Raw genomic sequence first — 54,572 nt, 5'->3', positions numbered from 1 at the left:
TCACTAAACACGAAGTTTGAGAACACTTAATGAAATTCATATGAATTTTTTACCTTAATATTTACTTAGTACAGAAATTAAAATAATATTTTATTATTTATATAAGATTTTTTCCTGCATTTTTTTTTTGATTATTTGGTGCAATGATAATACAGGACTAGAGTATTTTATTACTGCAAGGCGTTAGTTACCACAGTGGCGGGAAACATCGAGTGTTGACAGCTGTCAAATTAGATACGTTTTTAAAATAACATTATACGGACCCATCGTCGGCTGAAACCGCAGTACCAAATGCCATAATAAAGAAAAAAACATTGAACACTTTCAACAAGAGATAAAAACATTTAATACACTAGTGTCGTTATTTGTAAGGCACCATCAATCGTTGTAATATTTTGTATGCTTTTACTAAAGCTGAAAATGTTTTAGACATTATTAATAACAGTATCTATGCCCATAAAAATAAGTCATTATTTTATAATTAAAAAGAGTAAATTTAATCTAGCAATCATATAAAAAAAGATTATTATTGTTATTCTTATGCAAATATATAGCACCATTATAGTATGAATATATTTATATAATCTTTATTTTTACATATAAAAATATTAACAGTAAAGTTTAAAATTAAGTAACAAAAACATTTTTGATTGATTATAAAGAAAAATAATATCATGTCAATCAAATTAAACCTCAAAGTTAGAAAACTTCTTGGTCAATGGTCAGTATTTGATACTATATTACTTATGACTATTTACGGTAACAATTGACATAAATTCATCCACATCTACCGCCTCGATCACTGTATTTCTTCATGTGGTGACTCTAGAATCGGCGAGGTATCAGTTGTCTTTAGCAATTTTCTCATTAATATAAATATACCACCTACAAGCAGGAATACCCCGATTACCTTTAAAGAAAAAACGAAAATTAGCTGGGGGTCGATTGAACACTTATTTAAATTAAAAAAAATAATTACATAGCAAGAACAGAACTACCGTAAAGTTTTCATATCTAACGATAAGTCTATTAATAACTAGGCTGGCGCCATTTCAAGTTCTGCTAAAAACAAAACTAACATATTATAACATTACATTCAAACCAATAAAGAAATATTTTAAAATATAAATTACTAAAAAAAAATGTAATATTTATAAAATTATAACTTTTAAATGTTTATCCTTGTATAAACTACATCAAAAATAATAAATTAAAAAATATACATATATATATTTGTGTATACACATCATTACTACCACTTCATTTGTACGTATTATAAAATAAAAATATATCGACGAGGATGGGATTCGAACCCACGCGTGCAGAGCACATTGGATTAGCAGTCCAACGCCTTAACCACTCGGCCACCTCGTCGCTTGAGCGTATGATCAAAAGATACGTACGTACTTATTACGATTTATAAAAAAAAAACTTAAAATACCCTACATAATAAGTTTTGATATTTAATCGAACAGTTATAAATAAAGTTACACTATTTTTTGTCTTGCCTTGTTTGAAAAATCATCCTAGATGTATTTTAAACAAAATATAAAAAAAATATATTTTGGAACGTTTTCTTGCTAAAGGTAATTTTAGATTACAAAATTACACCATTAGGTACACGATATACAATTCTGCCAACCAACCATAATTAGTATTTTTTTTTTAAGAAATATGAAGGCGGACTGCCGATTGGACCACCTCGTGATAAGTGGTCGTTATACAATTAAGTGTGTTGTAATCTATGAATTCAATTGATCTTTAGTACCTTGCTATGAATCTTCTCATCTCTATTTTTTTTTTCTGAATCGCTGTGATTTTAAAAAGTGATGCTTGTATATTGAAGAAAGGAATTTAAATATATATTTTTACTTTAACAAACTTTTACGAGTACTTTTAAACCGTCTAGCGCTAATATTGAATCCAGTCGCTTTTCCGATGGGAGGAATGAATGAGGAAATGGAGATGTAATGGATTAAATAGCAACTAATTTCAGTTAACGATTACGAATAGGAGTTGATAGAAAATTTCTGAAAATTCTGAGCTTATATGGCCCATCACTCTGGTATTTATTTAAGTCTGTACGTTATCATTGAACCGGCTCGCCGGAGGCCGAGTGCGTGTCTCACCGTGAGGGCGTAGAACCCGTAGGGCAGGCCGCTGCGCAGGTTGAGCGCGAACCGCGCCAGGCGCGCGTACTCGTCCGTCACGCGCACCTCCTGGCGGAACCAGAACATGGGCACCAGCGTGTCGCCGTCCGGCAGCTGGTTGTTGAGGCTGCGGGCACACTCCGCTATGTTATATATATATGTAATCTCGGCGACCTGATGTTGTTGTGGAGCAGTATACTCTTCTGTTTTATACAATAAACAGTTCTTGATCGAAATGTCTCCTCTACTCGTAACCACTATAATGTTACTTCCAAAGTTCCGGTAACAGCTTTGTCAACATTCAAAACGCCATTTTTTCTCGAATCCACAGTGAATATCACAGACTATTCGAGATCTCGACTAGATCTATTATCGCCTTTGCGAGGTGTTAAAAAAATATTATACTGCAAATAAATTAAGCTCGCAGTACTGAACATATATCTCACCTGAAACCCCGGATGTGTCTGACTAGGAGGTTGATTTGAAGCTGCGCCGCGACCCGCAGCGGCATGCCGGTGTACATCTCCAGCGCCAGTTGAAAGTTCATGTCCCTGAAACATATTAATCCAATTTTAATAAAAAATTATACACTACACATGTTAACCCTTTAGGGACATCAAAATAAATTTTATTAAGGAATTCTTTGAATCGTCAATTGACAGGTTAAATTGAATGTAACGCTAACACCGGTTTGGAATATAAACTTCTTGGAGGTGAACAGGATCTCCAATTCACACCATTACATTATATACAATTCTACCACCAAATATCAATATTTATGCGGACTGGCAAATGAGCCACCCGACGACAAGTGGTCATCACCGCCCATAGACATAGGTGCTGTAAGAAACTGTAATCATTCCTTGTATCTTCAATGCGCCCCCAGCCCTAGGAACTCCCTTGTGCACGTAACACTGGCTCATTCCCTTCAAACATATGACAAAGACGGACTTGCCCAAAGCCCTACCGCCAAGTGATGGTACGATTTCATCGAGTTGAATCACTCGATTCGAGTGAGATAATGTAATTACAAGCACATCAGACATAAATTTAGCTTCCAAGGTTGGTAGAGGTTGCCGATGTGATTGATTTTTAATATTTCTTACGGCACCGATGTCTATGGGTGTTGGTGACGATTAAAATATGGTGGCCTTACGCGTAACTATTTTATATAAAAAAAAATAGTTGCTATTATTTTTATTTTTTTTAATGCATAATTATTTTTTTTATGGTCCTATTTTTAACCTCTATGGTGTTAGTAAAGTATAAAAAACATGACCATAACAAGTTTTTACGAACTAAATATACAGTATATTGACGAATGTTACTTCTACTCACTCATTAGGACTAAGACCCTTAATCTTTTTGGGGTAGTACGGGTCAGAGTTCAGGAAGTGCGGCTGCGACACGAATGCCGGCGCTCCGAACCGACACGACGACACGTTCAGGGCTCCGGACTGGATGCAGTTATCATCTCTCACTTCATCGCAGTAGCACGCCTGGTGAAAATGATTATTTTACTTTAGATTGCGTCTGATAGCTAACTGTAATGGCGTCTGTAGGTGTATACCGCATACGTAAAGTTGAGTCGCATGAAAACCATTTATCCCGGTAATCGTTATCGAAATAATATTAAAATACTTATTACGTTAAGTTATGGCATTGTAGCACTTCCTCTTCGTTTCACAATTTAAAAAAATATAAGTAAGAGAAATGAATAAACAAATTATCTGTTTACGAATTCACTATTCGTTAGTCGCTTTTTGCTCCTAAGCTATTTGTCACAAAATTTTGCTATTGATATCACCGTATTGTATAATACAAGACCAAGAGAACCTTCGGCTTATTTTTGGAATATATTTTTCAGAATATTTTTAACGATTTTTTAAGCAATTGATTCGCGCAAATCGGGATTCTACATCTCTGTCGCCGAATAAATCAGTGCGGGACGAGACGTTGCGCTGAACCGACCTGTGACAGTTCTCTCCATACACAGGACAAGCTCGGTAACACCCAATCGAGCAAGGTTCACGACGTATATCTTAAAGTTCCACTGATACTCTCTGTTAGGGAGATGTTTCCTCATACTGTTCAATATAGTGTAGTTAGTAAAAAACGTGACTGGCTCACCTTATTGGGATACCTGTATCCATTATCAAAGAGAGATTCGTTGGCCGCGTACAGCACTCCGTCGATGCCTTGTATCCTAGTCGGGCCGACTTTAGCGAGATTCATGTAACTGAAAGTATAACGGAACGTATTATCATTATCATCTTTCGAATTTTTTATCCTAAAATATTAAGGGATCAATATATGTCTCATATAGTTAACATATTCATTGTAAATAGCCTATATCTTGCTTGAGTTGACAACGACACCGAAAATATACACAGTCCGGAAATTTCCTAGTGCTAGACATAGATCTCTTCTCTTTGGACCCCGTTCCCCCTAGCTGTACAATACGTTTTGGTAAAAGCACACGTGGCAGATTTCACCTGACCCATTCATTACGATGGCTTCTTTCATCGCTGAACACGAGATGAATTATATATTATTAAATACCCTTCTCTTAAAGAGTCGAGATGGCCCAGTGGTTAGAACGCGTGCATCTTAACCGATGATTTCGGGTTCAAACCCAGGCAGGCACCACTGAATTTACATGTGCTTAATTTGTTTATAATTCATCTCGTGCTCGACGGTGAAGGAAAACATCGTTAGGAAACCTGCATGTGTCTAATTTCAACGAAATTCTGCCGCATGTGTATTCCACCAACCCGCATTGGAGCAGCGTGGTGGAATATGCTCCATACCTTCTCCTCAACGGGAGAGGAGGCCTTAGCCCAGCAGTGGGAAACTTACAGGCTGATTATGTTTATGTTTATGTTTATACCCTTCTCTTAAATAAGCCATTGGAATTGTTTACTTGGTGGTAGGGCTTTGTACTAGCCCGTTTGGGTGTGTAACACTTACTCAACCCATATTCTACCGCGTAACAGCAATAATTAGCACTGTTGGGTTTCGGTTGACGGGCGAGTGACCCAGTTTCACTAGAGACACAGGGGATATAACTTCATTGTTCTCATCTTTGGCCAAATCTATATGCAGTGATGACCACCACTTACTATTTAGTGTGTGTGTATACTCACAAATGATGTGAAGCATCCTACATGAAATAAAAACCATTAGTAGTACTAAGATAACATAACTCACGTGCAAATATCCGGAGCAAAGATTGTAATCTCGGGTTGTCCAAGCTCAGGCGCCCACAGCTCCCCGGTCGACCCCCTCACATCCCCGCACTGATCCCGGAACTCTGTTCTGTTGGAATACTTCCACTTCTCCAAATTACCGAGCTGCGAGAAGTCATTCTCGCCCGTGTTCATTAAGAAAATACCATCGTACTCTAGACTCCCGTTACGCTGAAAACAAGAAAAAAACATTTATTAATTAAAGTAACACCTTTAAATGTACTTTCGGGCTTGGTCGTCGCTTCTTTTGATGAGAAGGTTGAGTGTGTATTCCACCACGCTGTACCAATGCGTGTTATCAGCCTGTTAAAACAAGTGTATTCATATAAATAGAAACCACGAAAGTTTTTAAAGTATAATGCACTCATTGCCACCATTGGCATTTAATAAATAAATAAATAAATATTGGACAACATCACATACATTACTCTGATCCCAATGCAAGTAGCTAAAGCACTTGTGTTATGGAAAATCACGAAATGGAAGTAACGACGGCACCACAAACACCCAGACCCAAGACAACATAGAAAAGTAATGAACTTTTTCAACATCGACTCGGCCGGGAATCGAACCCGGGACCTCGGAGTGGAGTACCCATGAAAACCGGTGTACACAAAAATTTAAATTAAACAGACAGGAACCTAATTAAAAATGAAACTTATTATATATATTGCTCGCTCCCTCTACGTCACACTTTCCTTTTCTCACGTGTAACGAAATATGTCCAAACGTGACGCGTTCTTAAATGCTCTAAATTTATCATCCACCCATCGATTATATGGCATCGCCGCCTTAAAAGTGTTACTTCAAAACTAAAATATACAGAAATCGACTATACTTCAAGTGTATAGCCTAAACGGACATCTGTGTCATACATGCGATTATCGAGTTACATAAAGAGCAGTCGGCGAGACCTTTATGTAAATCAAATGTTCTGTTTGGCAAACTTCTATATATAATATTGTATTTGATATCTCTAAAGTCCGCCATATTATTAGTTTAAAGTCACATAGCCTACAACCAGCGTACGGTCAAGATAGCATTCAACGAAAACTCATTTGTCAAATAGGAGCTAAAAAGCCTCGGATACACTAGAGAACAAATGGACTACCATGATGTAAAAAAGGTTTTCAAAAACTAAGTGGGGAAATCCCGAGACAAATACCGCGGAACATGTTGTAGGCCACACTAGTCAGGTTGCCAATAATACTGGTTATATACTCATAAAGACAACACTCTGGCAAATGGCGCGACGACGCGGGTGCGCTCGCTCTCAGAGCAGAGCAAGCAACATGTTCGCGTGACGTAAAATGTTGCGGGACACTGTTCAACGTTGCAGCGTCACGTAGAGTGTTGCGGGAGAAAACGTTACTCAATGTATTCGTTGCTTTATAAGATATTCGAGAAAAGATCAACATACACGTAACGACCTGCTGAAGTCCTCCGTAGTCGGGTTACCATTACAGGGTTTTGTGTGCTGTTTATTTTGATTCGTTGACCGATAAGGGTTTACGATAGATTTTCTATGCGTCATATTAAATGAGTCACGACGACCCGACCTACTGCGCAAGCGTTCGCTTATCTAAATCTTTTGTTAGTCGAAAGAAACCAGATATATATTTGAAATATTCGCTGAGTTTTCTTTACGTAAGTACAAATACTTTTCATTTTTTTTTAATAGTCGAAGTGGAATAGTTGCATTGCTAGGCTGCCCAGTTATTAATTTATTGAAAATAGGTAGGCAGATTTGCAAATGGTACGGCAACCGCTTCGACACTATAAAATAAAATGATTAATATCTTATTTGAATATGTCACCAAGCTTGGAATTGAGATGTTATGTCTCTTTTCAAATTAATACACTGTCTCACTCACCTTTCAAAACGTAACATAACCATAAATATTTCTGTTTGCTGGTAGAATATACGTTGGATGGTACCTACACTTACGATCGTACAAAACGCTATCTACTAAGTGAACAAAATTATAAAACACGAAACTGTTTATCAACAAATAAATACCATATTTACACACAAGTCCATAAACGTTTATCGTGTCCTAGTAATAAATTTTATGACAGGATTTATTGAAACGAGTCAATAACATTAAGAAACAATAAATATCTAAATAAAGTATATCGTTAAGTTTTATTGTTATATGTCTGTAGGGGTATCGACCAATTGCCACCAGGTAGGGCTTTGTGCAAGCCCATCTGGGTAGAAATCACCCATTCATCAGATATTCTACTACCAAATAGCAGTAAGTTGCCGGAAGGAGAGCTGTTGGGCGCAGAAAAAAAGTCTTGGCTGTGCAACATCCGAGAAAGGACGGGAATTGCGAGTGCTGTCGAACTCTTTCGCCTCGCGAAGAACAAGAAGGAGTATTCAAAGCTGACTGCCAACCTTCGCTAGTCGGAGTGGCACTCGAAGAAGAAGAAGAAGTTCCTTTTTTTAAGGGTGAGTGAGCCACTGTAATACATACATATGTATGTCCACGTATTTCTTAAAAAAAATTACCTTATCATGATTATCGTAACGAAAATGTACGATAAAAATATACAAAACAATCAACGCTATTCCATTTGACGATCTTAGCGACAATATTGACCTACTAATGTATGTAGCTATCAAAATAAACATTATTAATAAAATAAGACCAATAGTAATTTAATATGTATGTACATATATATGTTTATAATGTGTATAAGAACTGAAATTCATAATCAAAAGAGCGATTTAACAGAAAAAACCTTACTTTTTATAAATATTTACAACGACGACAACATAATTAAAACTTCTCCATACAATTAGACGTCGGTTGTAATTAGTTTGGCGTCGATATAATCATTTGTACTTGTGCAAGTGAGGCAAAAAAGACGATCACTTGCGTGTAGTCCATTCCAAGGGCAGGAGGACTGAAGATAAACAAAACTTAGTTTTACATATTCCATGCGAGTTGCTAATCGATGACCTCCGTAGTTGAGTAGGGTGTACACCGGTTTTCATGGGTACGCCACTCCGAGGTCCCGGGTTCGATTCCCGGCCGAGTAGATGTAGAAAAAGATCATTAATTTTCTATATTGTCTTGGGTCTGGGAGTATGTGGTACCGTCGTTACTTCTGATTTTCCATAACGCAAGTGCTTTAGCTACTTACATTGGGATCAGAGTAATGTATGTGATGTTGTCCAATATTTAGCTCAGCTATATTATGCGCTACAAACAGTTTTTGATTAACATATCTTTATTTATAGTACAACATTATTCTTCTTTAGTATGAAAATTATTGTAAGGATATTATTTACTTTAATTTTTGTTCCGATAACAACTCCACCGACGTTAAAAACGCCAGTTTTTCACGAATCCATAACGACATTTTAGATCTCGAAAAATGTGTGAATTTGAGATCAAAGTCATAATTTATACACAGAATTTCATCATTTAAGTATCGAACACCCAAAATGAGAATCAAAATATTCTTTATTCAAGTAGGCTTTTGAGTCGTTATTTTAACAGAACTATATTAAAAGTAAAGTAACCACCGTTCGTTGTTGATTCCACCGTGAACCGGCAAGAAACTCAGCAATTACTCTTTTCCAACGTTTGAGATACATTATGTTAGTTAAATACAATTATAAAATAAAAAATCCTGCCTGAAAGTCAACACGTATTAGCTCCACGCTTTTCATCACCAATATAACCTTGTGTTGAATATTATTTTTTTTTTTTTTTTTCAAATGATGAAACTAAGAAACCGAAACGAAATAATATTTTTTTTATATTTATGGTCGCATCAATTGTTAATTTCTGTACATCGTTCAATGCAACATTACGATGAATTGTAAACACATTTCAAATTATTTAAAGGTGCATCGAATTATACAGTAAGCGAAAGTTGCTGCGTTCCGATCGAAGAAATATCGTAAGTATTTTGTAACGCGTATTCAGTCGGCTGAACGCTCGTTACGAAATCAATTTTATACTGAAATATATTTTAGAACAACGTGGTTTAATAAAATAATTACAATAAAAGGTCTTTTGACATTATTTCCGTATTATAGTTAATTTAAGAGCACGACCAAATTAAAAACATCAAATTCAAATCAAAAACTATTGTAGTATATTTCATTCCTATAAAGTTTTGATTATGTAACCTCATATTGTTTCCTATTGCTATTATTTTTAATCTGTATCTTTTTAATGTGTGTAATATTTATATATATAGAACTTTCTTTTAATGTTTATTTGTATTGTTACAAATATGATTGAATCACTTCGGTTCAAATCGAACGGACTATCCATAATAATATTAAGGGGTACAATTTGTGGGGGGTAATCTGCGGAATTAATGATCTAGGTCTATTTTTTTTCATTCATAGTTTTTTTTTCTTCTGGTTAGTAGTGTAGTCTGCTATGTTTCTACATATATAGCGCTATAGAGTATAAATTATATTAACATCATATATAGTTTATATACAATTGAACTCAGTATAAAAATATATCCAGGGACAAAATCAGCTTAAGTAAGTACTATTACATATTTTTGCGTAAAAATACACCGTCCACGCGAGTGTATACGGCACGAGGAACTGCATTGAATATTAATTAAACGAATACGATCGAAGGTTACATTTGTCTTTATGTAATGCACGATATATACAGAGAGAAATCAAATGGATTCATTCATTGTTATCAAGTCGTAATAGAGTTACAGACTGAACGATAAAAGGGCCACAGCACACTAAATTTGGCGACGCGACGTTGCGTTCTACAGCTAAACGTTCTGCGACCATGTGTGTAGATACGGGTCTAATGACAGGAGGATTGAAGATAATTACATAAACAACTTTAACCTTGAATTGACAGAACATCATTGGTCGATCTATTATATTATATATGGATTCATATATAGTTTTAACTATTAGCAAACCGCACGGAACATGTATAAATCTAGAGTTGATGTATTTCAACTTATTACAGCACAGATTATAAAACAAAGGGCAGGTAAACGCACGGAATGTTAAAGTGAAGCAACAGAAGCGAATACAAAAACAAAAGCGATTACAAATTCCCGATAGTGTAGTATTTAGCGATTTGATAATCCGTCAATAGTCTTATGTATTAATAGTGTAACCCGATTTATGTCGCAGTTATTATGGGACGACGGCTGCACATAAAGAATCGATGGTGGTCTCATTCTGAAGAGCTCCAGCCGTACATGTGCAGAAAAATAAAAAAGAATATTCTTGATTGCAACTTGACAAATTGTTACTACTAAAAATTTACTAGCCGGATAAAGAAAACAAATACGTAAAACGTACGAACAGACGTAGTCAGTTTAAAATGAAATTAAATCAAAATAAAACCTGTCATAGGTTTCGAAATTCCTAAAAACGTGTTGAATAAACGAAGCGAAGTTTCGCGGGCGACGTATTAACAATTCGTATTTGCTTCTGCTGCTTCCCTGTGACATTCCGTAGACTCCATCTGTATTTTCTTTTATTATCTGTACCTTCACTGGAATGGGCCAGTATTCTATTACCAGGCATGAGCTCATTTTTTATCTACGCATAATGTGAGACATTTCGTTTGATTCATCGGGGTTCAGAGGTCAAAAGTCGAAGCGATATGATCACAAGTACAGAGGATGCGAAAAAATACAATTATCTCTCGTGACATATTTTCCTTTTAGAATTTATAAATAAACACACCGATTGCATATTAAGTAACATTTTAACATTTGGTAATTTGCAATTCCGCCGGGCCTAGATAGTGTACAGCGGTTGATAAAAATTATTGTTCGAAAAAGGTACTAAGGTTTTTGGTTATTTACGGTAGAAACTATACTCCGAACCGGTTTTACGTTGAATACAATTTTCTAAAATGACAATTCAAAGGTGCTTGTAAAAGCTTACTTGAATAAAGTATATTTCGCTAAATTTCGTTTGACGAAAAGGGTCAAAATTTATGGAAATTACACATCGTGGAAAATGGTGCAAAAAAAACCTTACTCGTTTAAAATCATTACAGCAAATTTTATCATCTTTAAAGATTGCAGATGAGCAGATACATCTCAAACGCGTCAACAATTACTAACTTTTATTATGACAGCTGCCGCCATTTTAGATTCCCTATGTCCTATGACGTCACAATAATCAAATTATAAGTGTTAATGTTGTGAGACTCGGTAGTCATTTATATAATAAACAGATTAGTCTTTTCCTCATAAGAACATATGTACCTACATACAGTAATAAAGGTTTTTAGTTAGGTATAAGTTTAAGCATTATAAAATGATAAATTAAACTCGGTGGAACAAAAACGTAACATGTTCGTACTCAAGGTTGGTAATAGTTAATATTTATTTTAGTACTAATGTCTATGGAGTGATAATAGCCAGTTTGACTACCTATTTCAATAAAAATAAATATCAAAAGTACTGCACTCCGTATCCATGTAGGTAATACAAGTCACCTCATTAAATACTCACGTCAAGAAAATTAATTTCGTCGACAAGTATTGTCGAAAACAAAACAAAATGATTACTAAGATTCAGACAGTCAGCTCAAATTTCAATTGAAATGTTTATTTGAACTAAATACATGTCGTTTCGAAACGAAAGCATATCATCGCATAGAACACATACAAAATATGACCAATGACAAATATTCATCTATTTCAACAAAACAACATTTAATTAAGAAATACTATTCCCAGTGTGAAGTGTACGTCGCAATTATAAGAGGAATTACCGCTTCTTAAACGATTACAATATTTTTAGAGAATACGAATAAGTAACATGACGATTCACAAATGCTTTTATGAGCCTACAATTTTATATTTTAATGGAATTACAAATTATATAAAGAATAATAAATTTTCAAAAGAAAAAAAAGCCTCAAATTGCTTTCTGCAAGCCCGCCAGCGTTATTCGCCGGGGCTAGGGGGTCTCTGTATCCCGAGAACCTCCTAAGAATTGGAGGCCCGCAGAAGTGGGACGTCACGGTAGTATGCGCAAGCAAGTGACGTCCACCGAAAAGACGTAATGGGTACCGTTGCTTTTTTAGTGGGTATTCCGACGCCTTCAGCGTCGGCGAGCGTATTTCCTCTCCAGTCATTGCATATTAAACTGCCAAACAGCAATAGTGAGCATTGTTGTGGTCCGTTTTAGAGAGTGAGCGATTCAGTGTAACTACAGGCACAAGGGACATAGCACTAAAGTTCCCAATGTTGATAGAGCATTGGCGATGTGCGGGATCAATAATTCTTATAGTATTCATGTCTATAAAAGTGGTGATAAGATACTGTTAGAGACGAAAATATACTGCGACAGCCAATAGGAATTTACGTCATTCGTGTTAGCGAGAGTGAATGAATGAATGAATCACTGTATGAACGATTAAATTGCATAGATATTCTGGTTACAATAAACGTAAACAGTTAGACTGTGGGTTTAGCGTTACGTACAAAATAAAATAGCGACATTTCGGATAATTTTTCTCTTATATCTGGCACACGCTTTAGAAGAAATCACGCTTCATTCGTGGCAATCACAGTATAAGCCAGTCGGCTTTCTCAAGTAAGGCAAGATGGAACAGTGGATGGAAGGCGTTTATTTTCATGGAAAATTTAAGATGGAATTTGGTTCCAGGTGTATCACCAATTAATTTTGACCTGGTTAACCGGCGTGGGTAACCTCCAATAACTCGTAACGGAACAACGTGGTGTAATATGCTTAAAATAACGTTCTAACTCCTATCGGGATCAGCTTTAGAGAGAAATAGCACACTTACCGTATAAAACCATCCGAACTTGTCATACGGTATCGTGATTGGCAGATCCGGGAAGCGCTGCGCGATGTCCAATATCGGGTCATCGATGCCATCGAACAGCCAATCGGATACATTCGCGCTAATGAACATATTGTCGTGGTACATCCTCATGAACACGTCCACTGGCACTCTGAGGATAGTTGGCTGGTGACGCATCACGTATGCTACCGTCTGCAGTGAAATTTTATTAATGTTGTTATTTATATACGAATTCATTTCCTCCCGAAGTTTCATCCGCGGTTGAACGCAGGTGTTAGGTACCCAATGTGTCTTTATGCAAAAATTCCTAATGATCGGTTGACTATTTAAAACGTTAAAGTGTAACAAAAAAATGGACAAACTCACATTCGCGTTTATAATATGCAGCAGATTTAGCAGTGTATAATACAAGAGCAATGAATCAGTACTTTTGATTGCTTGCCAGGAGGAGGATTATCTTATCGGACACGCTACTAACGTGCACACAATACCTTAAAATTGTACTTTTTTTCTATTTTAAACTTCTTTACTCTTTTAATCGTTTTTAGAATTAGAATAAATTAAACATGTACTTTTTTCTTCGTCAGGCTTCTTCTGTTTTGCATTGTAATATAAAAAAAAAAAAACATTTTTTTATACGTCAAACATTAAAGTTAAATTTACAAAGCTGCATGAGGTACAACGTTTGCGTTTGGTGGTCTCGTCTAGCCAACCTTCGGGCACAAGTTGAAACATGTTTGGTAAGGGATACAGTAAATTAAATGTATGTTACGTATTGTTACATACAAATTAAAATATTAATTTATATTTCATTGACAAAAATGTCCACGTCTCGCTAGATATATCGTGGAATTAATTGTTATTCCATTTTGTACGTAGGAGACTGATATATTACTAATTGAGAAGTTTAAATTAAAAGACGTTAAGATAAAGTTACCCCATGCATTAACTCACTTAAATTTCAAATTTCCAAAAATCCTACGATAAACTTATGTTCTAAATTCAAACTTTCAATAGTATCAGTACACAGGTAATATCTCAAATCGTTATAGTGTTTAGTTTCCTTACCGCGACGATAGGATTTATGCTGACGATCATATCAGACAGGCTTCCATTCGACATTTCCGGGACGTAGTGCCAGAAACGCTCGTTGTAGAACGTAACCGTTCCATTGTCGTTCCAGGTTATGTTTTTCTGTTGACAAAGGTTAAGAATTTTAAACATGTACATTTTAAAGCTCAAACCAAATGTGACCAAAAAATATACTTTATACACATTAGAAGAACTTTTAAATATAGAATCAAATCGAATGGATCACTGCCACCGGTTCGGATGAAGTTTCTACCGAAAGGAACCGATAAAAAATCTCGACAGCCTATTCCAATTCGAAATAATATACATTTCACAGAGTTACATATTCTCTGGTTTCTTTCATCATTTCTTGATTGATATATTTTATTTATAATTCAAAACACTATTCCAAACAACATAAATCCACATTAATTTTATTTGCAAAGTTACGTTAATAAATCGTCATACAAAACTGGAATTCGTCAAATAATTTCGAATAAAACAGATCAATCAAGATCTCGGTCAATGATATCGCATCGATTAAATGTCAAATTTGTTTATTTGTCTTTATTACTGGTTCGATTATATATTATTATTATTAAAAATACACAATTATATTTTACTATTCGCGCCGATCGAATCTCACACAGGATGTTAATCAAGAAGAATCCGATTAAAGCGATATGTTATCGAGCTAATTATGTATTTCGACATTCTGATATTATATGTAGGTAGTTTTATCGTCTTTTAAGATTTTTCCATTATTGATATTTGTATTTATAGAAATGAACACAAATACTGCTACTAAATAGGCCTCAAATCTACATGTAAGTTGTTTTCTTATATTAGTGAGCTAACAAGCAAATTGGTCATAGACAAGCAAACATAGACAATGGCATTGTAAAAAATATTAACCATTCCTTACATCGCCAATGCGCCCTCAACCTTGGGAACTAAGATGTTATGTTCTTTTTACCTGTAGCTGTACAGTACCCTAGTATCATCATCATCATCATCATCATATCAGCCTGTATTAGTCCACTGCTGGACATAGGCCTCCCCCAAGGCGCGCCATTGAGCCCGATCTTCGGCCCTTCTCATCCACTTCCTACCAGCCACCTTCCGTACATCATCGCTCCACCGTGCCACAGGGCGTCCTACACTACGCTTGCCGATTCGCGGTCTCCACCCTAGCATACTCAACCTTCAAACTGAAAACAATACTACTAAGTAGGTATTGCTGTTTTAGCCAATAATGCTGCTGAACGAGACGGCCAAACTTTTCGAAAAGGTCCTCGCAGCCCGTCTTGTTCAGCACCTTGAGGAGGTCGGTCCGGGTCTTTCAGAGGCCCAGTATGGGTTCAGGGCAGGCCGATCAACAGTCGACGCCCTGGACGCCCTGAAGACTCACGACGATGGAAGCGGTGGCCCGGGGGCAAGTCGTCCTGGCGGTGTCACTCGACGTGGCGAACGCCTTTAACAGTCTTCCATTCGAGATGATCAGGGAGGCACTTCTATCCTACGGGGTGCCGACCTATCTGAAAGGACTGTTGGAGGCGTACCTCCAGGACCGGGAGGTTCTATGGGTGGGGGTCAATGGGAAGCTAGTCCGGCATCAGGTAGGCTGCGGCGTTCCACAGGGGTCGGTTCTCGGCCCAATCCTGTGGAACGTTGGTTTCGATTAGCTCTTGAGAACTCCCGTCCTTCCCGGGATGGGGGTGCTCTGTTGCGCGGACGACACCCTCATCACGGCGATAGGCCGGGACTTTCGGGACGCAGCCCGCTTGGCTGAAGTCGGAACTGCTCTCAACGTGGACCGGATGGAAGCGCTGGGCCTGAGGGTCTCCATTTCGAAAACGGAGGCTCTCCTTTTCCACGATCCACGAAGGGTACCCCCTCGGACGGTGATCAAGGTGCAGGCCCAGATGAAGTACCTGGGCCTGATCCTGGACTCACGATGGAGCTTCAGGCAGCATTTCGCTCAACTCGGGCCGAAGCTCATCAACGCCGCTGCCGCCCTGGGACGCCTCCTACTAAATGTGGGAGGGCCGGGATCGCTATGCCGGCGACTATATGCCGGTGTAGTGAGGTCAATGGCGCTGTACGGTGCCCCGATTTGACTAGGAGGGTTCTCAGTACCCCGGGAATCCCCCCTAGGAATTGGAGGCCCGCATAGGCGGGCTGATCGTCAGGGCGTCACGGTAGCATGCGAAAGCGATCCCGTGGCGCTCACCGATGAGACGGAGGTTTACCGGGTACCGCTGGTTTTTTAGTGGGTATTCCGATGTGCCGCCAACATCTTGGGCACCGGCGAGTCCCACATATCCCCCCACTTCCACGTGGGGGAAACGCGTAACGCGTTTTTCCAGCGGAAAAAAAAAGGTATTGTTGTTTGGCGGTAGAATGTTACACAAAGTTCTTCCTGGCCACTTCCTAACTCCGGGCTATCAGAGAATTTCTTAATAAACAAAACTCAAACTCTTATAAAACCCGGAAATCGACAAAATGACACGACCCGGAATTTGAATGGGGTCTTGTAATCTGCAAGGTAGGCTACGAGGCAAGCGGAGCAATTGCAACGGATTGTTATTACTAATATACAAGTCGTTTACACTCTATTGCGGTTGAGTCTATTGCAATAATGTATGTGTTCCTTATTATTGCATATTGAAATTCATATATTTTATTCGTTGTCAGTTTGGGTACCACCCATTATATATTCGCCAAGCTGCAATACTTGGTATTGTTGTGTTCCTGTTTGAAGGGTGAGTGAGCCAGTGTAACTACAGACACAAGGGACGTAACTTATAATTCCCAAGGTCGGTCGCCACCGATCTTACCGCCAAGTACCATACCATACCATACCATGCCATACCAGAATATACATATTACAACTTAAAAGAAAGTTTCTGAAGTTAAGGTATGTTAAAATGATATTTAGATAATATTTTATATTTAAGAGATATATATATATATATTAGTAATGCTAGTAGAAAGTAAGAAATCAAAAAAAAAACCCCCGAGAAATAAATTTAAAAAATAAAATCAACAAAATCACAATGACGGATTAATTGTTATCGACAGCTCGATAGTGATCAATAAAAAGTACGAATTTATCATTTCGTGATTGTTTAACATATACAATGTAATACCATCTTAATACTGCATATCTTTTTATAATACTTGACAACTAAAGGCAAAGGAAACGATTCGAAATTACGTAGATTAAAAAAAAAAAAAAAGATATGCCAATAAAATAAATCCAATTGTCCTTTTAAATGTTATATAGATAATTTAATTATGACACGACACTTAATGCGGGTAGAACCCATTGGGTAGCAGTCACTAACTAGTTAGTGCATCACTAAACTGCAATATATTTTTTTATAATACTCAGTTTAAATCATATTAATGATCACAAGTGACAAGGCACCAATGCGTACTATCGACCTTGTGCAAGCCAGTCTGGAAAGATAGCACCCACTCATCATATATTTTACCGCTAAACAGCAATACTTAGTATTGTATATATTATATGAATATGTTCTGTGTTAAAGGGCAAATGTGCCAGTGTAACTATAAGTTAGGCGCGCACAAGTAATTATAATACAACACAAGGAACACAACAAAACTATATTGAAATATTAAACACACATACATACATGCATATCTATGTATGGTCTATTTCAACCACAAGAGAACAGAAACCTAATAAACAACTTTTGATTTTTGAACTTTTGACTTTTTGGTCGATAGCTTGAATAAACTATGATGTTCATTATGGATTTGCGAAAAAATGGCGTTTGAACGTCGTCGAAACTTATCGGAACTTTGGAAGTAAAATTAAAGTGGATATAAGTAGTTAAGCGAAATAGTGTTTATTATAATTAGAGATATACTAATCAAGAACTGTTAGTAGTACACAATATAGTTGAGCTATAAATAATTTGCGTGGAATACGTAAATCCGAGGTTTGTTTATCTTAATTCCTTTTTTGACTAGAACAGACAAAACTTATACTTAGACGTAACAGTCTAATACAATCTCATTTGTTAGAAGACTTCTTTGTACGAATTGAAATACATTAAATTTATTTTCATGCTCTAAATTTAAAATGTAAAATATTTTTAATTTTCCAAATTGCGAAACACATGACACCTTAGTTCACTTCGATTAATTATTATTCTTATCTAATACGTAATAACATTTACATGTACCATTCCGTGACAGTGTTATTATATTTATAATCGTTTATCAGGCGGTTTTGCGATCATCCGATGTCGTAGATTGAAGGCCAATAAAAATCAGTGTCAGGCTTTATATCAATTTGGACCGAATTATTTTTTTTATGTAATATTTTACAGATCCTTATTTATTAAGTTATTATTATTAACGTATGTCGTATTAAATATTTTTATCATAATTGTGAAATTTGTGGTAATCATTTCTTATTCTCTATAGCTTGCTTTGAGATATACTGTTTATGAATAACTATTTGCTTCCAACAATTTAATCTATGATAAACGTCCTTGCTCGGCCTCCGTGGGCCGTAGCGTTTTTTTTTTTATAATGTCGGTAGCCGAACAGTCAAATGCGCCCCTGGTTGTAAGGCCACCACCGCCCATAGACACTGGCTACTTAGGCAGCTAACATGTTTTGTCGTTGTGTGCTTAGTTCCAGTGATTTGCGCGTTCAAAAAATAAATTCGATGTTAACAATATTTTAAATAATGGTAGCACGGATATTTCCGTTAGGAACATTTTCCTAACTTTTTATATCATAATTTATAAATAATATACCAGAGTCGAGGGGATTATCGATGTTCCAGTAAATAATAACTAACATAGAATAAAAACAGTCACCCATACCATTACATAATTTATCGAGCTATCTTTACAGATACGAAATAAATACACATTTACAAGTAAATGAATTTAAAATATAATTAGCGATAGACAAATTTTATCGAGCAGCTGGCTCCGATCACTTTATCACTTGTTATTGCAGCAGATCTTGCACACTTCGTATACGTGTCAGCAGGTACTTTGGCTGTTTTTAATCGTTAGAGTTAGACGAATTTGCAGTAAGAAGGATGATTTTATCGATATTATAACTACGTATGTAAGCTGTTACGCCGCTGAAGTATCATAACTGTTAAAATATCCAGTCTCGAGTTCTGAGATTGCAAATAGCTCGAACTACTTTTAGAAGAATGTTTGTAATTGCTATGACTGAAACTTTGCCCTAAAGTATTGCATCTATAGTTTTACGTATATAGCACTTTAAACCTACCTTTGTATGAGACTCTTTATACACATATGGCCCTAGTTCTTCAACTTCCAACGTGACGTTTTTTCCAGCCAATATATCATCCACATTGGTGACGTTGAACATAAAACATTCTAGGTACATTGGTATCGGCACATCCCGCCATATCTCGAACGATGTCGAGGTCGGTGTCAACGTCATCATCTGCGAAAAGAAATTGTGATCATAATGCTAATCCTGAACGATTTTTGTCACGGCGGCCATTTCGACTCCAAACAACTGCGCACGAGATATTATGGTGCTTTATTGTTTATGCAAACACAGGATTTACTATTTCCTCGCTTTCAAAATGTGATACTTGGTGGTAGGGCGAGTCCGACTGGGTTCACTTCCACTCGTCATATACTCTTCTGCATTTTAGTTCCCAAGGACCCTGATTCCCTAGCGGCGCTTTGCGTAAGGAATGGAAAATATTTCTTACAGCGCCGATGTCTATGAACGACAGTGACCACTTACCATTAGGTGAAAAAAAAGTTAGAAGGCAATCCGATTCAACCAAAAAATCCAAGAAGACGAACGGATTACTCACTTCCATGATATGAAGTGTTAACACAGTTAACTTCAATATATCAGACTACCCCTGAACCTGACCCTGACCTCGGAATCTGCGGCCTTAGCTAACTTAGTAGACTTGTATGAAGTGGTCTGCATCTATTGACAAAGACACTGTCTAAGGGCGGAAAACGTAACTCAGATACCATCATCGCCCGCCGTCCTAAAAACTTTTAAAACAACACTTACACTTTTTAACTGTGCAAAGAATATTGTCGGCCAGAAGACAACCATGACAGCTCCACCAACAACTAGAAATGACCCGCAGGTCATCAAGATAGCGCTCTTCTTCTCGGCTGACGGCATTTTGTGTTCTTGGTATCTAAAAAAAAAAAAAAATTGAATTATTTACGAGTATACCGCATATATAAGTATATCAAATCAGTTACGTGTCTGAAAAAAAAGTGTAGTGTCGTAAACTACTACGAGATGATTTAGATTCGAAAACTATTTAATAAATTAACTCACTCTTATTATTTTCCTAAAAATATCCTTTCATCTTTCCAAAAAAAAATTATAAAATAAAAGAAAAATTAAACTTTGTTTAAATACGCTCTAACAGTGAACATATCTATACTTTCCTTCATTCATAAATGATGACTGTAATAACCATAATATGTTTATAAATATACAGTAAATATATAACATACTTTAAGGTATTTTTTTATTCGGTAAACTTATGCATTTGAATAATCGAACAATCTCAATAAAAAATACCTACACGTAAGCGAAATTACGCATAATTGTGCAAACGAGATTGTTATTAAGCAAGGGCGTTTGCTCGTGCAATTCCATAAATGTATTCTTTACAACGGAATAAGTTTCATTGCACATTTATTATTTACCTACTGCGTTAAATTTCCTTGTACTGTATCATGATATATTATTTTTAAAATAACTTGACAATGCAAAACCGGGTCGTTAGAGACTACTAGTAGATGAGATCACAGTCTGGTGGTGTGATATATACATTGTAAGTTTTACTTTATAAGTAAAAGTTAGTAACAGAAAATACAGCGAGAATCCCGCATATGCACGTACTATACTTGGTGGTACGGCTTTGTGCAAGCCCGTCTGGGTAGGTAGGTACCACCCACTCATCATATATTCTCCCGCCAAATAGCAATACTTAGTATTGTTGTGTTCCGGTGAGTGAACCAGTGTAACTACAGGCACAAGGGACATAACATCTTAGCATCCAAGGTTGGTGGCGCATTATTGTGATGTAAGGAATGGTTATTATTTCTTACAGCGTCTATGCCTACCTATTACATAAAAAAAAAAAAATAATTGACTGTGTTCAGTAAATACTATATGCGGAATATTATCTTATCTAAATAAAAATCAAAATTCTTTATTCATGTAGGCTCATATAAGCACTTTAGAATCGTCATGTTACCTTGTTAAATTAAAAGTAAAGCTACCTAAGCTTGTTTCCTTAGCTTATAAAGTTGTTGGAACTATTTCCACATATCATTAAAACGATTTTAAGACAATACATATTCTATTGTTCAATTCTAAAGGCTCCGTTACCCTGTGCAACTGGTGCCAACAATTAATAACACTATACAGTCTTAATGGAATTACAAAATAACAAATTGAATGAATACTTTCGAGTAAAATAGCAATGAAGTTTTTGACCAGCGCTGGTACAATTACAGAATTTCAAGAATTTCTTAATGACAATACTGACCAAAATGTTTTGGATTAATTGATAATAAACTAAAGGATGAAATATTACCTGATTTCTAAAAATATACTCAAAATATCACCTCTAATTTTAAACACTATATTATACCATTATTTAAACGAATATTTCTTAAATATATTGAAAGAATTAAAACTGGCAACACAGGTATATTATATTAAGTTTTATGACACACTAATTAAATGTAAAACTAATTAAATACCATAATGTAAATTATCATTTTATCAATGGATTAATTCGGATTTTTGATAACGTCCTTCATTGATAAAGGCATTAGAATATTTCATATCAATAAATTTATTAAGAAATGTTGATGCTAGATTTAAAATTTATATAAAGGAACGTATGTATGCAAAAGATTATTATACAGTTCGTGCGTTCATGTGTGTAAGGACACCATGGACATGCCTAAAGTGATTTGTTATTTTAAATAGTTGTAAAAAATTAAAAATTTGGAAGAAAAGCCAATACTTCTCATTGTATTTTCTTTTTCGAATCTATGGTCGTGTTTAATTTGACTCAATAAGCAAGTGAAAAAGCTCTACATGGACTCAATGAATTGGAATTCGATCGATTCGAAGTCACTGAAAAAACTTATTTTACTTTAGTAACGCAGTCGCGGGGAACAGCTGACGAAGTTGAAGCTGATATAATGACCACATAGCATCGATATCCTTTTGAGACTACGTTGACATCCGCGTCAAAATGTATCCTATACTAGCAGCCTGACTTGGAAACGCACGGATGCAATTTATTTATAAAGAAAATTATATGAGATAAATTAAACACTAGCACTCTGGAATGATGAGACTTTTTATCAGTGAAAACTTTTTTTAGTAGTGGTGGTTAGTCGCTGAGATTACCCCCTACACACAGACAAATAATATTTACTTATTTAAAATATTAAGTACATATTGTTGTTCTTATACAGATTCAGATTCGATCGGTTCAGCTTAGTCATGCTGAAGTAACAAATAGATTGAGAGAATTGCTTTCGTATTTATAAGTGATTATAAAATACTAATCCACGTCACGTTAATCTAAATAAGAATTAAAAAATTGACATAAAAATAAGTGGGGCTTGAGTATTAATCAATTGAGAAAAATAACCGTATGTTTTTTAGATGTTAAGACAAGTAGAATATTTGACGAACTTTGAAAGTTGTGCTACCAAAAAGGACTGATCAGGTCTGTTTAAGAAAAGTTTTAAACTCAGCTATGGCATTTCATGTCTGAACATTGATGTACTCGGATTTCTTCAGACTTATTTTGTCTGCGTTTTTTCATTGTAGAAAAATATTAATTGCCTAAAAATTAAGCTCTTACCTTATACGTTTAGATTAGGGGGTGTTTAATGTAACACTGCTCTGAGCTCTCTTTTGGGCACAATCGATTTGACATTTGAACGAAGAAGACACAAGTTTTACTAATTACAAATTCTTTTTGACATTGGAAACAGTCTTTTATTTTTTGAACATAAGGCTCAGCGATTTGATACGGAATTCGAACATATTAGCGTTTTGGAGCACAATGTCAACGAAGATTTGAATGAGAGATATCGCTTTTTGGTCAGTCTATTATTTTTCAATTCCTTCCCCTCGGGGTGGCACGCCAACGCTAAGTGTGTTACAATACCCGCTAAAAAACCAGTAGTACCCGCTCCGTCCCCTGGGGGGGGGGTCATCACGGGATCGCTTGCGCATAATACAGTGAAGCCTTTTGGTATAACTCTAATATATTACAATACAAGAAATAATGTCATTCCATTTCAACAGGTATCGCTTACGCATTTAAATATATTAAGTACTTGGTATAAAAGAAGTTAATACGTGTTATTAAATTCAAAATCTCGGTAACTAAGCCGATAGTCCAGCTATAAAAAAATATCCTTACAAGCTTATCGCTTTTTATCTGATAAACTGTTTGGCAACCGTTTACTTGAAGGTAATTTTGAACACGGGTATCTATATAGCGATACTATAACTACTTTAATACGGCTAGACTTTATAGTTTAGGTTATATTTATAATAGTATCCGGCACATCATTACCGTTTTACTTAGTAGAATTAGCCCCCTGATTGATTCCTTGGCCATTATTGCGTACAAGGGCAAACAAACAAAGACACTTTCTATTTACTACAACACTTTTGCTTCTTCATTATAAATTGCCTCGTTGAAAAAACGACTGGCCTATAGGGTTGGCAGATCCCGTGTCCAAAGATTCCCGGAGTCGGAACAATAAAAAAAAATAAAGGGGCTTTTCTTATAAGTAATTCTCAGCAGCAGCTCGCATTTTGGGAATTGGCAGCGTTTACTCTCGTGCCTCAGAATACGCGTAAGGTTTTAGTAGAGAGGACAGTACAGGAACACTTTCCTTTAAAAAATATGCACGTACTTAGAGACCAGCCGCCGTTGTCGACCGGTAGATCGTTATCATCATCAAATTTTCACATAGAATTTAACGCCATCGATATAAGGGTCGCCTTAATAAACTAGTTGTCTGTGCTATTCATGTTATTTTAACGATTAAATATGATACACAGATAACAGAAAAAAAATTTTAATAAATATATTTTTTTGTCTTTATCTGATTAAGTGGTCACCACGGTTCACATTCACAAACCGGAACACTACAATAATAAATATTGTCGGTAGAATATATTATAGGTACCCATTCATCATACATATCTTCTACCGTTACCTACCCAAATAGGTATAATTAAGATATAATTAAATAACAATAATTATTATATCCTTGTATCTTAATAATTGTTGAAGTGTTAAAAGTGGCTTGACTTGCCACCTCTAATATAAAAAATATATATATATATATATATATTTAATGTTCAGTCAGTCGATGAGTCGTACAGATTACGTATATTTGGTACCTACTAAGAATTGACAAATAAGATTTCTAACAATATAACCACGTGTTAAGCACAAACGTGGAAGTCGCGGTCAAAAATCTCGTAAGTAAACTTCAGTCCGAATGACTCAGTGTTGACTGTAATTTATTCTGCGTTAAAGGTCGCGGGTTCAAATGTGAACCGGTCACAGTGATATTATGTCAGAAACGACTAAAAGTACCATAATCTTCTTAAATAAAGTATTCAATACCAAAATAACAGCCTGTGATTGTAACACTTCTAGGCCAATTCCTCTTCTCCCTTTGCGTAGAAGGTTTGGAGTTTATTCCACCACACTTCTCCAATCCGAGTTACACATGTGGAAAATTTGAACCCGCGATCTTCGGTATAGATTCAAATGTACTGCCCACTGGGCCATCGCGGTTCATTTGTACGTCAATATTAATCTAAATAACATTGTAAATACCTATTTAAATGATACCGTACTTAACGGTACTTATTTATAGGAATAACATATTATCTTAGACGTAACAGGTCATTTGCCTTGCGCGTAACATAAATATTGCGTTTACATATTTAAGTTTAATGTCCTCACGGTATTTAAATACTAATAAATTATTTATTTATGTGTATATATTAACCATCATATGTAATCAATAATACATATAAGGCTAGTCGACTACTGTATACTATATTATTAATAAAAATCCGCACTATACCCAGTAACATAACTATTATCGTTCAAAGACGTGCGGTGCACCAGAGATTAGGTACATAACGATCCCTTAAAAAGAAAATCAAATTTTTCTTAATTTAAGTAGTTCTCATAAAACCGAGCCGATTTGAATGGTCACATTAGTGTTGATTCAAAAATCAAAAAAAATCTCTATTCAAGTAGGCTCAGTACTCTTATCCATCATTTTAAATAAAAAGTATAGTCAGTAAACAACAATGTGAAGCAAATGTTTATTAATTACCGTTTTAAAAGTTACTGATAGGGCACGCAGGACAAAACGCCATCCATAATTATATAATTAAATTATGTTAATAGACTATTCATATGTGCCTTTTTTCTCAATTTTTTTTTCTCAAACGACTCACCGAGGCTTCTTTCTTTCTAGCGACGTCTAGGTATTTGCACAAGATTAACCCGATTGACGGAATATTATTAATTCATATTTTAGTCTTTAGTGTCAGGTCAGAGATATGCTATTAAGTTTGTTAAAATGTTGAATATTTTATGAGACATAACTCAATATGTCGACTTGATCGAAGAGAAAATCGGAACGAACGCCAAATCTATGACAGATAAACAAAAAAAAATGTATGGAAGATTAGAAGGTATTCAAGTCACCAACAACATTATATAGTAAACTTAGATAACAAAACCTCATGTTATGTTTAAAAATCCCCCATTCTTTCGAGAAATTTAGTCTAATCGTCAAAAAATATTAATCCTAGTTTCATTTATTTATTTTAGGATCACCAAGATAACATACATTACGTAAAACCAAAAAAAAACTATTGTAGAGAGTGATCCAAATGTAACAGTTGCCAAATTTACAAGTAATCACTACACGCATAGACTCGTACAATAAAATCAATGAAACAAATTGAAGTCTCATGAACATATTAATTTAAAACATTTTATGAAGATCGTCTTCACTTTGTGGTAAAACTTTGTGACCGCCTGGGGCCGCCTATACATTAATCTTATATTCTACCGCCAAGCAGTAATGATCAATATTGTTGTGTTCCGATTCGATCCGATCCGATTCGAGTGTGAGTGAGGCAGTGCAATTACAAGCAAAAGGGACATGAAAACTTAGTTCCCAATGTTGGCGGCGCATTGGTATTGTAAGGAATGGATATATTTCTTACTGGGCCAATGTTTATTGGTATTGTTGTATATAATATTAATGGTAAGTCGCCCCGACTTACCATCAGGTAGGTTTTTTTTTATTTGTTACGCGTCCACGTCATAAGTAAACAAACGATCGAAGCATACACAGTACATAGGGTACCTAACAGATGCCCCCTCCCACTTAAACGCGGGCATAACTGATATAGAATAAAAAACTTAAAGATCTAAAGCAAGGTATCTCTTACACAATTCATAAGTACCTATTTAAATTCCACTAAACACCTAGCGTTTATGCACTAGCTTTACTGGTGATCACATTTTATTTTATTATTTCAGTGACATAAAATAAAACACAATATTACATGTATAAATAACATACAAGTTTCTATCCGCGGCTGCTTTTTTTTAGCCTTAGGTCTTCTATAATGAACCGGTTTCTGCTTTAATTTAAATAATTTATTGCGAAAGATTTATTTATATGTGTATCATAATGTCATTAAATTTATAAATAGCCAATCGAGAAATTTCCGGGTGCTTACATTGGTTACGCTGACTGAAGCATAAGAAATGCTTCTAATATCCATATAAAATCCGCGACGACGTAATACATACTAATATTATAAACGCGAAAGTAAGCCTGTCTGTCTGTTGATATTTCACGAACAAACCACTGAAACGACTTAAATAATATCAGACATGAAGCAAGCTTGCAACACTACACTACCAACCCTTAAATACGCAAGCGTAGCCGCGGGCGGCAACTAGTATATACTTTGATAAATGAGTCACAGTAACCATGATTTAATGATACGGTTTCAAATAACTAAGTTTTATACTTTTAAATACAAAGATTAATAAAATATTATTTTAAAGCATTTACTGTAAACATAAATTTATAATACATTGCAATGGGCCATAAAATTTAGTAGAACACTGGGAATGTATCATCACTCAGTCTACTCAAAGCGTCATCTTAATCGAGAGTGATTAGTTTGCAAAAACTTTTAACGGCTTAAGGGTCGCCCCGCCAATCATAGTCAAGTCTTTGAGTATCAGAAAACTGCAAATCGGCGCTTATTTTGCTTACGACGGGGCTAAAAAAGTTTTTAAAGTTTTAGACAAGATTGGAAGTTGATTCCATAAATCCAGGACAGATCGTTAGAAATAACATCGTTGAATGCTTCTGGCTTATTACAAAATTTTAATCATTATGATTTTGTAACTGATAATGCTTTGTTTGATTGTATGACTTGTTTAAATAGATTTACACTACACTACCCACAATTTAACCCATTCATATTATAACTCAATTTTTTTATTAAATGTCGAAGTATTTTACTTATTGATAGTCAAAGCAAAAATTACCAACGCCTATATTTTTAATTTATTGTAATCTTCTATTAAAAAAAAATAGCCAGACGCGATCGTACATAAAGTTTAAGCATTGATTGCTTAACCTCTTATATTCCACACACATGATGTTTTGAAGTAAAATTCATTAACTTCATCTCAAGCAGAAGGCATTCAGTAAGAAAGCATTCAGGAAGAAAGTGAAATTAGTCTTCCCAAAAATAAATATAAAATAATGGTTTACGCGGCACACACTCAGACAATTTACACAAACTATAGGTGAAATAGTATGAAAATCTTTTTAGTACTTTTTTAGTTAGATATCACATCTAGACATGGGTGTTTTATTCAAATTTGTAGCGACACATTTTTCTTCTCTTATGTAAATAAATATTATTAAAAAATAACAATTGGTAAAAAGTTGTGAAATTGTCTATGGCTAAATTTCCTTGTCTTTGATTAGCCTATTATATTTCCTAGTACACAAGGCTATGTAATTAGTAGTTAATAAGACAATTTACAGATAATTACTCAAATATATGATCAAGTTATTGACACTGTAAATGTTAACAACATCATTACCAGAAATTGCTGGATGTTTTAATTAAATTATAATTATTTATGTTTGTAAACGAGTTTGTTAGTTTATGATAAATTATTACTGTTTCCATTGAAACAATATCTTAATTAAATACATATATCGGTATCTCTTTCTTACATAGACCAAAAAGGACAACAAGTATATTAGTCATGCCAAATAAGTTTGATTTGCATAATGCACATGAACAATAAATATGAAAATATTTGCTTTTAAAGAATACTTTTGTATCTATGTTATATTAAAGAAAGAGATCTCAGTGCAGTAAACTGACCTCTAGCACAACAGTCTTTAATCAGGTAAAACAGTTCCTCAATCAGAACTGACCTGCAGTTTTAACATCAACCTTTCTTAAAATACACAACACCACTCAATTTAAAGGTTTTTCATTTGCATATTCTAAAAATAGAAGAATTTTTCAACATGGTCATGTCCGGGAGGAACCATATTCTTATAAATTTATCATATGCAGTGTTTACTTGAGAAAGATATTACATTATAAGTTTTAATGTTAAATATAAATACCTTTGGTCATGGATCATTCGCTGCATACTTTAATAAGGAAACAATTATGTTGAAGTTATATAAAGTGGAAAGTGAATAAACACATCCTACAATGAGTTGAAAACACTGATAACTCATTAGACTTTCTTTTATTTATTTTTATCATTAACTATAAATTATTTTTATTTTTTATTTTCTTTAATGACACACACATACTAAGTCTGACTTGATTAATAATAAAAATTTAAAAAAAAAAATTTTGCACATATTAATACGATTTCGATAGTATATAAAGGTTTTTTTTTTTGCTTATTCAATAATATAAATTAAGACTGAATATTAATAAAATAGAGTATTTCTGCATGATGATTTCCTTGTAAGCATGAATATGCAGTTTTGTTTTAAATTAGGAATGTGAATGTCAATACTATGATATGTTTATGTTGTATAAATAGTTATGGGTATGAAAATAGCTAAAACAAAGGAAAAACAATAATGCATGCATGGTTCTTGTTTCGCAAAATAACCGGCCAATTCCAGTTTCTACATTTAAACAGTTTATGAAAATGAATTTATCAAATAAATAAATTAAAACGTTGTGTAAACGCCTTCGTTTATAAAATGTTTAGATTTTAAACTATTGTGCTGGAGTATTTTAATTTTTTATAATACATTTAACAACCGATTTTAATAATCTTATCTAAAGTTAATATATAAAGTGTGATTCTTGATTGTTATATTAAAACACAAAATATATATTTACTTACCGTCAATAATAAATTGATGAAGCGATTATTTTCTCACGATTCAACATATATTATGATTGAACCATGTTTTAAATAGTAACATTGCTTTAGTTATAATCACATCATGAGTCAACGAACACAACAAAGTCGCTATTAAAAATGATCAGTAAATAAATATCACGGTTTTACTGAAGATACGAGCGTACTTGCCGATCAAAATATTTATGCGAACTCAATACTGAATACATGACACCAACTGTCTCCACAAATTAAACTGACTTTGACAAATACGTCAAATAATGTGTGTGTCAAATTTATTATTGCCAATGTAGAAAAATAAATAAAAAATTTAAATCACATCGTGAAAATTATATCGGAGGATAAATTGATACTGATATTTTTTATTACGGATGTAATTATATTTTTAACATATACTTATTCTTGGCTTCAACTACAAATAACAGTCGTTTATTAGATAACGTTTTTAGATAATATTGCAATTATTACTGTGATAAGTTGATAACGTTTAAAACTACAGTCAGTAGCAATTGTCAATGATAGCTTTTATTTATGTCCATGTGTTTTTACATAGTGTAATTAGAGGTGGTATTTTGGTGATAGGGCTTTGTGCAAGAACGTCTAGATAGGTACCACTCACTTATCTCACTCTACCGTCAAGCAGCAATACTTGTTGTATTAATGTCTGGTGGGTGAGTGAGCCAGTGTTGGTGGGGCATTGGAGATCTAATCTAAGGAATTATTGAAATTTATTAAGATACAATGTATACGGATGGTGGTGACCACTGTTGGTTATTATCAGATGGCCCAGGTCATCCAACTGCAGTTGGCAACAGCTTTAATAGTTTCCTAGATCACGGCTGTGGACAAATCTGTGCCGTCATTATTATTCCCATCTCTGTAATCAGGAATGCCAACCCTTTATAAAAAAATCGCAGCATTCTAGAAACTACGTCATTGTCACTTACTAAGTAATTAAAGTAAAAAGTATAATAAGAGCTTACTACCGTCCCACTGCTTAGTAAAGGCCTCCTCTCCCTTTCGAAGAGAATGCAAATTCAATGCGGATTGATGGGTACACGTAGCAGATTCTCATTATCATTGATGACTTATAAATACAAATTAAGCACATGAATTCAGTGATTGTTCCGGTTTGAACTCAGAATCATCGCTTAAGATTCACGTCTTGTAACCACTGGGCCATTACGGATCTTTTAATTTATTTATTATGGGCATACGAATTACTGTCGTAAAATTCGATTTGTCTTAACAATAGACTGATTACAATTCATGCAATTTTCATTTTCTTTTCTGTTCACAGTTAATTCATAAAAACAGTTTTTTTGTATAAGTGGCACGTATTCACAATCGCTAATATACATAGATACAGCACAAATAATATTGACAGTTCTACCCAATAGTATAGAACTGTAAAAAAAAAAATACTGTCGGGACAAATAAAAAAGTTTGGTCTCCTTCAGAAATGCGTGTCTCTTAAGTATCTAGTAAAAGTGGTCAGATAATAAAATTTAAAATGGATACTTTCTCGCCAGTTAAAGCTGTATTTGAAATTAGAATTGACAAATAAATAAATAAAACAAATAATTATGCCTACATGTTCCTTTATTGAATAAATTATGAAATCGCAAATGCAGGCAGTATACTCGCATAAATTACCATTTCAAATAAACATTGAATAAATCCTAAAACAATAGTTCACCAAGTCACTACTTAGCGTTTTAGGTGAAGCGTACTTTGGAATGGTTTACAATAGCCTACGAGAGAAGAAGCCTTAAATTTTTAGACAAACCACAGTCAGACTGTGAATGATAAAACTATATCGTGGCACTAACGACAAACATTCATACGATACTTCGCAAGTTCATTCTAATTGCTTTTCAAATTCGATTATCTTCAGAAACGATAATGTCGACTGTACACACTCGGCGAAAAAAGAGGCGCTGCTGGAACAGACAAGGCGACGCGAAACATCGCATGCGATCGTACGATGTCTTATATAGATTGTCGGGGGAGAGCATTAATGTGTTCCCGCAAGCAGTTTGTAAATACACACAATGATAACTAACAAAAGTGAAACTATCCAAAACGCTCGATTCAATATATTTTAAGCAACTTTAATTTTATATATATATATAGATGTCAATAGATAAAAGAACTGAAACTTTATTGTAAATAACCATTTATATTGCCCGGTATCAATTCCTTTTAAAAATGTTGACTTCGAAATAATAGTAATTGAGTTTTTCGGATAGCAACACTTGATGACCTTCGGACTGTCTTTTGTTTTTGTTTGAATGCTTGCCGCTAAAATATCACTTCCATTATTAGAACCTACAAAAACTTCAACCCTAAATATTTTTCAAACAAGCTTAAAACAACATCGGTGTCTCAGATATTTATTTTAATTATTTAAAACAAACCTCGTAAATCTATTTAAGTAGGCGTAAATTATTTAACTTATACTTTAGTTTTCTCGCGATTTATCAAAATACATAAAATTGAGAATCACTTTATAATATTGGGATTGGTTTTTAAACGATATCGGTGTTAACGATTCTCTACTCAAAAAGTAGCATTTGGTTTTCGTAGGCGGTAACGTCGACAACGGAATATTTCTTGTGACCAAATTTAAAGATAAGCTTGATTCTAAAGCACACGTAACTCGTTCGCTGAAAGAAAAAACTCGTGGACTTGTGAGAGAGTTTTTACCAGTAATCATAAATTTAAAAAAAAAGAACCATAATATTAAAAAATAAGTCAATCGCGTTAACATTAAAAATCAATCCCAACGCATAACGCTTTCAAGGCATGGTTAGTGAATGGCTATGAGGCCCGACTCGAGCAGCTTCTGGATCTTGGCCGCGATGTCGGGGTTCTTGAGGTGGTCCTGCAGCGCGTGCGGGTCCTGCTGCATCTGCTCCAGGATGCAGCGCATGGCGGGGTCGCGCAGGATGGCCTGCACCTCCGGGTCGGCCATGGCGCGCTTGCGGACCTGCACGTTCACATTTATTTAGTCCATCAGCGAATGGGCGAATGCGACTAGGCAGCCACTTCATTTGTCATATATCAAGTTAAATATTATTGTTACTTTCACTTTTAAAATCAAATCAAAACATCAGTAATATACCTAGAATTGTTTATAAAGTATTAAATAAATAAAGCGATGTGAAACATATACTCAAAAAGAAAAAGAAATATATATTTTCAATGACATAGACTTCATCTCATTTACAGTACAGCTGATTGTTTATTTAACTTACCTCCTCAGGGTTTGAGTTGAGCTGTGTGGAGCAGGCCCGGTAACCTTCAAGTGCTTCTGCATTGCTGGGATCCAACTCAAGCGCTTTTTGATAGGCGTTTAAGGCTTTCGCTTGCTGTTGCATACCCTGAAATATACATATGATATTAAAACTAAAGATCACATGTACTTTAAAACAAATGTACGAGACAGTAATAATAAAATTAATTTATGCAGTATTTTATTTTTTAGAACCAAACTTTGGAATAGGATTTAACATACATTAGCTTAGTTTGAGGCAAAGTAATAATGTTAGTAGAATTCTAACAATTTTAAATTGCTTTATTCACTACAGAGGGATAACTTAACGGATAAAATAAAAAGTACCACAAGTTCAGAAACAGTAATAAACAGCCAGTTTTTGTTTGCTAAATATAGCAAATGTTACAAGTTTTAAAATAGATAGCAGACTATAGAACAATATAATAAATAATTATATTATAAATACTCACTTGAAGAATCTTTCCCTTTCGGATCCAACCTTTAATAAACTTAGGGTCTAGTTTACAACATCGCTCGCAGTCTTTGAGACCTAGATCGAAGGCAGCCAGCTTGGTATAGCAGGCAGCACGATTAGAGTACAGCTTAGGGTCGTCCGGGTTGCGCTTAATCGCTTCTGTGTAATGCTTCATCGCTGTACTGTAATCACCTGGAAAATATATTTGTAGTAAAATAATTAATTTATATTGAGGGTGATAGTGGAAAGTAAACGCTGATAATTTTACTAACAATTACGAACTTAATGATCGCGTTTCGTATAAAAATAGAAGGTATTGGATTTTCCTCGTGACCTGTAAAACTCGAAACTCACCACACAATGTCAGAAAGTTATATTATGTATGACATTGATTGTAATAATACAACAATTATTCGAGTCTGCCTACTAAAGGGTCTCATACCATACTAGGAAGGTTTCAGACAAAAAAAAAAATGTTATTTGTATTGAGAAGTATAAGAGTATAACGACTAGACCGTTCCGTCGCCGATCAACAACATCGCGGGACATACACGGAGAGTTAACAAATAGTCCATGCCAAGCATGTTTCTGTTCCTGATACATTCGTATGAGACGGTATAGCGTGCACACTCCTGTAAGGACACCGTAAAATGGCTGATCACCGTCATAAAGCACTTATAGATAGAAGAACCGGAAATAGAATATTTGACATCTTGGCAAGCTTTAGATAACTCTTGAGTAAGTGACCATTATTTCTAACGATACTTTGATTAATTAAAGATTTAACGTATAAAAGATTTGCACCCAAACTTAAAACTAAAAATTACAATTTTGCTACAAACCCTGCCAATCATCCATGAATTTGGGGCCCTTTTGTAGTAGATATTTACTACCATGTACAAATAATTTGCTTATAGCAAAACCTTAAGTATCATTTCAAATAAACGGTGCGGTAATTTTCGTAAATTCGTAGGAATCTGATTGGTTGTACAATCCTATGGCTATAGTATATCTCTTTCTATCACGAAGAGCACGTCTATAGCTTTCAACATTTTAATATCGGCTATCGTCACGAGCCTTTTGATAAATACGTTAGTTATTCCTTACAAATATGACAATTTCGAAAATATAATGTATAGCAGTAAACGTGAGCATAAACATGTGAAACAAATTGTTGGTCCTTCGGGGGCCCCGGGCACGTGCCCGGGTGCGCTATGCAAAAGACGGTAATCATCCTGCGGTGTTTAGAGATTCTATCTAGTAGATTAGTACAGGGTTATACACCCTTTTTTTTGTTTATTATACCGGTTGATGGTAGAGGAAATGAGCCACCTGATGGTAGATGGTCCACCATTCCTTACATCGTACAATGCGCTACCAGCCTTGGGAACTAAGATGTTATGTCCCTTGTGCCTGTAGTTACACTGGCTCACTTCTCCTTCAAACTGGAACACAACAATACTTGAGTACTGCTGTTTGGCGGTAGAATTTCTAATAAGTGGGTGGTACCTACCCAGACGGGTTTGTACTAAGCCCTACCATCAAGTGAGTATTTGTGCTAAATTTCATAGTAACCAGTCTAATGATAATGAAGTCAATTAACCTGATGAAGATATTTATAAAATAAGAATCTCTCGATTGTTCATTAAGCGCTTAAGTGTGATCCAGGGGGGAACGGCCATGTTTAATATAATAAAATATATAGACTCACCCTTTTTAAAGTAGTCATTGCCCAGTTCCTTTTCCTGCTCCGCTTTAACTGGATCAACGTACGCCTTCTTCTCCTCCTCGATAATTCTCTTTTCTACTTCGCTGAGGAGGGTCTTGATCTCGGGCGTACGGTGCTCCGACATTGACTTCTCGTAATATGTCTTCGCTAACTTCCACTGTTCCATCTTTTTGTAGGCGTTACCTGATTTGTTATTACGTTTTTTTTTTTTAATTAATGTTTACTGACAGTGGTACACAAAGGTAATAGTGAATTTAATTTGGTGTGATTTGTAAAAATAAAACTTTGTCGAAGAGTTTTAAAATCTGGGTTTCATAAAGCGTCGGATTTTCGTGAACTTAAATGAATCTCGAGTTTTATGGTAAAGGAAGACATTGGGAGGAACTCTCATGCGCGGCATAAAATGCAGTCACGTGTGGGAATCAACCAAACAAAACTGCAGCATAGAAGCTACTGAAGCCCCCCCAAAATTCTCATAAAGTAACGGCCTGCTTATTCCACCAAAGACAAATGACTGTCGTTCTCACGATTAGGCAATAGTTTCATAAATAACTAACTATTCAGATATCATACTAAAAATCAGAGAATATAATTTATTATTATAAAAATCTAACTAACATATTATGTAATATTACCACTATGTATTTATCGTGACCTTATCTAGAATATAATTATATATGTGATCAGTGTTTATGTTAGCAAAAATTACTCACCGATTCTCGTGAAAGCCTTCGCGATCAGCTTGAAGTCGGCTCTGTTCTCTCTACCGATTTCAATTGCTTTCTCACATTCCTTAATACACTTCTCATATTCTTTTTGTTCGAAGAACACAGCCGCTATATTCGTGTAAAACGTGATATCCGTCGAGTCGTGTTCGATGGCCTTGTTGTAGTGAACTAGCGCATTCTCGAAGTCCTTCTTCTTATAATATTCATTACCTAAGTCTTTTTCTTGTAAGGCAGACACGCGGTGTGGTGGAAGATCTTCATACTTCGGTTTGGGAGGCTCCTCCTTTTCGGGTTGGGGAGTAGGTTTAGGGGTCGGCGCAGGTGGATCGACGTCCATTCGCGTGCCAATATCTAGACTGAGCATGATCGATATCGTCTGCAGCAGACGCATGTCTGACAGGTAAGGATCTAAAGTTGACAGATCATTTGGATTTACTCTCTGAAAAAGATTTTATAATTGTTCATTTTATAATTTGTTTCTATGTAATAAACCTGGGCATGGTAATATCATAAGTTATATTGACTTATGTTAAAACTCTATCAGTAGATTGAGCCAACTAGAAACGTTCATCTTTCATGCAACTTGTTGAGCAAATATATAATGGAATAATCACAACGTAACTTTGGTAGGTAATGTCTAGAAAATTCTAGATTATTTATTGTTTCTGTATTTTGCATATTTTATTCCTAAATTTTACTCATTACTAATCGGAAAACTAATTGTTTTCTACTACATGAAAAAAAAAAAACATTTAAGAATATTAAAAGGATCATAACACATCTTTCTTTTAATTTTGTTGTTCTACTAACTTTGCCTATTAATAAATTTGAACTTGTTAAAATAATAATAAATGATAAAAAGTGTGGACTTATTATTCTTTGATTTCCATAAATGTATAAATTTATTTATATATATATTAATTTGAGAAATAGAATAACAATTAAGTTTCACGCTAGGTGTTCGGGGGAGAATCTATAATCTAAGCCTTAGTAGCTTACATTCAATTTAATCCTGTTACACAATATGACATGTGGTATGTGATTTAAAAGAGCTTTGAAGTTATAAGACATATTTTGATTTTGGTTTTTTAGTTTTATATTTTATATATTAACTAGAAATTGGTGTACTTTGTATTTTCATGTTATTATAGAGAAAAATGTGTTTAAAGATTGGGAGATATCATGCAAAATTAGATCCATTTGAGTTGATAGATAAAATAGAACATGATTCATCATTCAACAACAAATTCCTAAATTCCAAGAAAATTGTAGCAACATAAACAGTGTTCGAAATTAGACCATAAACATCATTGAAAATTTGATGAAAACTTGTTCAATTTTGTTTTAAAATAACACAGCAGCAAAAGTAAAAAAAGAAAAAAATAGCCAAGCTTAGTAGAAAGATTGATAACTTAATTTATTTTCACTTTGTTAATTAATATTTTACCATAATAAGACCTAACCCTAAAATTTCTGCTATGATGTATGCTCACACGTCATGTTCTTGAGCAGATATTTTTCAACCAAAACCAAAATAGCCCAGTGGTTGCATCTTAACCAATGATGCTACATGATTAATAATAATAAAATTAATGGTTTAAATCCAGACAAGCTCCACTGAATATTTATTTGCATAATTTGTGTTTAAAATTTACTTCATGCTTATCGGTGAAGGAAAACATAGTAAGGAAACCTGCATGTCTAATTTTAATGAAATTCTGCCATATTGATTGAATTATGCAAAAATTTTAATAACAACACTAATGTCAATATAGTCAATTTATAATTTAAGCATAAAAGGATTTTCAATGAATGTCGGCCAAATAGTTATCGGAACTTCGGAAGTAAAATTCGTGGATATAAGTAGTTATTTGGAATAGCATTATTTTATTAATAAAATATATTAATTGATAATATTTGTAGTGCACAAATTGCATGGACTATGTAAATCTGTAAAAAAAAAGAAAACTATTAAAACATTAAGTCATTTACAAAATATGGGGTAACTGACTTAATGTTTTAATATTTTTCTTTTTTTTTTTTTAAATCCATATTATTCTATGGTCAATGAAAACACAGTAAATCTGCTTGCAACCAGTTATATGTATAGCCTGTTCCAATCAAAGTAGTAAGAAAGATAAACAAACTACAGGTTTACATATTCCATGCAATTGACCTTAGTAAAAATTTACATGTTTTATCCACTGAGCTATTACATCTTACTTGTTTTTTTAATAATTAATGAGATATAATATACAGCCTTATACTGTTTCATTAGAAAGCTTTATGAAAAAGATCATACAAGAGTGATTTATTATTCCATAAATAAAAATATTCTTTCATAAAATACAAAAATATTATGACAAATGAATTATGTTCCCATTGTTGTTAAATGTAATTAAAATAATCATTTTTTGCCAAACATAACTTTAGTTTGAATTTGGAATTCAAGTTATTTAATGTTCCTTGGATCACAAATATATGTATATTAAAGAAAATTTTGGAAAACTTATATTATTTATATTTGCAATTGTATGACTCTCATAGAAAATTCATAGCCAAAATTGCACAGTCACCATTTAAATTTATTTACATTAATTATAATTTCTTTTTTTCTCAAATAAACTAACATGTTGAATTTAATGTATGTGAAAAGAGCTCAATAAATTTTAAGCATAAATTTCAAACTCACAATACAAATTTCATATGTATGTGTTTATGTATAGTTCTTATAATAAAAATGTTATATTTTACCAACATCTTCTTTGTTAGTATTGAATAGACAATTTCTTTCGTGATAAATAAAAATAACCTACCTTGACCATTTTAACATATTCTGGATCCTTCAGCCATTCTCTTGTTTGAGGGCTTGTTTCCAACTTCTCAAATAAAGCATCTAATCTTATTTTAGCTTCCTCAGCTTGCGTTTTCACGTTTTCCAACCCCGCGAGCAACTGTTCGTTTCCAGGGTTAAATTCTAAGCCCTTTTCATACGCTTCGATTGATTCATCGAATCTCCAGAGGTATGCTAATGCACTACCTTTTCGAGAGTAGCCTTTGCTCCAAGAAGGGTTCAATGACACGGTTTTGTCAGCGTCTTCTAGTGCTGCCGAATACTTCTTAGCCTTAGCGTATGCTGCTGACCGATTACTATACAAAACGTGGTTATTTGGATCTAATTCTATTGCACTAGTGTAATAATTAATTGCTTCGTCATAATTCTCGGACGCCAAAGCCGCGTTACCCTTCTCTTTTAATTGATTTACCTGAAATTAACCTTTTTTTTATTGTTTGTTCTATAAACCGTTCAAAACAGCTGAAGTCAGCATAACCTTACCTGCTCCATGATTATAATACCCTATTATATTTGTATAAAAGTCAGATCACACTGTAGTGAATTGTTCACTATTACTATAATTTATAATTAAACTTCACACTTTCCTTGCAATAGTTCAATTATTTCAACTATTCTAGACCTCAGTATGAAAATGAATTATGAATGAACGGACACTGACACTTCAAATTCGAGAATTTTCTAGCTAAATGCGACTTCATAGAAATAATTAGTAGCAACACTACTATAATGATATGTAAAATAAATGTTTTTCTTAATTTAATTTTTCATTTCGCAATATTTTTTTAATATTACTTGGCTTTGGCTGATATTTGTGTTAAATTTTCTTTAATATATTACTACATAATATTTGAAGTGAAAATATATTTTTTTTCTTATAATATATGAACGCCTCTTACTGACATTTTTAATCTGTTTCCTGTTAGTGTCACGCTAATCGCTATTTTGTAGTATTCGTGATTACAATTGGCGAACGTTGTGGGAAATACCAAGTGAAATAGTGGTGATCGATGGCAAAGTAAGCATTTACGTGGTTAAAACCAGAACGGGTCGCGCGTTCCCGTAACTCCTGGTGATTCATCGAGGTTTTATAAACGTTTGTCACTATGGACACCGACGATGGTGAATCCTCAAGCAGTGGGCCTATGTCCAGCTTGAATAGCTTATTTTCCTTCACCAGTCCTGCTGTAAAGAAATTACTTGGCTGGAAACAGGTAAGACTATCCTTTGTGGCTTAAAATGTTTTAAATCCAATCTAAAATTAAGACTTTCTGAAATGACTCCAGCGTCCGGTTTTTCAAACTAATATCGTTTTAAAAGTATTTATCATCTGAACTCATGTTGTTGTTTTAAATAAAAGTACCTTAACGATTATTCTTGCAGTCGGGAATTAACAGGTTACACAACTGTATATTCAATAGGTGCACTTTGCTTTATTAAGAGTTAACCCAAAACAATATATTATAATCCATGTAATATACGTATATATCCAATCAACGATTTCGGCTAAAGTTCTTACTATTCTTGACGAATGTTATGAAGTTAAAATATGCTTATAAGTTGTGAGACAATTAAATGCTTTTAATTATTATATGTTTACAAAACTCCTTAAGCAATACATTTCCAGTGATCATTTATGTAAATTTTATTTGTGTATTTGAATTTAGAATTTCAGCCAAACTACCACTCAACTGTTATTAAATGTAACTTTTCAATTTGTAAAGATAACATTGCTTATTTTATACGTTACTATTTAATTGGAAAAAGTTAAAGTTTTGGTTTCAGCATCATTTTGTGAATTTTATTGTATAATAGTGCATATGTTATCATATACTTATTTAGTCAAATATCCAAATATCAAAATTCAACAGGAAAAGTTATTTATTTTCTATACACCCATTTCATAATTTGATTTATTATTATTGTTTTAGCCTCCATATTAACAATTTTAATTAAAAAAGTCTTGTTATTACGTTAATTCTGCGATTGAATATTACTAGGGTCATATTTAGGGGTATAAGAATAAAAAAAAAATCCAAATCCTTACTCTGCCAAATTACTTTAATGTAGTAGGCGTTAAAACACCTGATAAAAACTGAAGCTGCCTCGATTCCTGTATTTCACTTGAGTCTCAAAATTTCTAAATCTGGCACCAAATGCCTGACAATGCAAGACCACTTAAGCAAGTGAATAAATAAATAGGCATTTGGTTGTAATACATACTTCCATTGTGAACTGTTGAAAGACTTTTAATATAAAAAAAAATCAATTTCTACTTATATCCTCATGTTTTTGTATTTGATTCCATATAAGCCTATCACTGGCTTGGACTGTTCTACTGAAAAGAACTGGCTGGAAATTCAATGATTTATTGAAGTAGTTAACATAAGTTATATATATATTTATGTATATTCTTATGCTCTGAACCAGTGGCTGTTAATAGTTAAATTTATAGAAATGTAATACACTGTTTGCAATAGACCTGGTATTTTTTTCAGCAATTTGTTTGTTAAGATCTTATAGTATACATTTATTTTATATTTAAACAAAAGTTATAAAATATGTATACTGCATGCTGCCTTACAAAACGATTGTTTTGTAATACTTTATGAATACTAATTTACAAAGGTAATTTTTTTTTTTTTTCACATAAGTACCTGTTAAAATAATTAATGTTTAGGAATTAAAATGCTTTTAATATTATGAAGATTTTAGTGATTAATCAAAAATTTAGCTTAGAGAGATTTTACCTATTCTGATATCATTCTCCTGTAGGTAGATATGTCTTAAGTATGTATGGACAAGCTGACAGAATGCCTATGGGGCTATTACAGTTAGAGCATAGCAACCGTTGCTATCAAATATTTAATGCGGGTTGTCAAATCAAATCAAATCAAAAAAATATAAATCAGTATTATGAACCTATGCAGTAGCATAATACTCCAAAATACTGATTTATTGACTGCAACATTTATCAATCTGCAACAAATATTTGATAGCAACAGTTGCTATGCTATAACCATAATAGCCCCATTGATATTCACTATTTCAAATTAACCATTCCATCATCACCAATGGGCCTCAACCTTGGTAACTAAAATGGTATGTCCCATATGTCCATAGTTAAAAAGGCTCGCTCACTCCTCAATGTGCAAATGTGCAGGTGTTACTTACCCAGACAGGCTTGCTCAAAGCACTAGTGAAACCAAAAAATGTTAAAATGAGTTTATTATTTCACGCATGATCTTTCCTTGTCATTTGGGAGATGTCATTTAATGTAACAATATATCACACATATTTTGAATATTACTTGGCAAAAGCAATGTATTGCTTACACAAAAAATCTATTTTAAATCAGCAACAGCTGTATGAAAATCAGTGCATTCGTTTTTAAATTGTAGTTAAATATCAACAAACATATTAGTAAGCGCATATAACTTATCAACGTGCACAGTGAATCATTCATTCATTATAATTGTATGAATGAGCAATGGCAAATACTCATTATGTTGTAAGAATGATACAGCAAGTTAATAAGCCAAAAACTATTTTTATAAGTTTAAAAAGAAACAGTTTCCTACAACAGTGCTGGCTATCACCTGTCACATGCTTGTTTCTGGTCTTGTCCCGGTCTCCTCGCAATTTTTTCCTTGGTCACTGAGCACATAACAAAAAAAAAAAAACAAAATTAAGCATGTAAAATCTCAATGATGTTTGGGTATTAACCAGGAATCTTCAATTAAATTTGAGTATTTTAGCATTGTTCTGCCTGTGTTGAACTTGTTTGTGTGTCGTTTTTTGCAACCACTGGAGATAATTCTACTAGTTTATAAAAGTACAGTATATGTTCCCGATGCTTTTTCAACTTCGACCAAACCGCGACTGCTTAGTTTTACTAGAATGGGAAAACGGCAACGATCCCGTTTAGATTCGATTGCGAGTGTCAATTTAATAGTAGAATTGGCCCTACTGTACGGGATACGCTTCTTATCTCTCAATCTTTAAATTGTACCTTTCTCGTCACACAATAATTTGATGCAATAATATCATCTCTATTGTAAACATTAGATGTGATGATAATTTTTTTATCTACATTTTCCCTCCTCCGCATAAAGAATCATGCTTCCAATGGCTACCCGTTCTTCGTATGTTATTTTTTATGATAGTCCTGATGATTTGATTTCCACTTTTGACTTTCGCCGATTCTATTTACTAAAGTTTTTCTATTGACTAAAGGTTTTGACTTTAGTAAGACTTATTACTTTAAATTTAAGTTATGTTTTCGCTGACTTTTTAATTTTTTTTAACATAGAAATTGTTAAAACAATTCCTTATAAGCTAGGGATTTTACATATGTACCTACATAACTCTTATGTACATTTTTTGTGTATGTTATAGTCTTGGCAGCGTTCGCTTTGAAAGCGCCCGGACAGACAATATTATCTCTGACCAAGTTGACATAATGAGCTTCATAAAAAAAATAAGACGTGTAAACATACGTTATAGCATATGTATGTCCACCCCATATTTATAAACAAAAATAATACAGAAGTTCTAAATCAACAGTACAACTTGTTGGAGGCATTGTGCAACCCCGCCTGGCTAGCTCCCATCCACTCGTAATATATTCTACCGCCAAGCAACAATACTTAGTAAAGATGTGTTCCGGTTTGAAGGGTGAGTGAGCCAGTGCAACTACAGGCACAAGGAACATAACATATCTGTGCCCAAGGTTGGTGGTGCATTGGCGGTAAGCGATGGATAATTTTTTAAACAGCGCCAATTTCTATAGGTAATTTTGATCACTTGCTGTAGTGGCCAATTTGCCCGCCCGCCTACCTGTACCATATAAAAAAAGCGAATCAGTAGATCATGCGTAGAATCTTTAAAAAAAAAAACAAATAAACATTACTCATAATATCAGTAAGATTACGTTACTTAAAAGAAAATCGCTTCCGATTATTTATATTTGTTGTTTTTGATTTTTCTATGACTCAGTGCATTGGATTTCAATTGTAGTTCACAGAAATCTGATTCATACATTTGATGTTCGATGATGAATAGTTATTATAGTACTGTGTTATTTATACATTAAATTTTACTTGTATGCTATTTTCATTTGATGTATTTTTATTTTTATTTTATGTAATAAAATTATTTGAAATAGCTTATTATAGAAATACCTTTTTTGTATGGATTTTTCTCGATAAAAAACACTTTTACCTGGCAACACAGATACAATGTATATTTCATTTTGGCAATGTTGTTAAAATACACTTTGACCAAAGACATAGATTACGTTTTATAATCTTCCATCTAAGAAATGCGACCGATAGAAGGTTTTGTCCTTGTACACAACTCACAGCCACTGACACGCTTACAGAAATAATCCTAATCAACTATAATTTTTGTTTTTTTTAAAACCCAAGTAATTTTAGTAATTCTAACAGTTAATAGATATCTGACTATATCACCGATAACACACACATGCAAGCATACACACAGACACAATTATGTGTATATATATATATTTATTTGTTAAATAATACCTTAACCTGTCTGTATACATATACAGATATCTACAGGCTCTAAGCGTAACCTAGTTTTTCTCTTAGAAATGGTAAATATATTTCTAATATTTATATCATTATATTTCTATATAATTGGTTGTTAAAAAAACACTTGAGCCAATTAGAATAGTATAGTGTAATGATCGTCGAAACAACAGGCACTTAAATTCAATGCAAAATACCCAAGTAACTTGTAAAATATTTCTTAAATAATTGTAGTCAAAATGTAATTAATAATTCTCAGGGTGATGAAGAAGAGAAATGGGCCGAAAAAGCAGTGGACAGCCTCGTGAAGAAGTTAAAGAAGAGAAAAGGAGCCATCGAGGAGTTGGAGCGCGCGCTGTCCTGTCCCGGCACGCCTTCCAAGTGCGTCACAATACCGCGGTCGTTGGATGGAAGATTGCAGGTACAACACTCGTGTAAAGAAATAAAGTTTCAGTTTAAATCGAATCAAAAGTTCCTTAAATACTCTACAGCTGGGCCCTTTTCTCATCAAAATTATTATTAAACTCAAGTTACATAGTTCAGCTCAGAGACAGCGTTACGATGTTCTGTAAAATGAAGAAAAATAGTTGCTACTGAGTTTCTTACCAATTTCTCTCGGTAGAATCTACTTTCCGAATCGGTGGTAGCCTTAGATTTAATTCAACACTAACATGACGATTCAAAAGTGATTTTATGAACCTACTTGAATAAAGAATATTTTGATTTTGTATCACTTTAAATCTGTCGTGGGTCTAGAGGCTAAAACGTTTATATGACCTGACAATAACCTCTCAGTAGCAGTTTCCAAACATCAGAAAGTTGGAAGTGTTGATCTCGTTCCTCGGAAAACACGTAAACGTATTTTGAATGTCGACAAAGTAGAAAAGTGTTGTAAACATATATTAATAAAGAACTAGTTCAGCGCAAAGTTAAGCTATTCGCTAATCGCATGGAATACCTAAATCTAATTTGTTTATCAATTGCTCTTACTTCACTTGGAATAGGCTATACGTTTCGTAGGGCTATGAGAGTTTGGCTTTATATATGAAATAGGCTAGGAGAACATTCTCATCACTATACCATCCGACTCACTTATACGTTAAGTTTTTTTCTACCGTTGAAATTATTATAACGGCCGTCAACAATAAGTATACAGGAAAATAAATTATTAAATGGAAAAACGATTCTCCAATAATCATAATCATCAAAATATATCGTCTTTAATAATATCAAAAAACACCACTATTAAATTTGTCAAAAAAATCACTGAGTCTCAGTCATTAGTTTTCTCACGTCCTTTTCTGACTTGGTGGATAATTTTACTTTGAATTATAATTTATACAGAAATTGAAAATGAATAAAAAAATAATAATGACTTATTCAACTGATGTTCCATTAAAAAATTTTGGGCGTGAAAGTTTCTGTCAAATCTGCTATTGTTTTATTTTAAGATCAATATTACAACAGTACAGCAGTCATAAATGTCCATAAATCATATTATATATATGTCATTTTTATTATTTATTTTTCTCGTTTTCTAACAATAATGTTTGTCTTGTTTTCATTAAATTTTCAGGTCTCACATCGCAAAGGCCTGCCCCATGTGATCTACTGCCGAGTATGGCGGTGGCCGGACCTCCAAAGCCACCATGAACTTAAACCACTCGAAATTTGTCAGTTTCCATTCAGCGCTAAACAAAAGGAGGTATGCATAAATCCTTACCACTATAAACGCGTAGAGAGCCCAGTTTTGCCACCAGTTCTTGTACCTCGGCATTCGGAATTCGCTCCGGGGCACTCTCTGCTGCCCTTCCAGAGAACAGTGGAGCCGGCGATGCCCCACAACGTATCATACTCGGGGTCAGGGTTTCCACCTTCGGCGACATCGGAACTGCCGGATACTCCTCCTCCGGCGTATTCTCCGCCGTCCGATGACACCGAGCCCCCGGGAGAAGTAGCTCCGGTTTCCTACCAGGAGCCCCTGTATTGGGCGTCAGTAGCGTACTACGAGTTAAACTGTCGAGTCGGTGAAGTTTTCCATTGCAACTCACACTCCGTAGTAGTGGACGGCTTCACCGATCCATCGAACAATAGCGATAGGTTCTGTCTCGGCCAGCTCAGCAACGTGAACAGAAACTCCACGATAGAGAACACCAGGCGTCACATAGGGAAAGGAGTCCACCTGTACTACGTGGGCGGAGAGGTGTACGCCGAGTGCCTCTCGGACGCGGCCATCTTCGTGCAGAGCCGCAACTGCAACCACCACCACGGCTTCCACCCCTCCACCGTCTGTAAGATCCCGCCGGGCTGCTCGCTGAAGATCTTCAACAACCGCGAGTTCGCCCAGCTGCTCTCGCAGAGCGTGAACCACGGCTTCGAAGCGGTCTACGAGCTGACGAAGATGTGCACCATCCGGATGTCATTCGTGAAGGGCTGGGGGGCGGAGTACCACCGGCAGGACGTGACGTCGACGCCGTGCTGGATCGAGATCCACCTGCACGGGCCGCTGCAGTGGCTGGACAAGGTCCTGACGCAGATGGGCTCCCCTCACAACGCCATATCGTCCGTGTCTTAGCCGTGCCACGATCACATTCGCCCCCCACCGTTTTTCGTATTTTTATTTCGGTTCTATTCGCTAATCTCACAAAATTACGTGCATTTTTTTTCTTTAGTAAGCTAAGAGATTGTGGATTTTAAATTTTGTAAAAACACGTTCTATAGCAGTATCCGAAAATGTTGCTAACAAAAGATTTTATAAATTAATTTATTTCCGTCAAGATGTTTCGTAGGAATGTGTCGATATCCGAGTGTTCGTTATCTTGCGGAAATTAAGAAATTAAACTTCTACGAATATAACATTAAAAAAAAAAACGTTTCATACAGTAACGTGACTATTCGTTGCCATATAGCGATTTTATATTTTTAATATCTAAACGCGTATTCAATTTAACTATATGCCCAAATATTTTATAAAATTGTAGCTCAAATGATGTGTCCAATACGGTCGGAACGTGAAACGTATTCTAAGTAATTGTTTGTATCTGTTATAAAGACATATATTAGGAATGGATGAATTATACTCGTGAACGTCTTACGATGATGACAACTTAATATTATCGTTGTAAATAATTGGAGAAGTTAAGAATCGGTTCGGTGTGTCGCAGACTCGATTATTAAAATGGTATGTCAAGGTATTGTAATTATACGATTATTAACAATATATAAAGCTTCTAGTTATCTTAAATGCAATTTTTTTTACTAATTTTTACATTGTGTAATTAAATGGTTATGTGGTACCCAAAATTTTAACAATAATTTAATTAAAAAAAAAAAAAAAAAAGTTAGAGAACTTTTTTCAAAATTGAATCGCCATTTTACATGTATATAAAATAAAAACGATATTCCTTTACGGGGCCACAGTAACAGTTAATCTTAACGGTAAATATATTTTACATGAAGTAGTTGTAAGATGGAATTGAATAGGAATCGTGTCGAAAAGTAAACATGTTTTATTGGATATAGAATTATTTCGTTATAATAATAGTCAAGACCAAATGTGAAATTGTAAATGGGTGCGTTCGTGTTTTAATTTTTTTTTTAATAACGTACATGGCAGTGGTTCTAAAAGTATGAATGTGCCATTTTGTGTAAATTGTGAATTCAACGGAGAAACTGGTCTTTAATTTGAATGGTGGAATGTTGTTTTTTCGTTGTAAGAAAATTGATTTTTTTTTTAATTGTAAATTTTGTTACATTTATATTTTATATTTGGACGAAGGATAAAATTTATAATAATAACGGATTTAATGATTGAATATAATTTGATATGATCAATGATTATGATCGTTGATAGAACTTGACTTATAAAACCAAATTGGGGCATTGCGCAGACAAAATTTCTTATTGAATTGATCTCAAAATAATACTAAGTGTTTAGTTCCTCCTGATGATTCACTGTGGCGTGTCCCGTGCCTTATGAGAGTGCATTCAATGAAAACTAAAAGAATGAATGAATGATAGGAACAATTAAATGAAACATACATTCAGATGTATTTAATTTTTAACGAATTAAGTAACAGATAACACAAAATAATTCGCTATAAGTATTTTTCAATACGAAAGCCTAATTTTATACGTAAAGGCTTTTAATATACTATATATTTACAAATATAAGTTACATGTTAAAGTTTATTATAATAATAATAATTCTCTTCACAATACAGATTATAAAATATATATGTATTAATTCAATAATTTCCAGACTACACGTTATATGATGATTAATTGGAATACAATCTAATTATACTCTAACCATTTTTCAAAGCTATACGGGGGCTCTCAAAGGCCTTTATTGAGTTTTTATTTCACTCTAACTGCTCTTCTATTCGATTGAGTTAATATTCTTCACAAACATTATGCTGTTTGTTTTATTACATGGAATGAATTGTTTATTTTTTAAAACTTTTTAAAATTCATAAATTCGTTGTTACATGAATTAGTAGAAACACTTACTACATTTCAAAATGTTCGCAAACTGACAATATATTATAAATATAATGGTATAGGAAGGAAATAATGTACAATTTTGTATAATTAGCTCTTAAATATATGTTACATAATACTACTAAATGTACGTGCCTACATAATTTATTATATAAACCCGTCCAAGTAAATGCCTCTGTAGCTCAGTTCTGTTTTGAAAAGAAATGTATTCACTATAAAAATTTAAATGATTTAAAAATATATACAAATATAATAAATATTTTTCATGTTAATGATATTTATGCATAATAATGGAAAGATGTATACATATGTCTGTATATAAAGATGGATGTTGATATTTAATTCAGATTAATCGACTTTTGACACAGCTCGATCGATAAACATGAAAGTAGGCACATTTGTAAATATTTTATTTACTCTGTTGAAAATTGCTTACAGAACATCCATTTTTATACATACAGAAGTAAATAAATATACACAGACAAGACGTCTGCCGGGTTTCGCTCGTATAATGTCGCAATAAATAACAAGATGTTCTTAATGTTATTGTTCCCAATGAAATCGATAACAGAACTGAGTTACCATATTATACAAATATAAAAATATGTATTTTTACTTTAAAATTACCGTCGTTGCTATTTTTAAATACTATTATAATTGTATTATATAGTGCCTTTTTTTAAATACAACGTAAATAAGCCTTATTCCGACATGAATAATTTTTCATATATTTTTAACAGATTAAAAATAGATGGCCTTAATAAATAATTTCAATGAAATTATATTTTGTGTACAGGGTTATATGAAGACTAGTTCCATTCTTTACTTTTGTCGTAAGAGTAATGGAAACTATTCTGTACCAAGATAATTAGAAAACGAATAACTTTATATTTAGTCATTAAAAAACTAAACGTAAATTTATTTTTTTTTGCATATAAAGTATGATAATCTGTGCTATTAGATTTTTTCTATAGGTTAAATGATGTGGTCTGAAAGAATTTATAAACTGGCAACATTGAATTGAGTCTCGCCATTTTGATGAATCTAATAATAATGCAAATCGCGTTATTATTAGATAATAATATTTTTTATTCTAGGACTGTTCAATTATTGCTTATAATTATGAAGTCCTCGAAAAAAAATTTAAATAAAACATTAAAATGAGATTCTGTACTTCAAAATGGCTGATAAAAATCGAAATAATATAACCTAAGCTGTCATTAAAACAATTTAAACTATACGTGCTGTATAGCTTTCAACCAAATTAATTAAATGAAAATTGAAGTTTATTAAAATATTAGAGATTTTATTTAATCTATGACGAAAACAAAATTGTAAATATTGTTCAAAGTTGTAATTGTGTCAATATTTTTAGACTGGCGTGACCTATTGAATTTATTCAACTTTAGATTAGATGTGACTAATCATTTTTTAAATTCCTTCGTTCTCAATGCGACGTAGACAATCGAATCATTCATTCACTCATCAAAGACTTGATGTTCATAGACTAGGTGTTCATTTATGTATAGTATTTAATTATGACTATGAATAGTTTGAGAACATTTATATACATGATTTTTAATTTAAACGTCATGTCAAAAATAATTCGATTAAATTAGCTGGATTCATGTATACATTCTGTTACGTGTTTGTGCAAAATCATATATTACATTTGTGCGATTATTTTATACAGTTTACGATGTGATTCAAAGGGATAATTTTGTAGTATTTGTACAAAAAACCGCCAAAAATCTCAGTTGACGTTAGTTTTTTTTTTAAATATAATTTTAGAAGCAATGGTTAATATGTTTTACTCGTTAATTCGTTAAAATAAAACGATTGTAAGTTGTTTAAAAAAACGTACAAATGTAATGGTCCTCAAAACGAAACCTACTAATAAATATTTGTAATTGAATGAATGACGATATCGCTCAGTCAGTTTATGAATGCTATTAAAATTTAAGCCGTATTATAGATGTATAAGGTTGGAAGTCGTTTGAATACAGCAGCGGGCGATACTAAGTTAAAATTAATCGTAATAAATGCCATTGTATGTGTAATTTTTATTACTATGAACATTTTTCTCCGTTTAGTACATAATTAATAAAGTTTCTTTATTTAGTGTCTTGGTTTTTCTTTTCCTTGAATATGTATATTTTTTTTAAATATTTCTTATTAAAACAATTAGAATATTAATTCACAACTTATTAATATTTATGGAATGATACAAATATATCGTCTTTTTTTAGGGTTCCGTAGGCAAATGGCAAAAAACGGCACCCTTATAGATTCGTCATGTCTGTCTATCTGTCTGTCTGTCCGTCCGTATGTCACAGCCACTTTTTTTTTCTTTCTAACAGTTATTATACGGCCAATCAGCAAAATTTCTGTTTTTTTTTTAATTTAGGTCAGAATTAACTATTACTTGCATTACCAATGCGCCACCAACCTTGGGAGCTAAGATTTTATGTATCTCTTTACCTCTAGTAAAACTAACGCATCCTATCCAAAGTAGGACACAATACTGCTGTGTATTGCTTGTTTGGCGGTAGAATATTTAAAGAGTGAGTGCCTACCTAGACGGGCTTATACAAAGCCCTACCACCAAATGAAATACTATTTATTGAGCAAGGTTTTAGATTTATATCGGACTACGACTCTCGGAGGCCAAACGGTAACGTTCAGAGCGAATAAAACCGTGCGGAGCAGATAGTTTTATGAATAAGGTTTGTGTCTTAACTAGTTCGTTAAATCGCACTTTTACTGTCTTAAGTTATTATTTTAAGTTTATTGTTATTCAAAATAAAAACGTAGTTGACTGGATTAGGCCGCCATTAAAAAGTATGACGTCATTTACTATGTCAATAATAATAATTGTGAAAAAGTAATTGAAAAATAACAAATCTAAATATGTTTGACATGGTTATATGTATGTATGTCATTCACGTAATTTAGATGTATCTGATAATGACCGCAAATAGATTGTCAATCGACGTTTACAATATAATTAACGGAACAAACTGGAACACTTCGTTTTGAAACGCGTAATAAGTAATAATATGACGACATGTAGTTCTTAATTTAACACGTGTGTGAAAATATTGCGAAATACATATTAATCTTATAAATCTACAGAGTTGGTATTTCTGAACGCCTTTATTTCAGAAGCTGCAACTTGATAATTAAGTAAAATATTTGTCTTTTAAAATAGAATAGATTTCGTTTTAAAAGAAATCTATTCTCATTCCTAAAAAGAAAAGCATTGAACCTAAACGCTATTAAACCGCGGAAACGGTATAACTCTAGTCATATTAATATAAACATAAGTTATGTTTGCACTACTAAAACTCTTAACCGATTTCCATAACATATGGAAGGGCTAGAGATAGGTAGAATCTCGGAAGTGATGTTTTTATTAACTAACTGACAGCGAAAAGGAACGTAAAGGAAGATGTCACCGTGTAGTAACGTAACAGCCTGTAAATATAAAACTGTTTGGCTAAGGTCTCTCGCGCTGAGGAGTATATTTGGAAATTTTTCCACCATGATGACATTGGAGCCAATGTAACCTACATTGGAGCATCACATTGGATTCACACGTGGCAGATTTTTTATTGAATTTAGACACATGCCGGTTTCATTATGTTATTTTCCTTTAACGTCGAGCACGAGATGTATTATAAACACAGATTAAGCATATGAAATTTCAACGTTCAATTGTATTCTATTGCTCGATAGATAGATTACTGTTACCATTAATATCACGGCTAAATTAAACAGCAATATTATCTGTTGTGTTCCGGCTACAATTGTAATTAAGGCAACGTAATTACAGGACATCTATGATATCAAAGTTTTCTCAGCACTGACGTAAAGAATGTTAATTATTCTATATATTTTTAGTGTAAGGTTATATATACATGTACTGTACTTCGCTTGATAGTCAATCAATACGTCATTGCTGATTCTACACCATGACGGATGTTCATTCCAGATTTCAATGATGAGGAAACACATTACCTAACTGTCAATGCTCATTGAGTAAGTGTTCTAGATCGACAGGCTGTACGTGCTACTAATCGTATTTAATCAAATCTACTGCTGATTTATACACTGTAGCTGTATCTTGTATATTCAGTAAAAATGTATATTGGTAATTGAGATAAAAAGTACCCTAATCAGTGTCGTTTGGTCGGTTGTCATGAATGTACGTTTACTATGAAGTCAGTTTTAAGTTCATTCTGTTTGTCTTACCTTGCTGCTATATGAGGCTGCAGCATATCATCTTCTCGAAGTCTTCTTTAAAATTTCACCGATCACAAACCATTGGTATATTATATAGTCAAGTAGGACAAAGTCTGCCGTATTTTGCTAATTTAATATACCTAATTGTTTTGTCTAGTAAACTTATTGATGTTATGAGCACTATTATATACATAGTAAATGTATATAATAGTTCTCATAACATCAATATATAGGTAACTATCATTATTCAACTGATACGATCACTTTTAATTTGTCATTGCCTCCAAGAAACTCAATATATTAATCTTTTTAACAATTTCAACGAACATTAACTTTGACATGTAATGTAATGAATGATTTATCGAATTAAACCACTGGACTTTAAAAACTAAAATTTATCATTGTATACCTAATCATTATATGGATCTGTTCACCCACGAAGGCGCGCCGCTCCACGCTAAATTATGTCTACTGCTTATATTAAGAATAATATAATAGTTGTCCACTTTTAGTAGTTTTTATATTCGTAAAATATACACTCACGGACTCAAACTGCATCAATGTTCAAGACGCCTTTTCAAGTTCAATCGAAACCTATCGTTTGGTTCGTTATCTTCATAACAGTGTAGTACCCTAACCTTAAGGTTAGGGTACTACACTATTGTATACAGGAAAAAATTGTTTTGCAAAAAAATGTTTTTTTGAAAAATTGCTTTGGCAAAGGTGACAAGACGATTTAGCTGGATAAATTATACATAGTGCACAAGCAATAGCGTATGGTGCAAAGACAACTAAACTCTACATTACATTACATTAGCAGCCTCAAAATTCCCACTGCTGGGTTAAGGCCTCCTCTCCCTTTTGGGGAGAAGGTTTTGGAGCATATTCCACCGCGCTGCTCCAATGCGGGTTGATGTGAACTAAACTCTATAAGATGTCAAATCCGAAATTACCAGTAGAGTAGCAACTAAACCTACTACTTCGAAACTCTGTGCTGATGTTGAAAATTATATTAAATATAGTCGATGTCACATATATTCCGACTTTTCAGGATACAGCTCTGCATCAAGTTTTGTTTGTATGGTTCATTTTAGTTTACCAAGATTTTTTACTCATTATAAATTAAATCATTTTTTTTAAATGGTATTCAATAATTGACAAAAGTTGAGCGAATTTATGAAAATAAAAAAGGTTTTATTCGAATCGAATTTTTATTACCTACTCAAATTTGATTGAAGTGTCTGATATTTTCGTAGCAGTTGAAGGACAAAATCGAATCTTGTTATTGACGTTTTAAGTAGTAGTTTCACGGTTTAAGGTTAGTGGTTTCATGTATCATCCAAATGATTTCAGCGGTTAGCGAAATATAGA

At 33.9% G+C, this 54,572-nt stretch overlaps 3 protein-coding genes and 1 non-coding gene across 5 annotated transcripts; 1 reads left to right on the top strand and 3 right to left on the bottom strand.

Annotated features, from left to right (window-relative positions):
- Positions 1-521: 521 nt before the first annotated feature.
- On the bottom strand, positions 522-30,045 carry LOC113395967 (protein croquemort-like). 2 transcript variants are annotated; one of them, XM_026633723.2, is made up of 11 exons: positions 29,815-30,045; positions 20,346-20,478; positions 19,569-19,748; positions 14,274-14,399; positions 13,188-13,397; positions 5,361-5,569; positions 4,281-4,389; positions 3,489-3,649; positions 2,597-2,701; positions 2,130-2,277; positions 522-910 (listed from the first exon to the last, which is right to left on the bottom strand). In XM_026633723.2, the coding sequence occupies exons 2-11, from the start codon at positions 20,460-20,462 to the stop codon at positions 800-802; spliced, it is 1,476 nt and encodes a 491-aa protein (XP_026489508.2). In that variant the 5' UTR covers positions 20,463-20,478; positions 29,815-30,045; the 3' UTR covers positions 522-799. The 2 variants fall into 2 exon arrangements, with proteins under 2 accessions (XP_026489508.2, XP_026489509.2); XM_026633724.2 differs by lacking the exon at positions 29,815-30,045 and adding an exon at positions 21,898-21,918.
- Positions 1,293-1,374, bottom strand: Trnas-gcu (transfer RNA serine (anticodon GCU)). The gene has a single exon. It is a non-coding gene; the product is annotated as a tRNA-Ser (tRNA).
- A 1,371-nt stretch (positions 30,046-31,416) lies between the features above and the next one.
- LOC113395965 (stress-induced-phosphoprotein 1) lies at positions 31,417-39,592 on the bottom strand. Its single transcript, XM_026633718.2, has 7 exons — positions 39,382-39,592; positions 38,861-39,310; positions 36,030-36,483; positions 35,299-35,499; positions 33,583-33,779; positions 33,093-33,218; positions 31,417-32,824 (listed from the first exon to the last, which is right to left on the bottom strand). The coding sequence occupies exons 1-7, from the start codon at positions 39,388-39,390 to the stop codon at positions 32,645-32,647; spliced, it is 1,617 nt and encodes a 538-aa protein (XP_026489503.1). The 5' UTR covers positions 39,391-39,592; the 3' UTR covers positions 31,417-32,644.
- Positions 39,593-39,804: 212 nt separating this feature from the next.
- Positions 39,805-48,459, top strand: LOC113395968 (protein mothers against dpp). Its single transcript, XM_026633725.2, has 3 exons — positions 39,805-40,112; positions 44,713-44,874; positions 46,030-48,459. The coding sequence occupies exons 1-3, from the start codon at positions 40,005-40,007 to the stop codon at positions 47,026-47,028; spliced, it is 1,269 nt and encodes a 422-aa protein (XP_026489510.1). The 5' UTR covers positions 39,805-40,004; the 3' UTR covers positions 47,029-48,459.
- Positions 48,460-54,572: the final 6,113 nt, after the last annotated feature.

The sequence above is a fragment of the Vanessa tameamea genome, chromosome 10 (genome assembly GCF_037043105.1).
Source record: "Vanessa tameamea isolate UH-Manoa-2023 chromosome 10, ilVanTame1 primary haplotype, whole genome shotgun sequence".
Classification (NCBI taxonomy): Eukaryota; Metazoa; Arthropoda; class Insecta; order Lepidoptera; family Nymphalidae; genus Vanessa; species Vanessa tameamea.
Note: the sequence above shows the minus strand (reverse complement) of the source record. Positions and strands in the feature narration are given on the sequence as shown.

What these genes read in the sequence shown, in the direction of transcription:
- LOC113395967 (XM_026633723.2), bottom strand. Translation starts at nt 20,462, where the DNA reads ATGCCGTCAGCCGAGAAGAAGAGCGCTATCTTGATGACCTGCGGGTCA. An exon ending in TTTGCTCCGGATATTTGCAC is followed by an intron (nt 4,390 to 5,360) that starts GTGAGTTATGTT and finishes TTATACTTTCAG; the next exon opens with TTACATGAATCTCGCTAAAG. An exon ending in ACGGGTTCTACGCCCTCACG is followed by an intron (nt 911 to 2,129) that starts GTGAGACACGCA and finishes TTTTCTTTAAAG; the next exon opens with GTAATCGGGGTATTCCTGCT.
- LOC113395965 (XM_026633718.2), bottom strand. An exon ending in AATATGTTAAAATGGTCAAG is followed by an intron (nt 36,484 to 38,860) that starts GTAGGTTATTTT and finishes AATCTTTTTCAG; the next exon opens with AGAGTAAATCCAAATGATCT. An exon ending in GAAGGCTTTCACGAGAATCG is followed by an intron (nt 35,500 to 36,029) that starts GTGAGTAATTTT and finishes ATAACAAATCAG; the next exon opens with GTAACGCCTACAAAAAGATG.
- LOC113395968 (XM_026633725.2), top strand. Translation starts at nt 40,005, where the DNA reads ATGGACACCGACGATGGTGAATCCTCAAGCAGTGGGCCTATGTCCAGC. An exon ending in AATTACTTGGCTGGAAACAG is followed by an intron (nt 40,113 to 44,712) that starts GTAAGACTATCC and finishes AATAATTCTCAG; the next exon opens with GGTGATGAAGAAGAGAAATG. An exon ending in CGTTGGATGGAAGATTGCAG is followed by an intron (nt 44,875 to 46,029) that starts GTACAACACTCG and finishes TTAAATTTTCAG; the next exon opens with GTCTCACATCGCAAAGGCCT.